We start from the raw sequence: 71,723 nt of genomic DNA, 5'->3' as shown, positions 1-71,723 counted from the left end.
TTTCCTATTTGGGACCAGTGTTGTTCCATGTCCAATTCTAACTGTTGCTTCTTGACAGGCATACAAATTTCTCAGGAGGCAGGTCAGGTGGTCTGGGATTCCCATCTCTTTCAGAATTTTCCGCAGTTTGTTGTGATCCACACAAAGGCTTTGGCGTAGTCAATAAAGCAGAAATAGATGTTTTTCTGGAACTCTCTTGCTTTTTTTATGATCCAGCAGATGTTGGCAATTTGATCTCGGGTTCCTCTGCCTTTTCTAAAACCAGCTTGAACATCTGGAAGTTCATGGTTCACATATTGCTGAAGCCTGGCTTGGAGAATTTTCAGCATTAATTTGCTGGCATGTGAGATGAGTGCAATTGTGCGGTAGTTAGATCATTCTTTCGCATTGCCTTTCTTTGGATTTGGAGTGAAAAGTGACCTTTCCTAGTCCTGTGGCCACTGTTGAGTTTTCCAAATTTGCTGGCATACTGAGTGCAGCACTTTCACAGCATCATCTTTTAGGATTTGGAATAGCTCAACTGGAATTCCATCACCTCCACTTGCTTTATTCGTAGTGATACTTCCTAAGGCTCACTTGACTTTGCATTCCAGGATGTCTGGCTCCAGGTGAGTGATCACACCATCGTGATTATCTGGGTCATGAAGATCTTTTTTGTATACTTGTGTGTATTCTTGCCACCGCTTCTTAGTATCTTCTGCTTCTGTTAGGTCCCTACCATTTCTGTCCTTTATCGAGCCCATCTTTGCATGAAATGTTCCCTTGGTATCTCTAATTTTCATGAAGAGATCTCTAGTCTTTCCCATTCTGTTGTTTTCCTCTATTTCTTTGCATTGATCACTGAGAAAGGCTTTCTTATATCTCCTTGCTATTCTTTGGAACTCTGCATTCAAATGGGTATATCTTTCCTTTTCTCCTTTGCTTTTCGCTTCTCTTCTTTTCACAGCTATTTGTAAGGCCTCCCCAGACAGCCATTTTGCTTTTTTGCATTTCTTTTCCATAAGAATGGTCTTGATCCCTGTCTCCTGTACAATGTCACAAACCTCCATCCATAGTTCATCAGACACTCTGTCTATCAGATCTAGTCCCTTAAATCTATTTCTCACTTCCACTGTATAATCATAAGGGATTTGATTTAGGCCATACTTGAATGGTCTAGTGGTTTTCCCTACTTTCTTAAATTTAAGTCTAAGTTTGGCAATAAAGAGTTCATGATCTGAGCCACAGTAGCTCCCGGTCTTGTTTTGGCTGATTGTATAGAGCTTCTCCATCTTTGGCTCAAAGAATATAGTCAATCTGATTTTGATGTTAACCATCTGGTGATGTCCATGTATAGTCTTCTCTTGTGTTTTTGGAAGAGGGTGTTTGCTATGACTGGTGTGTTCTTTTGGCAAAACTCTATTAGCCTTTGCCCTGCTTCATTTTGTACTCTAAGGCCAAATTTGCCTGTTACTCCAGGTATTTCTTGACTTCCTACTTTTGCATTCAAGTCCCCTATAAAGAGAAGGACATCTTTTTTGGGTGTCAGTTCTAAAAGTTCTTGTAGGTCTTCATAGAACCGTCCAACTTCAGCTTCTTCAGCGTTACTGGTTGGGGCATAGACTTAGATTACTGTGATATTGAATGATTTGCCTTGGAAATGAACAGAGATCATTCTGTCATTTTTGAGATTGCATCCAAGTACTGCATTTCAGACTCTTTTGTTGAACATAATGGCCACTCCATTTCTTCAAAGGGATTCTTGCCCATAGTAGTAGATATAATGGTCATCTATGTTAAATTCACCCATTCCAGTCCATTTTAGTTCGCTGATTCCTAGAATGTCAACATTCACTCTTGCCATCTCCTGTTTGACCACTTCCAGTTTGCCTTGATTCATGGACCTAACATTCCAAGTTCCTATGCAATATTGCTGTTTACAGCATTGGACCTTGCTTCTGTCACCAGTCACGTCCACAACAGGGTGTTGTTTTTGCTTTGGCTCTGTCTCTGCATTCTTTCTGGAGTTCTCTCTCCACTGACCTCCAGTAGCATACTGGGCACCTACCGACCTGCTGAATTCATCTTTCAGTGTCCTATATTTTTGCCTTTTTATGATGTTCATGGTGTTCTCAAGGCAAGAATACTGAAGTGGTTTGCCATCCCCTTCTTCAGTGAACCACATTCTGTCAGACCTCTCCACCATGACCCGTCCATCCTGGGTGGCCCCAACGGGATGGCTTAGTTTCATTGAATTAGACAAGCTGTGGTCTGTGTGATCAGATTGGCTAGTTGTCTGCGATTGTGGTTTCAGTCTGTCTGTCCTCTGATGCCCTCTCTCAGCACTTACCTTCCTACTTGGGTTAGCTGCAGGAGCAGCGGAGAGGAACTACCCCATGTCCAAGGTCAGGGGTGGTGGTTGCACTTTGCTGGGGCAGCCGTGAAGAGACACCCTACTTCCAAGGTAAGAGAAACCCAAGTAAGATGGTAGGCTCTGTGACTGCATCCTTTAAACATGTCTGGAATGTACTCACTTTTCTCACCCCACTGTCACCACAATAGTCCCCTCCGGCATCATCTTCATCCAAATGACTTCCTACTCCGTGATAACCCTGTCTCCAGCCTTCTTAGTGTGGCAGCCTAAGCCGTCTGGTCAAAAAGCAAATCTGGGGCTTTCCTGGTGGTCCAGTGGTTAACAGTCCGCCTGCCAGTGCAGACTGGTATAAGGTCACGGATTCAATACGTGGTCTGGGAGGGCCAACTAAGCCTATGCACCACAACTACTGAAGCCCGTGTGCCCTAGAGTCTGTTCTCCCCAGCAAGAGAAGCCAAGGCAATGAGAAGCCCACACACCAACTACAGCGTAGCCCCTACTTGCCCCACCTAGAGAAAGCCTTCGTGCAGCAATGAAGACCCAGAACAGCCACAAATTTTTTAAAAAGAAAAATTATAAAAAAACGAAAAAGCAAACCTTAGTCTATCCCTGTTCTGTTGGAAATTCCTATAACTTCTTAGTGCTCTTAGGCTAAAGTCCTAAATTCTTACAGAGGCCCAAGAGTCCCCCTAGAACGCGAGCTGTCACCAAATCTCCATCTCCTCATGTCCCCTGATCTCCCCCTCCCCCCTTCCGCTGCGCCCCTGCCCCGGTGCGCTCGCCGGAGCGCGGGTCGGGTCCCGGTCTTGCCCCCCGCTGGCCGGTCGCTGTGTCCTCTCTGACCGGCATCCCCCGCCCCTCTGGGGCGGGTGGATGGACGGACGCCTATATTCTCTTATCTCTGGGATGCTTATTGGACCGTCTTCCCTCCCCAGCCAACTCCCACCCACCCTTCTGGTCTCCCCTTAAAAGACGCTTGTGGTGGGATCTGCCCCAAAGTTCAGGCTTGGTCAGGCAACCCTGTGGTTTGCCTCCAGTAGCAGCTTTACTTTTACTTTTACAATATTTTGAAAGGTCCATCAGATTTTTGATTGTTATCTCTGTCCTGAAGAGAAGGGAATGGCAAGCCACTTCAGTATTCTTGCCTTGAGAACACCATGAACAGTATGAAATGGCAAAATGATAGGATACTGAAAGAGGAACTCCCCAGGTCAGTAGGTGCCCAATATGCTACAGGAGATCACTGGAGAAATAACTCCAGAAAGAATGAAGGGATGGAGCCAAAGCAAAAACAATACCCAGTTGTGGATGTGACTGGTGATAGAAGCAAGGTCCGATGCTGTAAAGAGCAATATTGCATAGGAACCTGGAATGTCAGGTCCATGAATCAAGGCAAATTGGAAGTGGTCAAACAGGAGATGGCAAGAGTGAACGTCGACATTCTAGGAATTAGCGAACCAAAATGGACTGGAATGGGTGAATTTAGCATAGATGACCATTATATCTACTACTGCAGGCAGGAATCCCTCAGAAGAAATGGAGTGGCCATCATGGTCAACAAAAGAGTCCGAAATGCAGTACTTGGATGCAATCAATCTCAAAAACGACAGAATGATCTCTGTTCGTTTCCAAGGCAAACCATCCAATATCACAGTAATCTAAGTCTATGCCCCAACCAGTAATGCTGAAGAAGCTGAATTTAATGGTTCTATGAAGACCTACTAGACCTTTTAGAACTAACACCCAAAAAAGATGGTCTTTTCATTATAGGGGACTTGAATGCAAAAGTAGGAAGTCAAGAAATACCTGGAGTAACAGGCAAATTTGGCCTTGGAATACGGAATGAAGCAGGGCAAAGGCTAATAGAGTTTTGCCAAGAGAACATACCAGTCATAGCAAACACCCTCTTCCAACAACACAAGAGAAGACTGTACACATGGACATCACTAGATGGTCAACACCAAAATCAGATTGATTATATTCTTTGCAGCCAAAGATGGAGAAGCTCTATACAGTCAGCAAAAACAAGATCGGGAGTTGACTGTGGCTCAGATCATGAACTCCTTATTGCCAAATTCAGACTGAAATTGAAGAAAGTAGGGAAAACCACTAGACCATTCAGGTATGACCTAAATCAAATCCCTTATGATTATACAGTGGAAGTCAGAAATAGATTTAAGGGACTAGATCTGATAGATAGAGTGTCTGATGAACTATGGATGGAGGTTCGTGACATTGTACAGGAGACAGGGATCAAGATCATCCCTATGGAAAAGAAATGCAAAAAGGCAAAATGACTGTCTGGGGAGGCCTTACAAATAGCTGTGAAAAGAAGAGAAGTGAAAAGCAAAGGAGAAAAGGAAAGATATACCCATCTGAATGCAGAGTTCCAAAGAATAGCAAGAAGAGATAAGAAAGCCTTCCTCAGCGATCTATGTAAAGAAATAGAGGAAAACAACAGAATGGGAAAGACTAGAGATCTCTTCATGAAAATTAGAGATACCAAGGGAACATTTCATGCAAAGATGGGCTCGATAAAGGACAGAAATGGTAGGGACCTAACAGAAGCAGAAGAGATTAAGAAGAGGTGGCAAGAATACACAGAAGAACTGTAGAAAAAAGATCTTCACGACTAAGATAATCACGATGGTGTGATCACTCACCTGGAGCCAGACATCCTGGAATGTGAAGTCAAGTGGGCCTTAGAAAGCATCACTATGAACAAAGCTAGTGGAGGTGATGGAATTCCAGTTGAGCTATTTCAAATCCTGAAAGATGATGCTCTGAAAGTGCTGCACTCAGTATGCCAGCAAATTTGGAAAACTCAGCAGTGGCCACAGGACTGGAAAAGATCAGTTTTCATTCCAATCCCAAAGAAAGGCAATGCCAAAGAATGCTCAAACTACTGCACAATTGCACTCATCTCACACATCAGCAAATTAATGCTGAAAATTCTCCAAGCCAGGCTTCAGCAATACGTGAACCATGAACTTCCAGATGTTCAAGCTGGTTTTAGAAATGGCAGAGGAACCCGAGGTCAAATTGCCAAAATCTGCTGGATCATTGAAAAAGCAAGAGTTCCAGAAAAACATCTATTTCTGTTTAATTGACTCCACCAAAGCCTTTGACTGTGTGGATCACAATAAACTGTGGAAAATTCTGAAAGAGATGGGAATCCCAGACCACCTGACCTGCCTCTTGAGAAACCTGTATTCAGGTCAGGAAGCAACAATTAGAACTGGACATGGAACAACAGACTGGTTCCAAATAGGAAAAGGAGTACGTCAAGGCTGTATATTGTCATCCTGCTTATTTAACTTATATGCAGAGTACATCATGAGAAATGCTGGGCTGGAAGAAGCACAAGCTAGAATCAAGATTGCTGGGAGAAATATCAATAACCTCAGATATGCAGATGACACCACCCTTATGGCAGAAAGTGAAGAGGAACTAAAAAGCCTCTGGATGAAAGTGAAAGAGGAGAGTGAAAAAGTTGGCTTCAAGCTCAACATTCAGAAAATGAAGATCATGGCATCTTGTCTCATCACTTCATGGCAAATAGATGGGGAAACAGTGGAAACAGTGTCAGACTTTGTGTTTTTGGGCTCCAAAATCACTGCAGATGGTGATTGCAGCCATGAAATTAAAAGATGCTTACTCCTTGGAAGGAAAGTTATGACTAACCTAGATAGCATATTCAAAAGCAGAGACATTACTTTGCCAACAAAGGTCTGTCTAGTCAAGGCTATGGTTTTTCCAGTGGTCATGTACGGATGTGAGAGTTGGACTGTGAAGAAAGCTGAGCATCGAAGAGTTGATGCTTTTGAACTGTGGTGTTGAAGAAGACTCTTAAGAGTCCCTTGGACTGCAAGGAGATCCAACCAGTCCATCCTAAGGAGATCAGTCCTGAGTGTTCATTGGAAGGACTGATGCTAAAGCTGAAACTCCAGTACTTTGGCCACCTCATGCGAAGAGTTGACTCATTGGAAAAGACTCTTCTGCTGGGAGGGATTGGGGGTAGGAGAAGTAGGGGATGACGGAGGATGAGATGGCTGGATGGCATTACTGACTCGATGGACGTGAGTTTGAGTGAACTCCGGAAGTTTGTGATCAACAGGGAGGCCTGGCTTGCTGCGATTCATGGGGTCGCAAAGAGTAGGACAGGACTGAGGGACTGAACTGAACTGAACTCTGTCCTGAGCAAAGGTTTAAACTTCACAAAGGCAGGACCATGGCTGTTTGGTTCACTGCTCTGTTCTCAGTGTCCTACACTGTGCTCCAAAGATAGTAGGAGCTTAGATAGTTCAAATAGGGTTGTATTCTTTTGCAATTGTTTAATTTCTTTTCACAGAATAAATCTGAAAGTGAGGGATCCCAGTGTTGGTCCATTGCCCCGATGACGTCACAGCCAGTGTGTAGATGATTCTCTTGGCTTTTCCCTCATCCCTATTGTTCCATGGATGGAAGAGAGTTGTGCTCAAGGCTTTAAGTTCTTGTTCAGGGACAGAGGAGGGTGAAGACAAGAGGGCAAAGGCCATCTCTTCTCAAACCTATATCTTTTTATTTGTGAAGTGGGGCTCTGTCCTATCCTCCTTGATTTGGTCAAAACAGGTCAGATATTCATACTGTAGGCCAGTCACTGCCCAAGAAGAAGGAAGCTTCCAAAACTGCTTTATTAAATTATGACTCTTTTTTTTTTTTTAAGGCACGATTCTGATTATGAATTGCAATAAAGAACCATCTTCCCTGAACATAAGGATCTCCCAGACACCTGGAAAATCATGGTTCTGTTAGAAGAAGTGAGGAGCAGTTGTGAGGAGTACATAAATTGTTGCTGGATATTGAGTTACTCCAAAATCAACAATTTAAAACAATAAACATTGTCTGATATAGTCTCATATGAGGGTCAGAAATCTGGGAGCAGTTTAGCAAGGTGGTTTTGGCTCAGGATCTCTCACGAGGTTTTAGTCCAGCTGTTGGTTGGGCTGTAGTCAGCTGAAGGCTGGACTGGGGCCAGAGGATCTGCTTTCAAGATCACTTCTGTGTTTGTTGGCAAGAGACTTCAGTTCCTTGTCATGTGGGCTTCTCCATAAGGCTGTTCATGATGTGGCAGCTGGCCTCTCCAGAGTGAGTGAGCTGGGCCAGAGTGTTGGGAAGGAAGGAGGGAGGAGAGAAAAAAGGAGGAGGGGCAAGATGGAAGCTGCAATGTGTTTTATAACCTAATATCAAAAATAACATGCTACCTTCTGCTCTATTCTACTGGTCACACAGACCAACCCTGGCCCAGTGTGGGGTCGGACTACATCAATGTGAATCAGGAGATGGGACTCATTGGGGTGATCTGGGAGACAGTTAAGGCATGCCTGTAGAGTAGACAGCAGACCTTGGCTGCCATAGTGTTCCTTTGTTGAGTTGAACTGATTGAAATGAAGGAAATGAGTTGAAATGAAGTGTTCTCGATTTCACGGTGAAGAGAGGGATGGTATAAGAAAGCTTACACTAGCTTCGTGCCTGCTGTACACTAGCCATGCAGCATAGGTAATTGCATTGACTTTCCCCAGCAGTGCTGTGACAAACAGGTGGCGACATCTCCATCGTACAGATAAGAGCACTAGAAGGCCAAAGCTCAGTCTGCTTCCTTTGCATCTGACTCCTTCGAAAGTCATCCCAACCCATAGCCAGCTGTCAGTTCATGATACTTGGATTAGTTGAATCTGATTCTCTTCTGTGAACTTGAATGAAGAAGACTTGGTGAGAGAGTGAGGATATGGTCGCGGGAGCAGAAGGTGCAAACCACACTGTGGTGGACACAGATACACACTGAGACCCACTGAAAAGGGCCTGTTAACCAGGGGCTGGGGTTCTGCTGACTCCATTGAAAGCCCATTAAGGGAGTTCCATCTTGCTCAAGTCATGAGCTTTCCCAAGGGACATGGGAGAAGATATATAATAATTAATGGGTGTAACACAAAGGCCTGGACATCTTGGCCTGACACAACTCTGAAGGAACATTTTAGCTCCTATGGGATTGGCCAGACACTTGTGGATCTGATTCACAGTTCAACTTCTCCCTCTACTTAGTCCTGTTTCTATCCCTTCCCCTCCACAGTCTTTGATTCTAAGGGTGTTCCTTAGTAAATACCCTGCACACTGAACTGTCTCCAAATCTAATTCCTGAGAAACCTGACCTGCAACAGTCAGTAGCTGGAATGGTTCAAGAAAGCTGGCACAAAGATAAGGTTTCGTATCTGCCCAGGCAGGAGTGGGACCCATTACTGGCGGCAGGTTGAGCATAAATAGCCCCCAGCACAAAGTGGCAGGTCAAATGTTAACATTTGTACCAGTGGCAAATGACAGTGGCAGATGTTAGTGTCACTCTTAAAGATCTAAAGGATGCAGAGAAAAATAAATAAATAATTGAAGGATGTAGAGATGGTGGTCTCCATCATGACCTCACTGTGTTCATCAGTTAATGTCCATTGAAAAAAACACTGAGGTCGCAGAGAATGGCAGAGGTGTCAAAATGGCAGACAAACTCAACCAAGTAGCAGCAGCTTCTATTGTAGCTGACATGGCAGATGTGGAGTCCTTGAAAGAGTGGATAAACATGGCCTTATGTCCATGGTATGTAGCCATGGATTTGGTGAATGTGTTATTTTCCACCCAGTCAGAAAGGAGGATCAGAAATCACTTGCCCTGGCATGGGATGGACGTAGTCTACAGTTAGAGGTTTTCTGCAAAGCTCTGTTAAATCTCCAACCCCAGGTCACAATAGAAGACAAATATAAAGGCATCTGGACCATCTGGACACTCTGGAGAATATCAGGTTGACCCACTGAGTCAATGATACCATACTCATTAAACCAGATAAGCAAAAGATGCCCAGCACACTCAAGGCCTGGATAGTTCACATGTATCCCAGTGGGTAGGAAATAAAACTTATGAAAATTCAGGGCTTTCCATTTCAGTACAAACTTCAAGGGTCTAGTGGTCAAGAGAGTACTGGGACAGTCCATCCAAAGTCAAGGACAAAACATTGTGTCTTCACATATTTCACCACAAAGGAGAAAATCCAGTACTTGCTAGGCTTCTGCAAAGTTTCTTTTCAACCTGGGAATACTCCTCTGACTCACATACTGAACCACATTAAAGCTGCCAGATTTTTCTACATTTATTTTTTTAAATGACAATTTATTTATTTACTGGGGTGCACTGGGTCTTCATCGCTGTGCTCAGGTTTTCTGTAGTTGCAGCGAGCGGGGGCTACTCTTCACTGAGGTACACAGGCTTCTCACTGTGGTGGCTTCTCTTACTGCGGAGCACACACTCTAGTCACATGGGCTTTAGTTGTTGCACCACGTAGGCTCAGTCGTTGGAGCACACAGGCTTAGTTGCCCTGAGGCATGTGGAATCTTCCTAGACCAAGGATCTAACCTGTGTCCCCTGCATTGGCAGGTGGATTCTTAACCACTGTACCACCAGGGAGGTCCAAGGCTTCCAGATTTGAGAAGGACTCAGAGAAGAGAAGGACTGTGCAGCAGGGTTGAGATACAGAGCAAGCAGCCCTACCACTTGGGTCCTAAGGCTCAGCAGAGTCTATGACAGTGGAGGTATCAGCAGTGGGAAGAGATGCCATGTGATAAGCCCTGGTGGGAGAACCGTAACAGAGACTGCTGGGGCACAGAGGCAAGGCCACACCTTCTGCAGTGGAGAACTGTGCACCTTTAGGAAAATAATCCTGTGCCATCGCTTTGCAGGGCCCTAGTAGGGACACAATGCTTGCCTATGGGATACCCCAGGACCATGTGGCCACAACTGGCATCAGGGCTTCACTTCGTGAACTTCCCAAGCCTTAATGTGGGGAAGGCTCAGAACATTATGTCATCAGATGGAAGTGGTCCACCTGGGATTAAGTGTGAACAGGACTAATGGGTGGGGAATGAAATCAACAAACTGCATGCCCCAATTCTTCTCCCGTAGCTCATGCTAAGGCTACATAGGGTGGGAGGGTTGCTTAGGACAAGCTGATATATAGAGAAAAAGCTTGGTCCATTTATGGGTCAGCTAGTATGTGGGTAACCACAGAAAGGGTGTGGCAGTTGTGCGGCAGCCCCAGTAATGAGTGGTCTTGAAGGATCAATGAAAAATCCCCCAGTGCACCATTTTGAGTAGAGCATTTGGCTGTATGTATAGAAGGAAAAGTGGCCCAGGGTTAGAATAAATATAGACTAAAGTGCTGGCTGTGGTGGGGCCTGCATCACAACTCAACTTCTGCTGCTAGTCCTGCTTCCTCTCCTCTTCTCTTACAGGTTTTGATCCCAGGACACATCTTTTTTTTTTTTTAACTTTACAATATTGTATTGGTTTTGCCATATATCAACATAAATCCACCACAGGTATACACATGTTCCCCATCCTGAACCCTCTTCCCTCCTCCCTCCCCGTACCATCCCTCTGGATCGTCCCAGTGCACCAGCCCCAAGCATCCAGTATTGTGCATCAAACCTGGACTGGCAACTCGTTTCATATATGATATTATACATGTTTCAATGCCATTCTCACAAATCATCCCACCCTCTCCCTCTCCCACAGAGTCCAAAAAACTGTTCTATACATCAGTGTCTCTTTTGCTGTCTCGTATACAGGGTTATTGTTACCATCTTTCTAAATTCCATATATATGCGTTAGTATACTGTAATGGTGTTTTTCTTTCTGGCTTACTTCACTCTGTATAATAGGCTCCAAACATCATTTTGGAGCCTGCCTAACAGGGCGCCCAGCCTGGGACATAGGGAGAAAAAGCAGGTGGCAGGGAGCCTGCAATGGAAGAGCCCATGGGAGCCATGATCAATATGGGGATTCCGGCTGAGGATGCTGACAGACAGAGAGGGGCTGGAGGGAGGGAGTGGAAATAGAGGGGAGTGGTCACGATGGTGGCAGGTGCTGCTGCTGAGTGGTTGACAGTGTAACCAGTCCCTAGCGCTGTCTCAAATCTCAGCCACCTGCAAGTTCCCAATTACTTTCCCAGTTCTGCAAAGCTTGGCTCTGTGGGTGCCTGGGGATGTCCATTATCCTGCATGGGGCAGAGACGGCCCATTGTCCTCAGTGTCTGCACTTCCCTTTTCCTAATAAAAGGATCTGTGGTGGATACAGAGTGCAGTGTGTTCTCCAAAACATGTCGGTACACCAACCCCCAAAACACGTAAATGTGACCTTATTTGAAAAAGGAGTCTTTGCAAATGAAATTAAGTTAAGGATGTCGAGATGAGACCATCCTGGGATATCCAAGTGGCCTCTAAATCTAGTGACAGATGTCTTTAGAAGAAGAAAGCAGAAGATAGACACAGAGGGGAGGAAGGACCATATGAAGACACAGGCAGAGATTGAAGTTTTGCAGCCACAAGTCATGGAATGCCTGGAGCTATGAGGAGCTGGAAGAGGCAAGGATGGATCCTCCCCAGAGCCTCCAGAGAGAATACAGCTTTAAGACACAACAATTTTGCACTTTTGTTTTCTGAAACTGCAAGAGAAGATATTTCTGTGGCTGTGAGCCACCAAGTTTGTGCTCATTTGTCACCACAAACTGACATACACAGTCACCATGAATAAAGACTGAGTTTCCCAGTTTCCCTTGCAGCTGAGTGTGGCCATGAGACAAAGTCCCATCTGGGGGAATAAGCAGAAGTGATGGGTGCCTCTCCTAAGCTCTGTTTCTACCAAATGAGGCAGCTTTCGAAACATAGAATCCAGGGGAAGAACAAAACTTGCCTGCAGAGGTACCTACCTCTGAGGCAGAACTATAAACCAACTGTTCCCAAATTTGTGGCCAAGATCAAGTTTTCACCAGGCTAATATAATGGAGAAAGTTAAAGCAATTATATTCAGGACTCCCATGGTGATACAGTGTAAAAGAATATGCCTGCTAATGCGGGAGACACAAGTTCAATCCCTGGTGCAGGAAGATTCTACATGCTGTGGAGCAAAGAAGTCCATGAGCCAAAACTACTGAGCCTGAGAGCTGCAACTATGGAAGCGATGCACCTCAAGCCTGTGCTCTGCCACAAGAGCTGCCGCAGTGAGAAGCCTGTGCACCGCAAAGGAGTGTTGGTCCCACTTGCCTCTACTAGAGAAAGCCCAAGCAGAGCAATGAAGACCCAGCGCAACCAAAAAACCTAAATAAATGATTTTTAGAACAGTTGTATTCAATATATGACTATTTATTCTGGGATTATATCCTTAAAAAAAAGCCAAAACAAAAAAAGCATCTTTCTCTAGTGAAATTAGCAATGATAGACAATGCGATGACTGGTTTTGACTTTTTCATCCCATAGTTCCTTTTATTTACCTGATATTCCAGGAAGGGAACTAGAAGTAAGCGGAACATCCCCAGTGTAAGAATCAGGAATTGATGGCAAGTTACAAGAGCAGCCTTGAACAATAAGGAAACTGACTGATCTGTGGTTGCTTTTGAAAATGTCCTTAACTGCTCCTCCACCCAAACGTTGGCAACTGTATGGTGGTTGCTGTAATATTTTGGGAAAAACTGGGGTGGGAAATGTTATCAGTGTGTCACTTTGCAAAATCTGAGTCTTCTGGGGTAGAGCATCATGCAGGGAAGATACCAAGAGCCTGACAGCATCTTATTTAAAGAATCCACGTCCTTAGAGAACAGACTTGTCGTTGCCACGAGGAAGGGATGGATTGGGACTTTGGGGTTAGCAGATGTAATCCATTATATACAGAATGACTAAACAGCAAGGTCCTACTGTATAGCACAGGGAAGTATATTTAATATCATCTAATAAACCATAATGGAAAAGAATTTTTAAAAGAATGTGTAGGACTTTGCTGGCAGTCCAGTGGTTAGGACTTCATGCTCCACTCAACTCTGCAGGGGGCACAGGCTCAACTCCAGGTCAGGGAACTAAGATCCCACATGCAGAGTGCCATGTGTCATGGCCGAAAAATTAAAAAGAATGTATATATACATATACATATATAACTGAATCACTGTGCTGTATAGCAGAAATTAACATAATATTGTAAATCAGCCATACTTCATTTTTTAAAAGTCCATGTTTTAAATGTTTCTGTAAGGAAATTCTCCCCCATTTTAATTTTTTCAATTTTTATGTATGTATTGCCCGCACTGGGTCTTCACTGCAGTGCACAGGCTTTCTCTACTTGTGGCACATGTATCTCATTGCCCTGCAGCATGTGGGATCTTGGTTCCTCGACCAGGGATCAAACTCATGTCCCTTGCATTGGAAGGCAGATTTTTAACCACTGGACCACCAGGGACGTCCCTTCCATTGTCTTTAGATGTTAAGGAAATTCTGACCACAGCTGCCATTTCATTGCAATACTTCTGACTCATCAGCTCAGAAATCCTGTGAAAGAGCTGAATGCAGGAAAAACTTCAGATACCAGAATCTCTTCAGGATGATCAGAATGAAGGAAAGTTGCTCAGTCATGTATGACTTTTTGCAGTCCCACTGACTGTAGCCTACCAGGCTCCTCTGTCCATGGCATTTTCCAGGCAAGAGTACTGAAGTGGGTTGCCATTTCCTTCTCCAGGGGGATCTTCCTGACCTGGGGATCAAACCCAGTTCTCCTGAATTGCAGGCAGACACTTTACCCTCTGAGCCACCAGGGATACCAGAATCTCTTCAGGATGATCAGAGTAATACACAGAATTTCAGGGACAAAATTTCAAAAAGTGGGAGTTAAAAAAAAAAAAAAGGTCGATAGTGGCCTGCAGTCATGCTCTATGGCTCTCTTTGCACAGTGTTGTATGGGACACTGAGTTGCTGGAGGTCTGAGGCCCACAGAGGGGGTTATGCCTAAGCACCAGACAACAAAATGTGAAATACCAAAATGTCAGGGGGAGGTATGGGGTACTGATCAAAGGGAGCCACATACGATGAAAAGGAGGGTAAAGCATAGAGTTAAATAGGTAAATTCAGCAGTGTAAGTCAAACAGGTTTAAGTTAAGGAGCTTAAGTCATGCCATTGCTCTGTAGTCAGATCTTGAGTGGAAAAAAAAAAAAGACAAAATAGGCCAGAAAACAAGCGATCGCTGAGGATCAGCTTCTACCCTCAGGAGTGAGGGTCCCTGGAGCAGAGCTCTAGGCAGGTGATGCTGCTGCTGGTGGTCCAGGGATCACATTCTGAGTCACAAGGAACTGTCTGGCATCACTTTGGGGGAAGATCTGGGAGGGTTTGTGGAGCAAAGAAGGATGTCATGAAGTGGGGGAAGAACATATTGTAGGTAAAACGGCGTAGTAATGAGGGCCTTCTCGGCTGCAAGCAACCAGAAAACCACTGAAAGTAGCCAAGCAGTAAGACATGGTGCCTGGAGGTGGGACAGTACCGTGTGAGTCAGTACAAGGTCTCGACCTTGTCACGAACCCGTGTGCTTTCCCTCCTTCCGCCCTAACAGTGTGGAATGTGGGTGATGATGGCTGGGGTGGCTCCAGATTCACAGGCAGAGGACAATGTCAAGAGGTAGGAATGATGTCCTTCCTCGAAAGGCAAGGTTTCCCTTTGTGAGCCATTGGCCATACTGAGTGCACCTGCCTCTTCCCTAAGCTGATCTCTGGCAGGAGAATTACCCTGAGTGGCTCAGACTAATCAAGTTCTGCCTCCTTGGGTCTGGGGACAGGAATAGATCTTATATCCAAGATCTGATTATTCCAATATCTTTGGTTCTTGAAGGTCATTACCTATTGTTAATTGTTTATGCTTACTCTCACCTCTGGTGGCTCGTTTTCTTGTGAATATGGTGACTGTTAATTAAGGACTTAGGTGGCTAGGTGAAAAGTCAACATGGTTTGGCCAAAAGTAAAAATAAATAAAAATATGGTGCCTTCTACAAACAGACAACTAAAACTTGGTTCCTGAGAGGCATTTGGGATTCAGTTGACCCACGACTCCTCCTGGTCAAGTTGGGGTTTGTTATAAGTCACGTGGTCCCTTGTCCACACTGTCACACCTGCTCCCTCTTTCAGCACCGCTGCCTGGAGGGAAACCACAGAAAGCACAAGCCCAGGGCAAACAGAGAAGGGTGCTTTCTCTTCTAACACCCAGGACTGGTGTTCACAGCAATCTAGGCAACCTGTACCACAATTCCAAGGTTGGAACAAACTAGGCTGTCACCATCAAAAATGGCCATTCACACCCCAAAGGAGTTCTCACTGGTTGGCTCTCTCCTTGGATTTCACTAGTGACCATATTTGCAGGATCTCTGCAGCCCACCACAAGCCTTCTGCTGTTCTTCCTCTTACCCTAGGCCTTGGGCTCTGCCCTAAATCCTCCACTGAGCTGCCTGGGGACCCTTCAGATTTCTGCAACTTAGTTATGCTGAGCAAGTCTGGCAGGAGGACAGGGCCTTTATCTTTCATGAACATGAAAGTACCTATAGATTTCTTCAGAGTTCAGAAATAAAACAGATTTGGTCTTCACAGCGTGTTATGTGGCTGAAACTCCCCTGGGAAAGCAGCTTGAACTGAGCTGAGGGCCTGGATGGGCCTCAGAAATACCGTCACTTAAAGGTTGGGCAGAGAAAGAAGAGACCATGAAGGAGAAGCAGAAGGAAATAGAAAAGCATGGTGTTCGGAGGCCAAGGCACAGACACACATCGGGCACTGAGTGTCCAACAGCATCGAAGCTGTGTGTCTGCAGTGCTTTAGGTGGCTGTGGGTTTGGCAGTGTGGAGAGAGAGCTCTGCTGGCTTTGTCAGAAGCAGTGTTTATGGAGCCAATTTCCCTGGGGTGAGGAGTTAGTGGGAGGCAAGAAGTGATGGTGATGGTTGTAAGCAAGACTCTTTAGAAGCAGAAAGTGTCTCTTCTGCCCAAGGAGCTGGACCTGACCATCCCATTTAATGCTGCAAGTTGCTCTCCCCTCGCTCACCCAATCTTCTTACCCTGCTTCACTTATTTTCCCCATGATGGCATTAATCCCCTTCCATAATATTACATAACTCTATCCTTTACTTGGGGCTTCCCAGGTGGTAAAGAACTTGGGGCTAGTGGTAAAGAACTCACCTACCAATGCAGGAGACATAAGAGAGATGGGTTTGATCCCTGGGTTGGGAAGATTCCCTGGAGTAAGAAATGGCAACCTCGTTGCCACTACAGTGTTCTTGCCTGGAGAATCCCCACAGACAGAGGAACCTGGTGGTCTACACTCCATAGAGTCACCAAGAGTCGGACACAACTGAAGTGACTGAGCACAGCACACACAGCACATCCTTTACTAACTTATGGTATTCTTTATTGATTATGTCTCTCCCTTGTGAGACCAAAACAGTTTTGAACATGGAGATCCTTGTCAGTTGCATTCACTGATATATCCTAAGAGCCTAGAACCTAGAACAAAAGGTTAGCACCCAGTGGGTTTTCAAAAATGAATGAAGAAGAGAAGGACAGGGATTAAGAGAGATGCTGGGGCAAAGCAGGCTTTGGTTCTAAAGATGGTGGCAGCCTGACTATGTTTATGGCTTGGGTGACCTCTCCAGTTTGAAAGCACAGAAGAGAGAAGTGGGAAATAATGACTCAAGGTCTAAGAAATGGTGAGTTTCAGAGCATGCTTAAAAAAAACAGTCTGGTTTGGGGAAGTTGCATGTGGTGACATGTAAAGGGGACGGTAGGTCCATGGAGTGTCTTAAATAACTCCAGTGGGCTAAGAATTAATGACCTGGGAAATGGAAAACCTGAGTTTGATGCTCTTTTTGAACAAGGAAGAGACAGATCACTTTGGTGACCACTCAGGGTCACAGTGTTGCAGTATCTCGGGACAGACTATTCAAAATCCCATACAGCACAAGGTGAATGGTGCCTTCTGGAGCTGTGTAACATGGCAGCCCTGTGTGGAGGGGCTGGTGCTGAGAATGGTGCAAGGCAGGATTGTATGATAGGAAACTCTTGGAGACGTAATGAGGCCTGACTAGGGTGTGGAATAGGGCTGGGTAGAAAGTTCCAAAAGGCTGATTTTTTTTCCCAGCTTGTTGCAAGCTTTAATATCATTCACATACAACTGATTGCAGAATTGTCCTGGTATTTGTACTAAAGATATACACAGGGATGCTTTTATTCATATTTCTACTGCTTTTATAAAGAACATGGTTTGAAAAATGTGTCCGGGGGTAGCATTAATGCAGGTTTATCTCCTTTGGTTCTCACTTTACTGTATGCTCCTTTCGTGGCCCCATACTGACTTCCATACTGAACAAAGGTCCTCTGCATTGGGAGGATGTAGAACTGGATCTGTTTCATTGGTTGGAGTTCCCTTCTCCCGTGTTCCCCATGGAAAGAAAGGCACCTGATGCGGACAGCCGACTCATTAGAAAAGACCCTGATGCTGGGAAAGATTGAAGACAGGAGGAGAAGGGGACAACAGAGGATGAGATGGTTGGATGGCATTACTGACTCAATGGGCATGAGTTTGAGCAAGCTCCAGGAGATGGTGAAGGACAGGAAAGCCAGGTGTGCTGCAGTCCATGGGTTCGCAAAAAGTCAGACATGACTGAGTGACTGAACAACAATAACAACTAGTGGTTGGGAAGGTAAGAGGACCTGAATATTAAATGTAAGTTGTTTATGGAAAGCCCTTCAAAACCTGGGCTGGCTGGACTGAGGAGATAATGAACTGAGGTTTTGGTAGTTGCAGTTGCTCAAGAAAGAAGGAAGTCACTTAGATACCATAAAATGTTTTGTTAAAAGCATGATTGTAGATAAGTTCCCAAACAAGACCTATAAAGGGAATTTAGCACTTACCCAGAAAAGGACAACTGGAAGCTGTGACCTTTGAGATTGATGTAGGGAGGCCACCTATGTCCTACCGAGATCATATTTCACTGTCTTTACTATTCTTACTTGATTCAATGTCATCTTGTCCCCTCTGTAAGATTTAACTACATTCTAGTCCATTTAATAGATTTTAAAAGGGTATCTAGAAATCCTTGGTATCAGAAATACGAAATAAATGGCGAGAAATAAATGGCATAGTCCTTGCTCTTGACAGGTTGTCAGACTTCCAAAGAAGACAGAAACACAAGCAACTATGGTAGACTGTGGTGGTGGTGGTGGTTTAGTTGCTAAGTCGAGTCTGACTCTTGTGACCCCATAGATTGTAGCCTGGCAGGCTCCTCTGTCCATGGGATTCTCCAGGTAAGAATACTGGAGTGGGCTGCCATTTCCTTCTCCAGGGGATCTCCCCATCCCAGGGATTGAACCCAGGTCTCCTGCATTATAGGCAGATTCTTTACCAACTGAGCTATGAGGGAAGCCCTAATGCTAAAACAAAGCTTCTATGGGGATTGGGGAGGACAGAGGGAGGAGAAGGTTCCTTCTCTCTGAGTTTCCTATGGAGACTTTTCCTTAGTCATCTTTCTGCCCAAAGTCCCAGGAGCTGTAGTGTACAGCGGGAGGGAAGAGTAAAGAAAGCTCAGAATTTCGCGTTTGCTCCTGGGATCCCTGACTCCCCTCAGAGTCATTAGAGGTGGCACTGGCCTACACGCAGCCTCTAACTGGCTGTGACCTTGAGGTGCCATTCATTGCTGGTGAGTCTGTGAGTCTGGATGTGGACCCAGTCTTATGTGGAAGCCCTTTTGACTGCCTGGTGCCCTCATTAGCAAGCCAGGTCAATGAGTAGACCCTAGGGATAATAAGCAAAAGCCCTCACCCCAGCCTGCCCAGATAACCTTTTCCTTTGCCTGGTAAAGCCTCCATAAACTCTAAGATCTAGCTCCATGGATATCTCCTCCATGGAGCCTCCTCTGATCTTCTAGGAGATGTGTCTCCAGCTTCCACGTGCTCCTACTGTGAGTGGGAGGTCCTCACAGGGCATATGAGTGAGAGGTTTGCACCTGACCCCCCCTGGATTGTGCATTCCATGGGGCCAGTCACCGGCTTTTACTAAACTCATTACCTAGCACATGACAGGTACTCAGTGCTGGTTAAACAGATGAATACATGAATTAATGTCAACATTTTACATCCTCCTTCACTCTGCAGAGCTACCATGAAGGTCCTTGGAAGCTTCCCTTGCCTCCTTGGGCAGAAGTCATCTTTCCTCATACTCTCATCGAATGTTCTTTTACTATCTACTACAATTCGCCAGAAAATTTGGAAAACTCAGTGGTGGCCACAGGACTTAAAGATCAGTTTTAATTCCAATCCCAAAGAAAGGCAATTCAAAAGAATGTTCAAACTAACACACAATTACACTCATCTCACACGCTAGCAGAGCAATGCTCAAAATTCTCCAAGCGAGGCTTCAACAGTACATGAACCATGAACTTCCAGATGTTCAAGCTGGATTTAGAAAAGGCAGAGCAACCATAGATCAAATTGCCAACATCCACTGGATCATAGATAAAAGCAAGAGAGCTCCAGAAAAAAGTCTACTTCTGCTGTATTGACTATGCCAAAGCCTTTCACTGTGAATCACAACAAACTGTGGAAAATTCTTAAAGAGGTGGGAATACCTGACCACCTTACCTGCCTCCTGAGAAATCTATGCAGGTCAAGAAGCAACAGTTAGAATCAGACACGGACTGGTTCCAAATTGGGAAAGGGGTACGGGGTACGTCAAGACTGTAGATTGTCATCAGTGATCAGTAATCAGTGAAAGTCACTCATTCTGACTCTTTGCAACCCCATGGACAGAATAGTCCATGGAATTCTCTAGGCCAGAACACTGGAGTGGGTAAACTTTCCCTTTTCCAGGGGGTCTTCCCAACCCAAGGATCAAACCCAGGTCTCTCGCATTGCAGGCGGATTCTTTACCAGCTGAGCCACAAGGGAAGCCCAAGAGTGCTAGAGTGGGTGGCCTATCCTTTCCCCAGCTGATCTCCCCAACCCGGGAATCAAAGTGGAGTCTCCTGCATTGCAGGTGGATTCTTAACCAGCTGAGCTATGACACCATGCTTATTTAACTTATATGCAGAGTACATCAACTTAAACGCCAGGCTGGATGAAGCATAAGCTTGAATCAAGATTGCTGGGTAAAGTATCAATAACCTCAGATACACAGATGACACTGTCCTTATAGCAGAAAGCAAAAACTAAAGAGCCTCTTGATGAAAGTGAAAGAGGAGAGGGAAAAAGCTGGCTTAAAACTCAGCATTCAAAAAACTGAGATCATGGCATCCAGTCCCATCACTTCATGGCAAATAGATGGGGAAACAATGGAAACAGTGACAGACTTTATTTTCTTGGGCTCCAAAATCACTGCAGATGGTGACTGCAGGCATGAAATGAAAAGACGCTTGCTCCTTGGAAGAAAAGCTATACAAACCTAGACAGTATATTAAAAAGCAGAGATATTACTTTGCCGACAAAGGTCCGTCTATTCAAAGCTATGGTTTTTCCAGTAGTCATGTATGGATGTGAGAGTTGGACTATAAAGAAAGCTGAGCACCAGAGAATTGATGCTTTTGAACTGTGTTGTTGGAGAAGACTCTTAAGAGCCTCCTGGCAAGGAGGTCCAACCAGTCCATCCTAAAGGAAATCAGTCCTGAATATTCATTGGAAGGACTGATGCTGCAGCTGAAACTCCAATACTTTGGCCACCTGATGGAAGAACTGACTCACTGAAAAAATCCTGATGCTGGGAAAGATTGAAGGCAGGACAAGAAGGGAACAACAGAGGATGAGATGGTTGAATGGCATCACTGACTCAACGGACATGAGTTTGAACAAGTTCTGGGAGTTGGTGATGAGCAGGGAAGCCTGGCGTGCTGCAGTCCGTGGGGTCACAAAGAGTCGGACATGACTGAGTGACTGAACTGAACTGAACAAAACAGGAGCTGGTAAAGGTTTTTTTTTTTCTTTCTTAAAGGACCAGATGGTAAATATGGCTTTGCAGGCCACATGATCTCTGTTTCAACTTCTCAGCTTTTCCACTGGAGCACAAAATAGTGGAATAATTAAGAGCAGGGCCTCTGGAGATAGAATAGCTATATTCAAATTCTGTTTCCAAATTCTGTTTCTTCCTTCCTTTTGCAGTCAGAGTTCCTAGGCAGCCTGATGAGGGTGGGAAGGCAACCAGGACTCATGCAAGGAGGGTGGGAGTAATGGAGAACCAGAACTAGGTAGCTCAAGACAACAGACATTTATTGTCTTATAGTTCTGGAGACTTGAAGTCCAAAGTCAAGGTGTCAATGGGGCTGAGCTCTCTCTGACAGCTTTAGGAGCGAATTCTTCTTTGCCTTGTTCATGCTTCCAGTGTAGGCTGACAATCCTTGATTTTTCTTGCTTGGAGATGCTTCACTACTCTCTGTGTGTCTGTACATCTTCTTTCTGTGCATATCTCTGTATCCACATGTCCCTTTTATACGCATGCCAGTTATATTGGATGAGAGTTCACACTATGCTATGCTATGCTATGCTAAGTCACTTCAGTTGTGTCCGACTCTGTGTGACCCCATAGATGGCAGCCCACCAGGCTCCCCCGTTCCTGGGATTCTCCAGGCAAGAACACTGGAGGGGGTTGCCATTTCCTTCTCCAATACATGAAAGTGAAAAGTGAAAGCGAAGTCGCTCAGTCGTGTCCAACTCTTAGCGACCCCATGGACTGCAGCCTACCAGGCTCCTCCATCCATGGGATTTTCCAGGCAAGAATACTGGAGTGGGGTGCCATGAGTTCACACTAATGACCTCATTTTCACTTAATTACTTCTATAGAGACCTTGTTTTCAAGGAAAGTCACATAAAAAGTATACTGCCCTTAATATTTTCTGTAATTTTAAATTGTTTCAGAATAAAAGCAAAAAGAAAAAAAATACAATGTAATCAGAGACTATTTGACAAGTTGTTTCACTTTTTATGCCTTAGTTTCATCAGGAAGGATAAAGCAACAACTACCTAAAGGATATTGTGAAGGTTAGAGATCATGTGAGTGAAGCACCAGGTCCAGTGTCTGGCCATGATGTAAATGCTCACACCACGGCTTTCATCAGTACTATGTTCTTGTCCACAATTTGCAGTATTTCTTAGAATCTGAGATGCCATCAACAATAATGTAAGGCACATTATTATTCTATATGCTACTGGGAAAATAAGAACATACCTAATTAAGCTGACAGAATGATTCTTTTCACTTAGAATTTTTAATATTTCTTGAGAGAGCTCTTTTAGATTTCTTTTAATGTAGATTTTAAAATTCTGTGTCTCTATATTGATTACGTCTCCAAAGTCAATGTGGATGGTGATTGTACCCACAAAATTAAAAGACACTTGCTCCTTGGAAGAATAGCTATGACAAACCTAGACAGCATATTAAAAAGCAGAGACATCACTTTGCCAATAAAGTCCTTCTAGTCAAAGCTATGATTTTTTCCAGTAGTCATGTATGGATGTGAGAGTTGGACCTTAAAGAAGGCTGAGCACTGAAGAACTGACACTTTTGAACTGTGGTGCTGGAGAAGACTCCTGAGAGTCCCTTGGACTGTAAAGAGATCAAACCAGTCAATCCTAAAGGAACTCAGTCCTGAATATTCATTGGAAGGACTGATGTTGAAGCTGAAGCTCCAGTACTTTTGCCATCCGATATGAAGAACTGACTCATTGGAAAAGACCCTGATGCTGGGAAAGCAAAAGGAGAAGGGGGTGACAGAGGATGAGATGGCTGGATGGCATCCTGACTCAAGAGGACATGAGTCTGATCAAACTCAGGGAGATAGTGAAGGACAGAGAAGCCTGGTGTGCTACAGTCCATGGTGTTGCACAGAGTTGGACATGACTTAGTGACTGAACAACAGCAAAATGATCACATGAGAATGAAATTATAAGCAAAAAAAATGCATTGGTTGAGGTGTGCCTAAGATTTCTTCGTATTTGCAGGCTGGTGCTCCCAGATCATTTAATTCAGAGTCTTTGTGTCTTTGCTTTTCTATCCAACAGCATCCTGTGTGCCATCAAGGGCATCAGTGATGCAGTGAATGTTCCACTGTTAATCTCTGAAATGTTCTTCCTGGCTACCACCACCTACCATTCTGTGTGTATTTAGACTTGTTATTATAGGACAATGAAGTAAAAAGAGAAAAGAAAAGGGAGAGTGAGGGAGATTAGAAGACTGATGACAGATTTTATCTGTCTTTTTTATGAGTATACCTTATGTCCAACATCTGATTGCTCTACATCTTTATCTCTTGGGGGTCTATATCTATTGTTTGTTGTTTTGGCTTACTTTCTGCGGCTTCTTTCCTGGTAAATTTGGTGACTGTTGTTTGTGAGCTTATAGGTGGGGAACTGAGAATGCTTTTCTTCAGAGAGATATACATTTGTTTCCACAGGGCGTCAGGGACTATCCTCCCCTAGACTTGATTGCAATCTCCTTCAGGGCTCTAAGTTCAAGGTGAAAACCTTGAGTTCACTGTCCCTGTCTTTGGGAGCCCTAAGTCCAGATGGTCAGAGCAGTTAATCAGCATTTGCACTGATAGCAAATTTGACACCACATTTCCTGCTTGCTTAATACTCAGAGTTTCAGCTCACTATTTTTGCTGTGTTTTTTTTTTTTTTTTTTTTTGCCTTTTTTTTTTTTTCTTTTTTGGATTCTTGTTTGAAAAGACGGAGTGCCTTAGAGAATTCCTTCTCCCCTGGGAAGTCGAGCAACGCATTTAAAGATGAAGTGGATGCAGAATCTAGGGATTTCAGAGTGAAAGAGACCCTTGGTGTATTTAGATCATCACACCAATTGACCTAATAGATCTTCTGTTGTCTTTGTGGGGTTGACTCATGGTCACAGTGAGTGGAATGCCACAGTAGAGCAGCAGATGATGGCCTGATTATTATTATTATTATTTTTATCCCATGCAGGTGGTATGCAGGAGTCTTGAGGGTCTTTTGTCAGATTTTTGTAGGGTGTCTACTTGGCTCCTTGACCAGCTCCTCTCCACTTTAAAGGGCCTTTCTGTCTGGATTTGTTTGCTCACTCTCTTTCTCGGTTTTGCTTCTGACTGAAGGCCAGAGGAGCTCCCTGTGCTGGGTTGCCCACCTCTTCAATGATTTCTTTGCTTCTGTGTCATAAAATCAAGAGCAGAAAGTCACTTCTATGTCCTCGATTCGTTGCTTTGGTACATTTCTTTTCAATTTTCTTCATGAATTCTTTTTCATTTTGGTTAGTATCTGGGAAATACAATCTGAGATTTTTGCTTCACTCTCTCATTTAATCCGGAAGTCTGAAATCTACATTTTTCACAGCACCTTAGAAGTCACAGATGGTCTTTAGACCAGAATTTGAAAGTCAAGCGTCACCCATGGTGACCAAATTAGCATGAATAAGCAGAGAAGGTTGTGGACAATTCTGATGTCAGAAGGTCTTTGCCTATCACTTTGTTTAACTGAAGCACATAAAATGCCACAAAGCATAATGTGATTTCATACAAGTAAAGTTCAAAAGCATGCACAATTCAGAATGGCAGCCCCTCAATCATTTAAACAGAAGTACCATAGGCTCATCAATTCCACTTCTGGGAATATTCTCAAAAGGAGCGAAAGCAGGGATTCAAACAGATATGTGTGTATCTGTGTTCATAACAACATTATTCACAATATACAAAAGGTAGAAACAACCCAGATGTCCATTATAGTTGATTAGATAAACAGAAGCAGTCTATTTACACAATGGAATATATTCAGCCTTAAAAAGAAGGAATTCTGACACATGCTACAGTATGGATGAAGACATTATGGCAAGTGAAATAAGCCAGTCATAAACGCTGTAGCCTATATAATCCCACTTACATGAGATACTGAAAATGGTCAGTTTCAAAGAGATCGAAAGTGGAATGGTGGTTGCCAGGGATTTGGAGGAGGTGAGAACAGGGAATTATTGGTTAATGGGGACAGACTTTCAGTGTTGGATGATGAAGAATCTCTGGAAATGGATGGTGGTGATGGTTGCCCAGCCATGTGAGTGTACTGAAGTGAATGCCACTGAACTGTACAACAGGGTAAAAACAGAAAATTTGTTTATTTCACTCCAATTTAAAAAAACAAAAACAACAAATTTACAGTCAGGGAAATCAAGGTAATGGTTATCTTTGAGAGAGAGTGATGGATGGAGGCACAGAGGAGACTTCTGGGGTTTGGGAATCTTCTATATTTGATCTAGAGGTGATTATAAGAGCATATAGATTTCTTAATAGTCCCTACACTATATATTTACTGCTGTTGCTGCTAAGTTGCTTCAGTCATGTCCGACTCTGGGATTTGTGCAATTTAGAGTATGCAACTTTAAAATATTCTAAATGCAAATACCATGGAGATTTTTTTTTACTTCCACAAGCAAAATTTGTTTGGTCCCAGGCAGACAGGAGTTGGGCTCCATGACATTCACAGCAGTCGAGAAAAGAATCACAGAGCTGGGAAAAGGCAGCCTACCATGAACCAGGTGGCACTCCTCCACCCTCCAGTCAGAAACGTGTTGAGTAACCACGCACCCCATCCCGCCCTATGAAAGTTCACACCCACGTCATAGTCACGCCTCAAGAACACAATTCAGTTTCTCTTGGTTTATTTTTTGCAAAACTTCTTGTTGTTGTTGCTTGTTGGTTTTTACATTATTAGGGGCTTTATTTTCAGACATCGAAGATTGTTAACCTCTGATGCTCCATGTTCAGGTCACCTCACTGCTGGAAACACATCCCGTCACTGAGTTCCCCATATGGAGCCCTGAGCCTGAGGGGCATCTTTGCCCCCTGACAAAGAGGGGTATAACTCTTGTTGGGAACTCTGCTGGGCTGGGAGAGGGAGCTGGGCTGCCAGGTACCAGAAAGTTGATGACAACAGCCGGCTGACAACTGAAACAGTTAACTTTCATTACTTACTGTGATGGTGTAAGATGCTATAAGATGGAAGAAGCAAGATGGTAAAACAGGAGAAAGCACAGACCCTTGTCCTACCTCCATAGGGTCAGATGAATCCTCTCAGAACACAAGGCTCCAGCCTTTTTATGGACCTCTGAGTTGGGTGAGGCCAGGTGGAGGGCTTGGAGTTGAGAAGCACAGGGTTCTGAGTAGGGAAGTGTCCTCCAGGTGTCTCCCTTCCCCCCATAAGGAGACCTCCACCCAAGGCCTCAGCTAAGAGGCCTAGGAATGCAAGGATGTGACAGAGCATGACCGACCATGGAGAGCCTGAGTCCTTGACCTCAACTCTGCTGGAGCTGGCCCTGCAGTGTGTGTGCACAATCTGGAGTAGGGGTGGGGGTAGACAGGGAAAGCTAATCTGGGGTCAGGGCTGAAAAGCACACATGGATTTTTAACCAGGAGCCGGACTCCTCAGCAGTGTGTCTCTTGCTCTCTCTAGGTAGGAAACGAGGGGGTGGAGGGTCAGACCTTCCCCAAGGAGGCCAGATGGAGCTACTCAGGCTCCCTGGAGATCTGGACAGCTCAGCACCTGTTGCTCAGTCTGCAGAGCTCAGTCCAGTGAGACCACCCCACCTTGACTTCCTGGAAGGGCCTGTTTCCTCCACCTAATGATCAGGCCTGGGGTGGCCCCTTTGGGGTGGGGTCCCCACCCCCTAGACCACAACAGAGGCGCACAGCCCATGCCTTCTCTGTCCCACAGGACATTCCAGGCATTTGGGCCAGGCCTCTCCTGGTAGGAGAAAAGCAAAGAGCCATCAGGCCAGGAATCCAGTGGCCACAGATTCCAGCCTTCCTCACCCTTCTGCCCTGGCCCCTGCCCTGTACCATTTCCCCTCCTTTCTCCACTTTCCCCTCACTCTGTCTCTGCTCAGGAGAAAAGGTACTCTTTCTTGCCTGACTCCAGTATGGCTCAGGTGGACCATCACCAACGTGTCTTTATTTAAAATTTTGTATTTGTTTATCATGTATTTTTAAAACTTTTTTTTACAATATTGTATTAAAATATCATCTTGAGGACTTCCCTGGTGGTCCAGTGGTTAAGAATCCACCTGCCAATGCAGGGGACATGGGTTCAATCCCTGGTGGGGGAAGATTCCACATGCCACAGAGCAACTAAGCCTGTGCCCCATAACTACTGAAGTCCATGCACCCTAGAGCCTGTGCTCTGCAACAGGAGAAGCCACCGCAATGAGAAGCCTGCACACTGCAGGAAAGAGTAGCTCCACTCGCCCCAACTAGAGAAAGCCCTTGCACAGCAGTGAAGACTCAGTGCAGCCAAAAACAAAATAAATACTTTAAAAAGTTATATATATATATATATATATAACTATCATATTGATTACTGAGGATTTGGGTGCCACCTGAACTTTTGAGCCCAAGGGGATGCCACACTCACTTGGCCTTCATCTTGGCCCTGCTGTGCTCAGGGGCCACTCACCATTCACTTGTTCATTCATTCATTCATCTGTTCCACACACGGTTGTTAAGGGCCCCATCTGTGCCAGGGAGCATAATGGGTACTGAGGAGAGAAAAGAAGTTCACAGGACAGTGTTGGGGAAAGACAGCTGTGAGCCCCCAGACTTGTGGGACAGTGGAGGAGGGCGGGTACAAGGCTAAGGGTCCCCAGGGGAATCAAAATTGTACCGGCTAACACCTGGGGGTCTCTTGTACCAGGCTTTGAGCTAAGGTCTTGCCCTGTGACATTTCAATGGCCCTTTGATATTTACAGATGCTTGTAAGTCAAGAGGTGGGTCCTGAGCCCTGGTGAAATTACATGCAGGTAATTTGCAGAAGATCTCACCCTGAGCAGGTGGCAATGGGAGGCCAGGTTCCTGTGGCTCTGAGCTCTCACCTGCTCTGGGTGTTGCAGCCCCCTCCCCCAGCATCCCCTTTGGGGGTATCTGGGAAGGCTGCATGAAGGAACTTTGCACTGAGCAGAGAGAGCACACATGGAAGTTTATAGGGAGATCACATAGAAAAGATTGAAGTACTTCTAGAAGAAGGAACAACATTGGCAAAGCCAGAAAGGCTCAGAATAAAACTTCGTATCTTGGTGTCCACAATTCTGAGAAACCAGGCAATCTTGTGAAGAGGCACTTGTACAGAAAGAGGCCAGGGACTGCTGCTTCCTCTTTCTGCTTCTCTGTTTCCTAACAACGTCAGCATAAATAGGAAGCCTGAGAGGCTCGCTGACTGCCTCCAGGAGACACCACAGAAGGTCCGTCTGTCCCGGCACAAAGAGGTATGTGTGGGCTCAGCGCAGGGTGAAGGGCGGGGTCGGGAGCAGGGGCGTGTGGCAGTCTGGGATGGGAAGGACAGGGAGAGCCTGGGGGTGTCGAGTGGGCAAGTGTGCCCCAGGGACTTGGGAGGTTAGGGCTTGGCCTTTTGGGAAAACCTGAACCCAGCCTCCTGGGCAGCCAGTGGACGAGGAGACAGACAGCAGGAACAGACCAGCCTGGGTGTTGGGGGAAGGGCTTTGAGGGTCCAGTCCTCACTGGTGAATCTGACTGTCCTGTCAGCAGGGAAGATGTCTGGGGCGGTAGAGAGTTCAGGCCTGGGAGTCACACAGCTGTGTACTGTTGTCTTTACTTTGTCACTAAGGTGTCACTAAAGGGTTGGTGGCAGTGATAATATCCTGTCCTGGGCTTCTGTCTCATGTCTGGAACAGGGGAGTGCCGATAGTCCCTGACATCCTGGTTCAGAAAAAGTCTGTGTGTGCATGCGCACACATGTGTGAATGTCCACGGGGATGCAGAGATACTGGAGGCAGATGATGAAGCCAGGAATCTTGTTATGCTCAGACCTAGATTGGTGTGGGTTGAGAAGCTCATGTCGGAAGATAAGAAGGAGCAGGTTCCTTACTTACTTAGAGACATGTCTTCCCCCCTCCAAAAACGTTTTCTTTGTGGTTGTACTCTGCCCTGACCACTGTTGATTAGTTGGGTTTGGGCCAAGCTGTGGATGCCTGCCACTGATGAGTTGGCTAGGTGGTTGGCGTCTGGGGGTGTTTTCGTCCAGGTGTGCACTTGCCCTGTGGATGGGAAGGCAGGTGTTTCTCTGGGTCCCCACTGAGATAAGAGCCTGTGGGGACTCGCCAGGCAGCCCGCAGCAACAAGTTGCAAACGTGCAGTGTTTAGTCTTTAGACACCTTGCTATTCCATTTTTGTATAACCAGATTCTAATTTTCTCTGCTTATCATCTTCCTTGCTTTCTAATGGTTTTATAACAAGTAAAATCTGTCCTGCTAATTTTGGGTCACCCTTTTTTTCATTCATTAGTTTTACTTATATTGTGCTATATCCACTAACATCACAGGATACTTCTTGAGTTCTTTAATGAATGTATTTAATATTAAACAAGTGAATCCATGGATCTATGCTTTGCTAAAAAATTAAAAAATGGGAGTACATAAAAGTGATTATAACATACATGTTGTCCTAGTTTTCCATGGCTTAGTTTTCCACTTAGTATTACATTTTGGACAACATTCCATAATAAGATGTAGAGATTTGACTCATTAATTAGCCCTGAGAGATACATGACGTTTATCAGTTTAGGTGTTACTGAAAGAGCAGGATGGGGTCTGGCTGCTTGCCGTTCAAAAGCCAATGAGCAGGCGAGGTTGGTGGAAAGGAAAGTTTGCTTTATTTCAGATGCTGGCAACTGTGGTTGTGGATGTCTGTCCAAAGGCTGACTCTCCCACACTGGCAACCAGTGGGGCAAGAGCTTTTATAAACAGAAGGTGGGAATGGGGGCTACATACAGAAACAGCACAATCAGCTCTGACAGTCATCTTCAAACTGGTCATCGCTGATCTGACCAGTGTCATCGTTATTGTTTTAGGTACAGTTAATCTTCAGTTCCGGGGTCCATTTGTTCCCATTTCTTTGAGGCCATTTCTCAGAATCGTGGCAGCTTATGTTGTGGGTATAGTCTGGTCGTCATGTAGTTAACTTCTCCATCTTGGTGTTTTAGTATCTACAAGACAGCTCATAGGATGTGGCTCAGAATATTATCTATAGCCCTTGAGAAAGCACTAAAGATCCTTGACTATGCTTAATGATTACATTATTATTATTTGGTCTCTTTTGACTGTTTTTTCCTTTGTTTCTGTATTTCTCACTTTTCTGATTAAACTTATTCTTTGACTAAAGTTTTCCACAGACAAAAGGCAGGCAGAGGACGTGGTGCGGTGGAGGGTAGGCAAGGACCAGGCGGTCCTGCTCCATTTCATAGGTGCACCACGATTTACCCGATCCCACATTGCTAGACACTTGGGTGGTCTCCAGTTTTCCACACCTAAGAAAGTCTTCCTACAGCCCAGATTCCTAGAAGCAGAATTGCTGGGCAAGAGACTGCACATTTAAAATAATAATAGATATTGTCAAACCATCCTCAAAGTAGCTGAACTAACATACATTCCATGGCAGTGCATAAAAAGGCTGGTTTCTCTTTAAAGAAACAGTCCATCTTTTAATTGTGTCCAGTGTAATGGATGAAAATTATCTGGTTCTCACTTGGATTTTTCCTTTCCCTGGTGATAGGTGAAGTTGTGCATCTTCCATGTGTTGAAAGGCCATTTGGATTCAGTTTGTAATGTGCATGGAAATGTCCTTTACATTTCTCAGTGGGTTGGTTGTCTTTTATGTATTGAGTATTAATACATTTGGAATGTTTTAGGAGTGTTCCATTTATTACGTGTATGAACCATTTATTGACATATGTTGAAAATATGTCTTTCAGATTACCACTCTATTTTCTCTTTGGTGTGTTTAAAGATACCTTGCATTGTATAAAAATGTATTCATTGCTTTTAAGTCAAATCTGTCATTATTTTGTATTTCAGGCTTTCTGGATTCGGTGTCTTATTCAATCCCTGAGATTAAAGAAATATTTTAGAGCTTTTATCATTTTTAGCTTTGACATTTAAATCTTTAATCCATTTAGAATTTGGAGGTGTGGGTAATAAGTAATCATCTAACTTTTAAAAAAAATGATTAGCTGGTTGTCTCAATATCATTAATTTTGAGTGTGCAAACCATGTGTTCTCTGTGATTTGAAATTCTACTATTACTTCCAATTCCTAAGTCGTTCTTTTCCTTACCATTTCCTGTTCCATCTGTCTACTATTATACTCGTCGTTTTTCTAACCAATAGAGCAAGTCCCTCATGTTGGATTTGTTATAATCTAGAATCAGTTTGCTAAGCCAGTTGAAAATCTTTCTGGAGTCTTACTTTGGATTGTCTTGAATTTAGAGATGACTTGGGGGAATACTGATCCCCAAATAGGGGTCATAACAACAGCAGGCAGCCTTCTACTTTAAAGCAGAAGGTACTGACATTTCTGTTGACTCTAATGTTACTGTAGTTTTCTAGTACATACCCAGAAATGTCAACATTCTTTTCAATTCCTCATTTGCCAAGGTTTATTTCTTTGTTTCATCAGGAATGGTTTTTGTATTATCAAGTATTTAAGGGCATCTGTTAAGATAAGCTTATCTTTTTCTCCTTTTAATCTGTCTGTTGATCTATTTCTATTAATCACAAAGAGAGTTGATGCATTCTTCTTTTTAAAGTCTTCATCAGGCTGTCCTATGAAATTGTTTTTGTCTGGAGTGAATTTGTGCCTTTTTTCCCCTTTTCCAATTGCTATTTTTATCATTAAATTTCTGCAGGAGTTCGAGAATTTTGGTGAGCATGTTTATTTTATTTTGAGTGAGAAGGCATTTGGCTTTTCTCTCCTCTTCCTCCCTCTCTTCCTTTTCCTTTCCCCCTTCCTGTCATCCTCTGGTTTCCATGCTCAATCCTCACTCATAGTGATCTTTAACCCTTACATTTTAAACACACATGTTTATATTTAACTTATATTTTCCATCAGCATTTGGGCTTACTCAGAATATATACACTCCTCCAAAACAAGGCAAGATCCTTAGCAAGCTTTCGGTTCATCTCTGCTTTTTCCCTGTAACCTCACAGCCAACACTTGTGTTAAAATGATCTCAGTTTTACTTCAATGCTGTTACTGTGTATTTATTTGTTTTTACTTTGAAAAGTGGAGTTGCTCAGTTGTGTCAGACTCTTCGCGACTCCATGGACTGTAGCCTACCACGGGCTACAGTGGTAGCCTCCATCCATGGGATTTTCCAGGCAAGAGTACTAGAGTGGGTTGCCATTTCCTTCTCCAGAGGATCTTCCTGATCCAGGGATTGAACCCCGGTCTCGCTCATTGTAGGCAGACGCTTTACTGTCTGAGCCACCAGGGAAGTCAGTAACAATATTTCTTTACTTAACAGTAAGTCCTATTGGTTTCTTTTTTCAAAATTGATTCCAGTATCACGTGCTATCTCTCTTTCTTGGAATTTTTATTTTTTATCTGAAATATATGCTAGAGTAACTCTCTTTAAAAAGATATGGAAAGCTTTTTTTGTTCTTACATTTCCAAAATATTGTGATTTTTTTCCCCCTTGAACTTCAAAGTAAGCTAGACTTTTTATATTTCTAGGTTCAAACATATTTTCTTCTCAGTATTTTCAAGACATTACTATCTATTTAGTATCCTGTGTTACTTGTTAGAGGACCTTGCAAACCCAATCTTTTTTCACTGAAAATAACTTGTTTGTTTACTTCTGGAAGCTTCTAGGATTACCTTTTACTCTTTGATGACCAGAAGTTTATTAGCATGTGACTGAGTATGGTGCTATTAAAAATGAATTTTGTTTTTAACTTAGTAGATTATTGCCTGATTTAAAGCCCTGTGAATTTTTCTTCTATTTGCAATTGTATCTCTTTGGTTGCACATGGAAAAACCCCAAATAACAGTAGCATAATACTATATAAGTTTATTTTTTCCCTCACATGAAAAATGTCCAGTGGTAGGCAGTCTCAGACTGTATGGTTGGTTCACAGTGAGAAGAGGGATCGAGGTTCCTCTTTTTCTGTTGCTTATGACTTCTACACTCAACAGAACCTTATAATTCAAAATGACTGCTGGAACTCCAGCCATCACTGCAAACTGGAGAAAGGAAAAAAAGCAGGAGGGCAAAAATAGATTCCTCCTACCTGAGCCACTTCCTTTAAGCAACTTTTTTTGAAAGACACACCCAGTGATTCTACTCACATCTTCTTGGACAACATTTAGTCACATGACCACACCTAGCAATAGGAGAGTGTAAGAAATAAAATCTTTTATTCTGTGCAGCAATAAACCTAGGTAGAACCTAACCTTTTGTTATCAAGGGGAAAGGGGACAGCTAGGCAACCGGCACCATCTGCCGTACCTGCCCTCAGTTCTCTGTCTTCTGCTTCTAGATGTTGGAACTGTTGAATTTCTTTCCTAGGCCTCAATTTTTCTCTAAGACTTTTCATTTCCTAGCCTATTTGCTGTCTTCAATATCTACCTTTGTAACATGACAGTTTATAGCGTTAATTCTGATTTGGCCCATTATTGAGTCATGGTGTGTGTTTGTTTGTTTGTTTTATGGATTTCTTCAATAAAACGTCAATAAAATTTCAATTGCCTTCAAATGCTAAGAACTCTGTTTTATTTGTTCTTTGCGTAGCAATCTGTTCTTAAATGGCCATGATTTCTCAAATCTCCCTGAGCATGCTACTTAAGATGTTTCAACGTTTTGTTTTGTCTTTGCACAGACATTTGTGCATATCTGTAGAAGTATCTGTTGGGTCAGTATATGTCAGAATAGAGATGTACGATACCAATAATTGGGAAATATAAAACTATGCTACTCACTATTATAACTGGTTAAGAACACAAATTCTAAAGCCAATCTCCTGTGCTACAGTCTCAGCCTTTTCCTTTCTGCTGTATCATCATGGACCTATACCAGTTTCCTCATCTACAAAGTGGAGATTTTAACCTACATATTGATGTATTAATATCTGTAAAGCCTTTTGAACAGTGGCCAAATGATGGTAAGTGTTTTGTAATTGTTAGCCACTAATACGAATTCTCTGCATGTAGGTGTCTTTTATGCTTGTGTCCTTGGATGCCATTAATTTGTTTGAACTATTTATAGCATAAAGGTAGTCACTTGTTCTCCATACTTCTGGCACAAACATTTATTTTTCACTTTGTCCTTTGCTTTGTGGTTCAGTTATTTTTATAAAATACTGAAGTGTTCACTTTTATGCACTTTTATTTCTCAGCCTTTGTCTTTGATTTCTTCTAGTGCTTTGAAACTTAAATAGTTCAAAGATATTCACTTGTACAGTTTGCAAGTTTCATAGGATTTAACTGCCTATATTTAAATTTTTCATTGATTTGATACATGGGAAATGGTGTAAGGTAGGGGTTTAGGCTGATATGTTTTATGTTGTTATTCAATTGTTTCAACACTTTTTATTATTCCATCACTTAATACTGATTTGTGGTTCCTCTTCATCATGTAGTACATTCTCTAGAGAAATACAGTTCATCTAATCAGTATGTCCACTGATTTGTTGTGTGTGTGCACACACGTGTGTGCATGTGTGAAAATCCATTACTTTACTTACAAGATTTTTATAATAAATTTTGCTATTGAGTGGAAACTCATTATTTTATTGAACTATAGTTGATTTACAATATTTAGTAGGTTTCAGGTGTAAAGCAAAGTGATTTGGTTATACATATATATATATATCTGTATTTGTTTTACTTTTGATTCTTTCCCATTATAGTTTATTATAAACATAGTTTATTTATAGTAGTTTATTATTGAATATAGTCCCTGTGCTGTACAGTTAGTCTTTGTTGTTTATCTATTTTATATATGGTAGCGTGCATCTATTAACCCCATACTCCCAATTTACCCCTCCCCGTTTCCCATCTGGTAACCAAAAGTTTATTTTCTGTTAGTGCTTACTCACTCAGTCGTGTCTGACTCTTTGCAATCCTATGGACTTCCTGCCAGGTGCCTCTGTCCATGGAATTTTTCAGGCAAGAATACTGGAGTGGGTTTTCATTTCCTCCTCCAGGGGATCTTCCCAACCCAAGGATCAAACCGGTGTCTCTTGTGTCTCCTGCAATGCAGGCAGATTCTTTAACTGCTGAGCCATCTAGGAAGACCCATTTTTCTATGAGACTTCTTAGTTTTAAAGTCTTATTAACTGTCCTCACACATATTTTTTCCCTTGTGAATTCCTGCCAAAAAGAAAGAAAATCTTGTTAAGTTTTGATTAGAGTTGTGTTAAACTTATAACTGACTTTCAGAAGAATTAACCTCTTTACATGTGAGGAATTTGCATTTGTGGTAAGACCCAAAGAGAAACTCTGAGTTTTTAGCTGAGTTCCAGGTAGGCAGAGCAAGCTGCATCAGCTCAGGCAGACTCTCCTTTGCCTGCCAAGGCACTGCTCCCCTGCAGGAGCTAAAATACTCTCCCCAGCCCCAGACAAACCCACTCTTCCTTCCCAGGCATTTCTTGGACTAACCACCCCACAAAGATCATCAAGTTTGGTTCTCCCTCATGATCTCACGTGAGATACGTCAGGTTGGGCCCATTTTATAGGTTTAGAGAGCGAGGTTCAGAGGGCACTGATAAGTCAGCCCAGGCCACCAGCACAGGAGGGACAGGGCCTGTGTTGAAAGTCAGTTTGGCTGAGCCTAGAGCCGTGCTTTTCCCAGCAACAGAGCTTCTGGTATGTGTCTGTGCAGCTTGAGTGAAGTTTTCGACAGTCTTACGGACAGAAAAGGAGTCATGCTCCTCTCTGTTCTACTTTCCTGGTACTTCCCGGGGGCTGGATGAAATGAAATAAGGAAATCCCCAAACTTCTGCAGAAAAAAAAGGGAACCGGCATTTCAAAGGGTAGTGTGGGAGGAATGAGGTAAATGGAACGAGGTGGGGAGAGCACCAGGCTTGTGTGTGTGCGCGCACGCACGTGTGTGTGTGTGTCTGTGTGTGTGGTGAGGGTGTGTGCATGTGCTCACTCACACGGGAGAAGCACACCCCAACACCCAGTGACTCCCTCGGGTCAATACCTGGTGGGGGGAAAAATCAAATACCAGGCTTCCCTCTTGAATTTTCTCTTTACCAGGGCAGTGTGACCCAGTGGGAACCCACATCTGCAGAGGCCACTAAGTGCATCTCCTTCACAGTCACATCCCAGGCACTGAGTTGAGGAGCAGGGACGGTCCCAAGGGCCAGGCTGAGGCAGCAGTGGGGCTGCAGCCAGGCAGCAAGGCCACTCCTGGGTCCGCCCTACCACGTGGGCCAAGTCCCACGGGCTGACGCTTCCTTCCGCAGGCCTGGAGGAGGCAGGATCCTGGAGACAGGAGGATTCCCAAGAGCTGATGACATGGGTCTAGCCCAGCCTCCAGCAGGGGAGGAACACAAGACTCCAGGACAGTGAGGAGCCCACACCTTGCTCAGACTTGGACCCACTTGAGCAGGCTACCTGTTCTCCAGAGCTGAATCACGAGATGACACTGACCCAGGGGCTGCCCCCCCTGGCTCTGCTGGCGCTCTGCTGGGGACTCAGCATAACAGGGGCTGAAGGTGAGCCAGATCACCCCCCTCCTTTTCACTGCCGGGCCACAGAACCCAGACCCCCAGCCTTCCCTCCCCTCGACCATCTCTTCTCTCTCCTGGTTTTCCCTGGAGGCCTCCCTTCCCTCCCCCAGCACTCCCGCTCATTCTTCTCTGGCCTCCTGTAAAGACCTCTCTGGCTGTGTGGCTTCTCTGTCCACATTTCCCGGTGTGGCGTTCCAGACCTCTAACCTCCTGGCTGGCCATTCCAGTCCTTTGTCTGACCTTGCATTCCCCCCAGACACTCAGCACCTGGGGGTCTTGACCAGTTCCCACCTCTGTACCTTTGATCCTGGGGTCCCTCAGCCGTGGGGGAGGGGGTGTCTCTCCTCTTGCCTCAAGGCCCTGCTGAGATGTCCCCCAACCCCAGGATCCTCAGGCCACTGACCACCCTCCCCAAGGGCTCCCAGAGAGCTCAGCTCCCCTGATAACCCTGGGAACCACACTCCACTTTCCAAGCATCAGGCCTAGCGGGGCCTGATCCGAGAGCAGGGTGGGGAGGTCCCCAGAGTAGGCCCCTTAGGGGTGGGTTTGTGCCTCTGCTCCAAGGCTGCGCCCACTCACGGGCCCAGGGGCGGGGCCTGTGTCTGACACATGTGCCCACCTGTAGTGGGAGGGACTCTGTTCCTCCAGGAGCTGGGCAAGGCAGGGGCTCATGACACGTGCTCTGAATCAACTAGAATATTGTGTTTTTCCCCAGACAAGAGGGTCCACAGCTGGCTCCCTTACACCTGCACACCTGCAGAGACAGCCGCCCCTGCCCCCGCCAAGGCCTCTGGGGACATTTGCCTGGGCTCTAGGAGCCTCTACAGGACTCTGGCAGACTTCTTTGCAGTGCTGTGCACCCAGGAGGGGCTGCAAGGGGTGGTGACAAGGGACATCTGAGGGGGAAGGTGTGACCCTCTCTCTGCTTCCCTCCCTGGCAGAGACTGTCCCGATGCAGACCCTGCGCTGCCATAATGACTACACCAGCCGCATCATCTGCAGGTGGGCGGACACCCAGGATGCCCAGCGACTGGTCAACGTGACCCTCTACCGCAGGCCCAAGGAGTGAGTGAGGCAGGGCCCAGGGTTGGAGGGCAGCGAGGGGCGCTGCTGTGTGGGCAGTGCCAGGAGTTTGGGGCTGGACAGAAGGTGGGGGCGGGAAACTCCTACCCAGGAGCTCCTGACCCACCAGGTGGCCTGCCGGGCCCAGGGGCTTGTGTCTGATGTCCAGTTTGGGGGAAGAACCTCTGATGTTAATATTGTTGATGATGGTGATAATCTCCTATTTTGTCACAATTGAACAAAATCAATCGGCAGAAGTCAATTTTGGTTCATCCTCCTTATGAGGTGGGCAGGACAGGGACATGATACCCAATTCACAGATGGAGAAACTGAGGCTGCAGAGGTGAGGTCCCTCCCCCTGGCCACAGTGGGGTCAAGGCCTTAGCAGGACCAGTGTCCTGTGGCCAGCCTGCAAGGCTAAGCTCCATGTCTTCCTCAGGCCCTGCTCCCTCCGGAGTTGGGGCTTCTCCTCTCGCCTCACCTAGTTTCCAGGGCATAGCCCTTTTGGGAAGGTACTCCCACCATTCTGGGATCCGGTGATAGTCTAACTCACCATAATGGAAGTAGTTAAACAGCAGGCATCACAGGGTCTGGGGAGACCCCTGACGACCTCCCCTAGGAAGAAGGGTTTTCGCTCCACAGCATCATCGCCCCTGCACTCTCTCCCCTGCTCTCCCCAGAGCCTCTGTCCTCCTTGTCCACTGTCCCCACCCCCACCCTCAGCTGTGGCCTGCCTCCTCCTGCACTGGGACAGCAGACACCCCCAGAAGAGAAGCTTCCCAACATCTCCCCCGACCATGGCCTGCTACCTCCCTGGATACTCCCTGCAGTGATTGCCTGTCCCAGGCCTGTCTGAGGCCAGAGCCAGGGTCCCACCTGGTCTTGCTGCTCAAGGACATCACTGCCATCCCAATCGCCACTTCCCCATGCTGTTGAGGGACACTGTCCCGGGATCCACTTACAGATGCCAACCAGACTGCAGCTCAGGGCCTCCGAGTCCAGTCTCCTAGCCTGGCTGTCCATTCTTGGCTTCCCTCTGAGGGAACCTCCTCTAAAGAGTGGTCTGGAGCCCTGTTTCCAGTGCCTCTCAGGTAGTTCCTCCAGAGCCCACTCTCCCAGGACTCTGCTGCCCCCAGCAGGCCATTTAAACTGCTCCCGCTGGAGTCAGTGATGCCCACTTCGTGTAAATCAATGGTTAGTCCTGGCCTTCTCCCCACACACCCACAGTCAGCACCTGACAAGGACTGGCTGGGCCTAAATACGAGGTCCCACTGTGGCACCTCCCTCCCTGACCCTGGCCAGCACCTGGGCCCTTCCCCATGTCCCCCTGGCCCGCCCTTTTCTGTCTCCTAGTCCGTTCCCTTCTCTGAAGGGGATGATGTCCCAGGACTCTTGGACCTCCATTCTCTTGCATCTGGATCCAGCGGCAGAGATCCAGCCCCAGACTATGGCTCTGACCCAGACATGCTCTCTCCAGCCTGGACCTTTCCCCAAGTTCCAGAACCATAGGTTCACTTGCCTCTCCGCATTGTCCCTTATAGTCTTTAACTTCAAGTGTCCTAAACAAGTTCCTGCTCTGCCTCCCAAAGACAGCCCCTGTGCTAGATTCCCATATCAGTTCACCAAAGGGGAGCTTCCAGGGGCTCAAGCCAGACAAATGGGGACAGTCTTTTATTTTTTGCTTTTCAGTCTCCTTTCCCTCCTTTCCTTCTTCACCACAGCATCCAATCCATCAGCAAATGTGATCGACTTCATCTTCAAATAGAAAGTGAATCTGGCTAAGACCCTGATCCAAACCACTTCTTATCACTGAGATAGTCCAGAAGCCTCCTAACTTGTCCCTCTGCTTCCAGTATTGCCACCCCCTCCAACTCAATCTATCCACAGCTCAGCAGCCACAGGAATCCTTTCAAAGTGTGTGTCAAAACATCACTCCTTTGCTCATAACTCTCAATTTTCCTCACTTCCAGTGAATTCAAAATTCTTTACATTCCTTTTAAGCACTGACCTTCTGTAACCTCACTCTGCTAGGCTCCTGGACCTCCCACCCTCACATATCTACTCTGCACGCACTGTTAATTGCCTAGTCACACAACATCCCAAACCTATGCCTACCCCAGGACCTTTGCCCTTGCTGTTCCCTTTCCTTGAAATCCTCTTTCCCCAGATTTGGCATGGCTCCCTCCCTGATCTCCAAGTTTCTGCTCAGATGTCACCTTCTCCAAGAGGTCTTCCCTGCCTCCTTTATTCCAAATTGTATCCTCAGGCCAGCCCTCCTGGCCTGCTCACACCTCTTTCCTTCCTGACTTGTCTATGTACACTTTTCCATTTGACATGTGGCATCATTCCTTCACTGTTCTGTGTATGTCTGCCTCTATTAGGATGTCTGCACTATAGACAGGGATTTGCATGTATTTTATTTCCTGCCAGGCTCCCTGGTACTAAACAAAGCCTTACATGTAGGAACCATCTGTTAATATTTGTGAGTGAGTGATTCTTCTCTCTGGGCTAACCTTGTCTTCTCCTGGCAGGGACCATCCACAGCGAGTGTCCTGCAATCTTAGTGACGACAAGCCCTGGTTAAACAGCCCTTGTCCTGGCTGCGTACCCAGAAAATGTGTTATTCCTTACCGAAACTTTGTCCTTGCCGACTTTGACTACTTCTCATTCCAACCGGACCAGCCTCTGGTCACTGAGCTCACCGTTAATCTGAGTCAGCATGGTAAGGTCTGGGGTCCCTGGCCAAGCATAGTCCCCTGTGAGGACAGGGAACCCTGGAGTGTCCACAAGCTCCTGGCCTACTTGGGGAGGCAGATGTGGAAACATCTAATCCTCCAGGGTTGTAAGGACCATACAAAGGCTGTGGTGGGCCAGGAAAAGGAGCAGGGATTCTGCCTTGGGGAGAGGACCCAAGAAGTTTCCGAAGGATACACGTCTGCTGGGTACTGAGAGGTGCAGGATGACCCTGGGCAGAGGAACTAATAAAGTGTAGACCGAAGAGGGAGTTACAGGAGTCACAGTGCCCTCTGCTGGGAAGGAGGCCCCACAGGCCACCTTGTGGGCAGTGGGGACAGAAGGAAGCTAGCTCCCTTTGGAGTTCAATTTGAGCACCTTTCATGGAGCTTATGTTCTGAAGCCTAGGAATCTGCACAGCTTCATTCATGTTCACACTGAATTCCCATGATTTAGCAGAAGGCAGTCTGAGGTCCATGGAGAAGGGTCTGTCCAGGGTCATTCAGCCAGTGGGAGCAGTGCCTGGCCTGGGACCCAGGCCTATCCACACATGGGCCACAGAGGACCTTCACCTCCTGCACAGTTGTCCAGCCCCTTAGGGACCCTTTCCTTCCTGTCCCTCCAGTGCAGCCCCCCACACCCAAGGACCTCAACATCACTGCTACCAGGGAGAGTCTCCTGCTGTCCTGGAGGATAGCCCATGAGGGTTTCCAGAGCCACTGGCTGTCCAGCCTGGAGTTTGAGGTGGTCTACAAGCGGCTTCAGGACTCCTGGGAGGTAGGGACCCCACCAACTGTGCCCCAAACCCACAGGTACCTGGCCCAGCCGGCCATGCTCCAATAGCCCCTCTCCCCTCCAGGATGCCCGCACCATCCACTCCAAGTCCCCTCAGGCCATCTTGGAGCTAAAGTACCTCCTGCCCAGCAGCACCTACGTGGCCCGAGTGCGCACCAGGCTAGCCCCAGGCTCAGGGCTCTCAGGACGACCCAGCCAGTGGAGCCAGGAGGTTTCCTGGAACTCCCAGCCAGGTAACAGAGTTGGGACAATGCTCCTTTGTGGAGAGGGGAGCTCATTACATCTCCAGGACAGGAGTCCAGTGTACACACGACAGGATCCTCGGGTGCTCTGTGTTCAGAGTGGCTTCTTTGGGCCCACCCCGTCCTTACTGTGACTCTGCAGAGGCACCGACTGCATCTGACTCACCCCCAGGCCCCAGTTTGCTATCCACGTTATGTGGAGGAGCAATTACAATTTAATCACAATGGCATATGGGCAGCTGTGTTTTCGTGAGGGCTGCATGACATGTGGACACACCAACATGACAGTGTTATTTAATAAATCCCTGAACCCTGAGGCTGTGATGTCCTCCCCGTCTTGCACAGGGGGTGTGAAGTTTCACAGAATTCACCCTCTGACCTGAGGTCACATGGCTGGCAGGTCAGGCTGAGTTTAACCCCTGATGTTTTTGGCCCCACAATCTCTCTGTGACGAGTCTCATGGTGAGCCCACTGAAGGCTAGGGAATGAACGAATGAGGACTGAAGGAAGGTTTGTTCTCCCTCCCAGGGGATGAGGCCCAGCCTCAGAACCTCCAGTGCTTCTTTGATGGGGCCGCCCTGCTTACCTGCACCTGGGAAGTGAGGTCCGAGGTAACCCACTCCGTCTCCTTCACCCTCTTCTACAAGACTGGGCCCAGTGCACGGTGAGTGTCCCCTGCCTCTGTCCCCTCCCCTCCTCTAAGCCTCACCCTCTCCAGGCCTCCTCCTGCCCCTGGAGCCCAGCAGAAGCCACAGCTCCTCCTGAGGTCTCACCCCTCACATGGCCCTGCCTCCCCCTGCCCTGACCTCTGCCATGATCCTCAGGGAGGAAGAATGCTCTTCCATGCAGAAGGAGACTGGCAGCCCCTACATCCGGCACCAATGCCAGATTCCTGTGCCTGACCCCAGGAACTACAGCCAGTACATCGTCTCTGTTCGACCAAAGATGGACGAGAGACTTATAAAGAGCTCAGACAACAGTGAGTTTGCCCCTAGCCTTCTGTGTGGAGCATCTCCCAACAGCACTGCTTCATTCCTCATGGTCCAGACTTCATGTGTGTCAGTTTCAATGAAATACCCCAGGAAGCCAAATGGAACAAAAATGATTCCAGTCTATCCTGGAAGTTCTCAAGAAGCAATAATGCAACAATGACAAATAACATGAAGGAAGATGCAATTGATATTCCTCAAGAATATCAGTATTAAAAAACCTTTTATCTCAGTCTTTTAGCTCTATCTTCCCTGGTGGCTCAGATGGTAAAGAATCTGCCTGCAAGGCAGGAAACCCCGGTTCAATCCCTGTGTTGGGAAGATCCCCTGGAGAAGGGAATGGCTACTAACTCCAGTATTCTTGCCAGGAGAATTCCATGGGCAGAGAAGCCTGGCGGGCTATAGTCCATGGGGTCACAAAGAGTCAGAAACGACTAAGCGACTAACACTTTCACTTTATTTTCCCCTCCAACTTCTCAGTTGCTTAAAAGTTCCTACTTCTGCCCACGACCTCCTGGTCTTCCCACCGATTTTTCCCTTCCTTTCCCAGATTGGATTTTTCTTTTTTAAGTTTCCAAAGTCCTCCCCAAACTGATATTTTCAGAGTTAATAATAATTCACCTGTGATTTACTTCTTATGTTGGGTACTCCTGCTGCTAAGTCACTTCAGTCGTGTCCAACTCTGTGAGATCCCATAGGTGGCAGCCCACCAGGCTCCCCCATCCCTGGGATTCTCCAGGCAAGAACACTAGAGTGGGTTGCCATTTCCTTCTCCAATGCATGAAAGTGAAAAGTGAAAGTGAAGTCGCTCATTCATGTTCGACCCTCAGCGACCCCATGGACTGCAGCCTTCCAGGCTCCTCTATCCATGGGATTTTCCAGGCAAGAGTATTGGAGTGGGGTGTCATACTAAGGGGTCTTGCAGGTTAAGTTCCCCGGTTCCTGTTACATAGTGAGGACCTCATGCAGAGGAAACTCCTGCATTGCTTCTTGATGATCAAGTTCTTCTTCTCAATCTCTAGTGTGTGTCAGAGACAGCAGCCGATTTGTCTTAGTTACCTGGGTTTAAATCCACTACTTATTGTTTGGGATCTTCCAGACTGCAATCTTTGTCTCTACCACTTGATAGCTGCCTGTCCTTGGAAAGTTACCTAATCACTCTGGGGCTCAATTGTTTGTCTGAAAAGTGGACAGATTCAGAGTACTTACTACATCCAGTTGTTGTTATAATTGAGTGAAATTATTCATATAAATTTAGCATGTATAATAATGCTTAGAACACTGTGAATATTCTAGATTAGAATAAATTAACAGAACATTTATTTCTATTTAAATACTAGGGGTAACCCATACTTTTGGTCACCTCACTATAAAACAAGCGTATATTAACATCTCCCAAGAGAAGGGCATTTCAGGTCAAAATAGATGACATGGTGAAATGGGGGTGTAAAACCCTAAGATGGGTGGGACCTGGGGTCCTGGGTTAATGGAGAGAGCACCTGTGATGAGCATGGAACACAAGAAATGTTCCACTGGAGGAATATTAGAAACAATATGCCTTAAAAGTTTTCCTCCCTCCAGTCCAGATGGCTCCCCCAACCCTCAACGTGACCAAGGGCAGAGATGGCTACATCCTGCACTGGAGAGAAGAAAAAATGAGCTACTCACACATAGCTTGCATCTTCCAGGTCCAGTACAAGAAAGAAGGAGCCTCATGGGAGGTGAGAGACTGTGCCCAGGGAGGGGCCTGGAGGGGAGGAAAGGACAGCGAGACAACACTTGGGAAAATGCCACCTGCCCAGATGCCTGGCTCCCAGCACGTGACCAGCCACAGAGAGCCGCTGGGACTCGGTGGTCACTCCAATGAGCAGTCTCATTGTCTCTTCCTTTGGTGAAGGAACTGAGACTCAGAGAGATGATGTGAACTTGGCCAAAATGTACACGTGACCCTGAGTTGCAAAGGGGGCATGGACATCAGGAGGGGGAGGGCTGAGAGGCAGCTGAAGGACGGGTTTTCAAAAGTCATAATAAGGTGACACTTCTTCATAAGAATCTCATCCAGAATGCAAATGTGCAGCTGCTAAGAGCAGAGCAGCTCCTGGGGAGGCCGGCAGGGCCTCAGCCCAGGGCTCAGTATCTGGCCCTGGGCCTCAGGCAGTCCTCGGGGCCTGTGGACAGAACCTGGGGCTCCACAGAGGGCAGATCAGAAACCTCAGAGCCAGCCCCAGAATTTTCTGCTGGAAATGGGGAAACTGAAGTCAGGAGGGAGAGGGTTAGTGGTGGAGCTGGGAGTGGTCCTTGGGCTCCTGAACATCTGTTTGATGGTCCAGGGTTCGGTCACCCTGCACCACACTCCAGGGGAGACCATATCTGGGGTCCAGGCTGCTCTAAGGTGAGCTGGGAGGGTGAGGCGGGGCATGGTGACTCCTCAGGGTTTCTGCACCCCGGTGTTGTCATGTGTGCCAGGAGTTCAGTACAAGAGGTGCTCCCTGGTCCTGTCCCTCTGGAGTGTGGTCCTCCGTGGTGAGGGTGATGCTGCTCAGATCCGGGGATGTGACTGCAAGCTGGGAAATGATGGGTAGCAGGAAGGCTGGGGTGCTGAGGCGGGAGGGTTTCGTAGCTGTGCCCACACGCCCCAGACCTCAGGACTCCTGCTCACACACCTGCCCCTGTAGGACACCAAGACAGAGGACTTCCAGAATGCCCACACCATGTCGCTGCCACCTCTGGAGCCCGCCAGCCGGTACCAGGCCAGAGTGAGAGTCAAACCCGACCCGGGGAACTACAATGGGATCTGGAGCGAGTGGAGTGAAGCAAGGTCCTGGGACACCGATTGGGGTAAGTCTGCCACGCCCCCCTCACCCCTCCTGGCACAACCCTGCTGGGCAGAGGACAGGGAGGATATGAACACGGAGACATAACCCCACCCCAGGATAGCATCCTTCCCTCCCAGGCGTCATTAGGGATTAGAAAATTATACCTCCTGGTGTGCAACACAGACTGCGGCAAGGTCTCCAGAGGACAGAGGAGAGAGCACGTCTCACCAACAGGTCTCCCTGCGACTGAACCTCAGCCTTCTATTAATATGGCCCAGGCTTCTATTGGCTTCCCAGGTGGAGCAACGGTAAAGAATTCGCCTCGCCTGCTAATGCAGGAGACACAAGAGATACGGGTTTGATCCCTAGGTCAGGAAGATCTCCTGGAATAGGAAATAACAATTTGCTCCAGTATTCTTGCCTAGGAAATTCCATGGACAGAGGAGCCTGACAGGCTATAGTCAATGGGTTCACACACAGTCAGACATGATTAAGCATACACACACACACACACACACACACACAAGCATGCTTTCACTAGCCTTTGTGGAAGCTACTACCCAGGGACCACTCAGCCTGAGGAACTACAGACTGGGGCCTGAGATTGGAAAGCTTTGGTCTGATTTCTCAATCTTCTACTTTTGCTAATTTCGTTTATCTACCACTATCTCCATGGTGGCCACCAGGAGACAAGTGTAGGACAAGGTCCAGGAGGTGGCTGCAGAAAGAGGACAAAGTGTTTGCAACAAGGTCCCCAGTCCCAGCCAACTGTCAGGGAAAGAGCCCCAGAGAGAGGACCCCAACCAAGCGGAAAGGAGAACTGGGCCACAGGACCTAAGGGAAAGAGATCAGGGGAGTTTTGGAGGGGCCCAGCCTGTAAGGGGCTTAAGCCCAAGTGGACAGTTGAGAGACTCTTTGATGGGCCTTTGCATCTTCTGGTTCCTCCACCATCACCCCTTTCTCCATTTCTGCCTCTCCTGTTGTCCCTGTTCTTGATGACCTCCCTTGGGAAGTCCCCTGTGATTGCCTTTGGCTACAGTTGCTGCCCTCCCATAGCAACTCCTGCTACTGGCCAGAATCTAACCCTCTGTGTCCTCCCACCAAGCCAACATTGTGGGTAGCTCAGACAAAGGCCCCCTTCTTCTTAGTTTCTGGCCTCCTCTCCTCCTCTGCACCCCAAGGAAGCAGCTGCACCCTGTCTTCTGAGTCTCCAGCCCTTTCCCTCCCTAGATGCTAATGATCCTTTTTCCTTCTTGGCTTCCTGAAGTGCTGCCCATGTGGGTCCTAGCCCTCATCCTTGTCATCAGCACCTTAATCCTGCTTCCAGTCCTGCACTTCTGTGGCGTCTACGGGTACAGGTAAGGGGACTCCAAGATGGGGGAGAGTGTTATCCAGGGCCCCAGAGGATGCCAGGGTCACTATTTGTCACTGCTCTGTCACCCGCTCCCAATGGGGTCTTGGACAAATCTGAGCTCTCCCTGGGCTTCAGTTTCACCTCCGTACATGAGCACAGGCAGCTGCCCTGAGGTCTTGGGCAGCAGTCACCTCTTTGTTGTCTTTCCAGGCTGAACCGGAAATGGGAGGAGAAAATCCCTAACCCCAGCAAGAGCCACCTGTTCCAGGTAGGAGCTGACTGTGAGGGCAGCAGAGGTGCTGGGGCTTGCGTGCTCCTGTGCCATGTCCCCATGTCCGTGTCTTGCTCCCCATCCTGTGGGCTTTGAGTGGGGCTGGGGGTGCAGGTGGCTAGAGAAGGGACTGGGAAGCTCTAAGAGCCAGGCCAGCCCCGCAAGCCCAGCACTGAGACCCCCTGGTCTCCCCCAACGCTCAGGGTGCCCTGCTGGCAGGGACTCACCTGGGATAGGAGGGAGGGTTGGCATAGGGGGGCTGGTCCCTGGGAGGCTCCAGGAGAGGTGTAGTCATATTGAGGGCAGGTGGATGGTGGGAGGCAGAGTGGTTTTCCAAGGACAGAACGGCAGAGCTGAGCGCTAACAGGTGCAGGGTGGTGGCAGGTGGGAGAGGCCATGGCAGGTAGAAGGCATGTGGGGGGGGAGATGAGGCTCCTTTGAGAAGGTAATTGAGTGGGGAGGACGGTGAGTCTGGGGCACATCGTGGGAGGCTGAGAGGACCCTGGAGAACAGGAGCCCTTTGGTCAACTACACAGGGCCAAAGCTGCCTTGGGAGGGTCTCGCGGCCGGTGCGGTGGGGGCTGGGGTGAGCACAGAGCAGTGACAGTCCAGATAGTGTCCTCAGGAGACCCGGGACCCCAGCGAGGTCCCAGCCCCTCTCTGGCCTCGTCTCCCTGGTGTCAGGAGGCTGTCCTGCTGGTGCTGAGTATCTGCCTCTTCTAGGGGCTCCTGAATCCCTACCACCCTCAAGGCCTTCCCTCCATCTGCACCTTCTGGAGGGCCCTGACTCCCAAAGATACAAATGCCCTTTCTCTTTCCAGAACGGGAGCGCCGGACTCCGGCTGCCAGACAGCATGGCCACCCTGGGTAGTGGGAGCCACCTACAAAAGGGGCCATGGGGCAGCAGTTGCCCTCAGCTCCTGGAGGGGTGAGTGTCGGGCAGGGGATCCCTGGGCGGTGGGAGGGTGGCCCCCTCCTGCACACCAGAGGTTTGGAGGAGGTGGCCTGGGTCTGGGCCTCAGTTTGAAGAAATCCATAGAGACTGGTGGTGCTAAAGCAAGAGGCATCCCTAGCGAGGGTCAGACCTCAGACTTGACCGGAGGCAGGAGACTGGAGCAGATGACCTCCCTTCACCCTGCTGCCCAGGGAGACCCCACACTGCCTTGGCCCCACTGGGTGGCGGAGGGTCTGTGAACCTTCATGGCCTCAGCATTTGAGCAACTAGCTTGCCACTAACCCTCATGTGAGAGATGACTGAGCCCAGGCTGGACACCTGGGGCCTGAAGCTGGGTGATAGCAAGGAGTGGAGGGTGGGAGAGGTCCTTGACCTTGAATGAGAGCACAGAAGCTGGAGGGCCAGACCCATGGGGAGGCTGAGCAGCATCTGGTTTCCTGCTCTGGGCCTGCTCCCCAACACTGCCCTGCTCTGAGTTTTCTGTGGGTGTGGCCAGGCCTCTCATCCCACTACCTGCTCCGCTCCTGTGCATGAGCTGAGACGTCTGTCCGAGGAGGTCCCAGCATCTCTGCTCCTGTTCTCCCCACAGGGTGTTCCCTGTAGACTGCAGGCACAGCGAGGTGTCACCTCTCACCACAGAGGACCCTAAAGATGCCTGTGACTCATCATCAGAGCCAGACATGACTCTGACCGCCTCGGACCTCCCCACGGAGCAGCCCCCAAGCCCCCCAACAGGGCTGGCTGCCCCCTCGAGCAGGCCTGAGAGCCAGGCTTCCGGCTTTGACTTCAACGGTCCCTATCTGGGGCCGCCTCACAGCTGCTCCCTGCCTGACCTCATGGGCCAGCAGGTGCCCCCACAGATGGGGGTGAGCAGGAAGCCACAGTCCCCGGGGTCCCTGGAGTACCTGTGTCTGCCCGCAGGGGGGCAGGTGCATCTGGTCCCGCTGGCCCAGGTGAAGGGGCAGGGCAAGGCTGGGGATGGGGACACAAAGTCCAGCCCAGGGGCCCAGAGGAGCCCTTCCCTGGAGTCAGGGATGGGCCCTGCCCCTCCAGAGCCTGGGCTGATGGGGGTTGGTCAAGACCAGAAGGACAGGGCCACCACAGTTCTGCCCACTGGCTGGCCTGAGGATGGCACCGTAGCCTCTGGTTATGTCACCACTCCAGATCTGATATTCACCCCACCCATCGGGGCCCCATCTCCCTCCCAGGCTGCCCCTCCAAACCTCCCCTCAGACCAGAACCCCACTTTCCATCCTGGACTGGCTGATGGGTCCCCTGTAGCCTCAGCCCCCCTGAAACCAGAGTTCGAGGGCTATGTGGAGCTCCCTCCAGCCACAGGCCAGTTGCCCCAGTCCCCTCTAGCCAGCCCTGCCCCTCCTCGAGTCAGCAGCCCTGTCCTGAGCCCAGGCCCACACCGGGCAGATGCATCCCCCACCTCCCCTACCCCTGAGGGTCTCCTTGTCCTGCAGCAGGTGGGTGACTACTGCTTCCTTCCTGGCCCTCTCTCCCCCCAGAGTAAGCCCACTTCCCCAGGACCCTGTCCTGAGATCAGGGACCTCAACCAGGTGGCCCAGGCTAAGAAACCTCCAGCTCAGGCCTTTCCCCAGGTGCCGGCCATTCAGCTCTTCAAAGCCCTGAAACAGCAGGACTACTTGTCACTGCCCCCTTGGGACATTAACAGGCCTGGGCAGGTGTGCTGAGTCTCTGTAGACCTTGAGGGAAGGGAACAGAGGAAAGGCCTGCCTTTCCTCCTGCCCTGCCTGGCCCTCCTGCCACCCCTGCTCCCTTCCCTGGTCCTTTCTGCAAAGCCATGGAGAAGCTTCCATGTTGTAACAGATGGAGACCAGAAAAATAAGTTAACCATCTACCTCCTTCCTTGGCCTTCAGCAAGGTCAAGCTTCTCTCCCTCCCTCCCTTCCTCTCTGACACACACACACACACTGTTCTTTGAAATTAACTTATTTTAGGTTCTGAATTATTGGAGCTTTATATATATATACACCAGAGAAGGAAATGGCAACCCACTCCAGTACTCTTGCCTAGAGAATCCTGTGGACAGAAGAGCCTGGTGGACTGCTGTCCATAGGGTCATACAGAGTCGGACATGACTGAAGCGACTTAGCATGCATGCATGCATTGGAGAAGGGAATGGCAACCCACTCCAATATTCTTATCTGGAGAATCCCAGGGATGGAGGAGCCTGGTGGGCTGCCGTCTATGGGGTCACACAGAGTCGGACACGACTGAAGCGACTTAGCAGCAGCAGCAGCAGCATATATACACACATTCATTTCATTTGTTTCCTTTTCCTTTTTACCGAGTTTCCCTGCTTTTGCTATTGTCTTCTTTCTCTTTCCACTGATTTATCATTAGAATTAGTTTGAGGTCCAGGCTAAGCCCATTCTGAAGTTCATCCTGTCTCCATCAGAGCCTTTTCTGATGCTGACATGTCTGGTTTTGTGGAGGATTTCTGTCTGTCCCTGGCAGGCATGAATATGCACAAGATTCCAGCCTGGAGGCAGGAGGCTGGAGGCACAGTGTGGAGTCTTGGGGGTTTCAGACTTGGAAGAGCAGCCCTGGACACAGCAAGCATCTGTCAGCCCCAAGTGTGGTAGCAAAGCACCAGCCTTAACTGTCACTCCAAGAATTGTCACTTCCCATGGACTTGGCATGGGAAGCGCTGTCCTGAACTCATGGGAAACACTGCTAGTCTCTTCGAGGTGACTGGGGAGCCTCAGGGGACCTCCTAGTCCCTGCATCTGAGCAGTGGGCAGTGCAGGTCGCTGGTTGAAGTGATCTCCTTCCTATACTTAGGCTAGTGGAGCCAGGGAAAGTTTGAGAGGAGTTCAAAAACCACATAGAAAAGTCAGAAAGAATTGCTCAACAAGGGAAAAAGGAAAACGACCCAAGGGCATGGACACTTGAGCTTATAGTCCAGATCTCCCGGCTGCCCTCCCTCCAGAAAGACCTTACAACTCCCACCCCCACCAGCCACCTATGAGAGGCTTTTGGTCTGTGACTGGCCTACACTGAGGATCTAGGTTCTTTTAAATCTTTGCCTTTCTGATATGCAAAAAATGGCATTAAATTATTTCAATTTGCATTATCTGGAAACTACCATGTTTGCACATATTTTCCTATTTCTTGGACATTTGTATTTTTTTTCCCCTGAGCTAAACTCATTAAGATCTCATTGTGTCAGATGTCCACTTTTTTCTAAGTAACCTTTACAAAGTATTTAGCTCTGGCTGGCCTTTCACAGATGGTGCAAATTTATTTTTCTAGTTTGTGGTTTGCCTTTTAATTCTGTTCATCACTCTTTTGAGTGTATTCAATGTAGACTTGTCTGGGTGGTCAAATGAATCTATGGGTGAACTCCTTCACGGCTCCACTTTTGGTGTCAGATTTGACAAAGGCCTTCACCACTTGAAAACTGCATTTGTCCAAAGTTATATTTTTTCTGGTTCTTCTTGTGTTTGAAAATTGTATGTATGGAATTCTTTTGGAATGTATGCATTTAAGAAGGAGAGCCAGCTTAGACAAGTAGCCCAGATGTTCTGGAATCACTGGTGGAATCACCCATTCTTCATCTGTGTATCTGATACAGAAAATCTGTGTATACACTTGGTCTGTTTCTAGACTTTCCTTTTTATTACATGGTCTTCTCCATGGACCCCACTGCTTAGACTGTTCTAGCTTTATCATATGTTTTAGTAAATGGCAGAACAAATGTTCTTGTTTCTTTCATCCATAAAATCCCTGTTGATTACGGCATTGTTTGTAGCCGAAGAAAATGATAAACAGTTGAAATCTTCACCCATAGTAAAACTAATCACAAAATTTGAGTCCATTCTAAGGTGGAATCCTGTGTGAAAAATGAATGAAGTGGACCTATGTGCATTAGAGAGAAGTCCAAGATGTGAATTCCAAAATGGTTGGAAAAAAACTGTTAACTGAAAAAAAATTGTGATAAAATATTTTTATTACAAGACATTAACGTGTATATAAGTGTTTAGGTGGATGGGCAGGGGTGCCGTTTGAAAGCACAGTCACCCTAAGGAGGATGGACTCAGTTCAACAGAAGGGCCTTCTGTCTACCACAGTGAGCTAGGGGCAGTTTTGATCAGACCTAAGATGCTGGTTGTAACAGAATGAGAAGCAAGTGGTACTCCCAGGGCAAGCCAGGAGAGAGTGAGGGAAGGAGATAGATGGGCTGGGGGAGAGAAATATAAAGGACACACTTAAGCTAAAAAAAGGGATTCATTGTAATCCAAAATTCAAATCTAACTGGGCATCTTGTGTTTAGTCTCTAACAAGAGTGGACACAGAAGGAAGAGACTGAATTCCTCATACAAATAGATGAGAATTATTTTGTTGTTGTGGATTTTTAAAAATTTTTTGTTTATTTATTTTTATTTTTAGCTGTTCTGAATCTTCATTGCTGCTTGGCCTTTTCTCTAGTTGCACTGCATGGGCTTCTCGTTACGGTGGCCTCTCTTGTTTCAGAGCACTAGCTCTAGAGAACGTGGGTTTCAGTTGCTGCCCATGGGCTCAGTAGATGCAACTCCAGGTTCTAGAGCACAGGCTAAGTTGCCCCAAGGCATGTGAGACCTTCCCAGACCAAGGATTGAACCCATGTCTCCTGAATTGGTAGGCAGATTCTTTACCAATGAGCCACCAGGGAAGCCCTATGAGTGCTATTAAGAGCTTATGCCTGCCAGGCCCTGCTCCATTGATTTAGGGGATCGCAACCCCTTCAGATAAATACTACCTTTATCATATTCTTTTTTGTATATGGGGAAACTAAAGCACAGAGAGGTTATATAACTCACTCCAGGTCAACCAGCCAGTGGGTGGCAGAGGCAGGATTCAAACCTTGGCCCTGTAGCTTAGAAAAAAAAAAAAGCCAGTCATTCAGTTGTGTCTGACTCTTTGAGATCCCATCATAGAGCTCCCATGAACTCTAGTCTACCGGGCTCCTCTGTCCATGGAATTCTCCAAGCAAGAATACTGGAGTGAGTTGCCAATTCCTTCTCCAGGGGATCTTCCCAACCCAAGGATTGAACCTGGGTCTCCTGCATTGGAGGCAGGTTCTTTACTGTCTGAGCCACCAGGGAAGCCCTGGAGTTTAGAACCTGCCCTCAAAAGCAAGGTCTCTCACCAGAATGTCCACCTGTGAATGCAAAATGATCCGTGTTGCTTGGCAAGACAGAAAAAAATAACAAAATGAGCGGGTTTGGTGGTGGGGTGGGGCAGGGGATACTGAGCCAGAGCCAAGCAGAAAAAATGTTTTTACTTCTTTAAGTGTAAGTAAGTGAAAGTCTCTCAGTCATGTCTGACTCTTGCGACCCTATGGACTATACAGTCCATGGAATTCTCCATGCCAGAATACTGGAGTGGGTAGCCTTTCCCTTCTCCAGGGGATCTTCCCAACCCAGGGATCAAACCCAGATCTTCCCGCATTGCAGGCAGATTCTTTACCAGCTGAGCCACAAGGGAAGCCCTAGAATACCAGAATGAGTAACCTATCCCTACTCCAGTGGATCATCCCAACCCAGGAATCAACCCAGGGTCTCCTGCATTGCAGGCAGATTCTTTACCAACTGAACTATCAGAGTAAACATTTTATCTCTTTCGGAGCTAAATATTAAGGGTGTGGGTTCTCACTCACTGATGTCTTGAGATACATTGTAGGTAGGACCATGTCTTCCTCACCTGTCTGCCCCTGAGAACCCAGCCCAGAGCTATACACATGAGTAAGGGACCACCAAGGAGTTGTCATGACCGAGATCTCCAGGAAGCTGTCCCTGAGATGGAAGGAGACACGCAAAGGACCTACTGGGGTGTGGCAGCACATCGGGGAGGGAGGAGCAGAGCTGAACAGGAGCCATTAGGGTTTCCAGACCTGGATAAACATCCACCAGCCTACAGGGAGCTCCAGAGCAAAAAGGCTGCTGAAAGAGCCCCACAATGGACAGAAATGACAAGGCCCTTGGGCCCTCATGGTATTGGCTCATGATATTTTCTTAATAAACGTTACTTTTTAGAGAGGGTATCCCTGGTGGCCCAGTGGTAAGGAATCTGCCAGCCAATGCAGGAAACATGGGTTTGATCCCTGAGTCGGGAAGATCCCCTGGAGAAGGAAATGGCAGCTCACTCCAGTATTCTTGCCTGGGAAAACCCATGGACAGAGGAGACTGGCAAGCTACAGTCCATGAGGTGGCAAAGAGTCAGACACAACTTAGCAACTAAACCACAACAACAATTTTCTTCAAGAAATTTTAAGTTCACAGCAAAATCGAGCAGGAAGTACAGAGATTTCTGATATATTCCCTGTCCCACATATGCACAACGGCCCCCACTAGCCACATCTCTGGTTCACCAGAGTATGTTTGTTAAAATCGATGAACCTACACCCATGCATCGTTATCATTCAAAGTTCATCTACAGTCCATGGGGTTGAAAAGAGCTGGACATGATTGAGCAACTAACACACATCTTGGTGTTGAACATTCTACCGGTTTGGAAAAAGATGGAATGACATGTGTCCCCATTATGGTATCATACAGAGTACTTGCATTGCTCAAAAAATTCTCCATGCTCTGCCTATTCATCTCTCCCTGCCTCCTAACTCTAGGCAGCAACTGATCCTTTTACTGCATTCATATTTTTGCCTTCTCCAGCATGTCATATAGTTGGAAACACAGTGTGTAGCCTCTTCAGTTCAGTTGAATTCAGTTCAGTTGCTCAGTCGTGTCTGACTCTGTGACCCCATGGACTGCAGTACGCTAGGCTTCCCTGTCCATCACCAATCCCGGACCTTGCTCAAACTCATGTCCATCGAGTCAGTGATGCCATCCAACCATCTCATCCTCTGTCGTCCCCTTCAGATTAGCTTTCTTTCACTTTGCAATATCCATTTAAGTTTCCTCCAAGTCATCTCATGGCTTAGTAGCTCAATCTCTTTTAGCACTAAATAATATTTCTTTTGCATGTTACATTTGGATGTATCAGTTTATTATCCATTCACCTACTGAAGAACATCTTGGTTGCTTCCAGGCTTTGGCAATTAGGAATAAAGCTGTTATAAACATCCATGTGCAGGTTTTTGGTGAACATAAGTTTTCAGTTTCTCTAGGTAGATACCAAGGAGCATGATTGCTGGATCATATGGTAAGAGTACATTTAGTTCTATAAGAAACTGCCAACTTGTCTTCCAAAATGACTGTACCATACTGCATGCCTACCAGCAATAAATGAGAGTTCCTGTTGTTCCACGTCCTTGCCAGCATGTGGCGATGTTGGTATTACAGATTTTCACCATTTTAATCAGTGTGTAGTGGAATCTCATTGTTTTAATTTGTAATTCCCTAATTACATTTGATGTGGAACATCTTTTAGTATGTTTATTTGCCATCTGTGCACTTTTTGATGGGAGATATCTGTTCACCTCTTTTGCTCATTTTTCAATTCAATTCAGTTCAGTCGCTCAGTCGTGTCCGACTCTGTGACCCCATGAACTGCAGCATGCCAGGCTTCCTTGTCCATCACCAACTCCCAGAGCTTTCTCAAACTCATGTCCATCAAGTCACTGATGCCATTCAACCATCTCATCCTCTGTTGTCCCCTTCTCCTCCTGCCTTCAATCTTTCCCAGCATCAGGGTCTTTTCCAAGGAGTCAGTTCTATGCATCAGGTGGCCAAAGTATTGGAGTTTCAGCTTCAGCATCAGTCCTTTCAGTGAATATTCAGGACTGATTTCCTTTAGGATTGACTGGTTTGAGCTCCTTGCCGTCTTTGGGTTATTCATTTTCTTCTTATTATTATTCACTTTATTATTGTTATAAGAGTTATGTGAACTGTTTGGATAATGGTCCTCTATCAAATATGTCTCTTTCAAATAATTTCTCCCAGTCTGTGGCTTGTTTTTTCTTTCTCTTGAGCAAGTACTCTTACACTATTTTGGTGGGAAGTAGTTTTTTAGACAACATTTTGTTTCTAAAAATATTTGAGAAACATGACCAAAAAGATAGGTATATAAAAGTTTATTGCAACATTATTTGTTCTTTCAGAAACAGAAACCACATGGAGGCAACAGTGTGTTCCCTAAGTCTGCGGTAGGGAGAGGTGTGGATGTGTGTGCTCCACCCTGTGGAATATTATATGGCCATAAAAAAGAAAGGCTATTAAGGAAAGATTTCCAAAATACATTAATTAGAAAAAGCAAGGTCTAGAACAATCTGTTGAGTATAATCACATTTTTTTAGGTGGGGAGCATGGAGGGAAGTAGGCAATCTAAGCTCAAGTTTATAAATGCAAGGGGAGACAATGAGAGCACACAGCCACCCAAGACTGGGGTTTCCTCTAGTGAGGGCAGGGAATCAGAATATTTTTATTCTACACCCTTTTAAAATGATCTTTTAATGTGTATGTGCTACTTGTGTAAAATAAAACTGATATTTTAAAAATATTATGATTGTGTCAAAAGCAAGGGAAGTGAAAAAGAAAAGAAAAAAAGAGTCAAATATCTATTTATTACCATGAAAGAAAACAGAACCATAAGGCCAGGATTCTCAGATTGGATTACATATGTTTGAATGCAGCTGTGGTCTGTTTTCAAAACACATACACCACACAAAGTGTTTGAAATTTAAAAATAACAGGATGGAAAAGGCAAATGCTAATAACAATAACAAAATGCAGATGGCAGTGTTAATATCAGATTGAACAATATTTAGGACCAAGTATATTAAATAGAGGAGAAGGCAATGGCACCCCACTCCAGTACTGTTGCCCAGAAAATCCCATGGATGGAGGAGCCTGGTGGGCTGCAGTCCATGGGGTCGCTAAGAGTCAGACACGACTGAGTGACTTCATTTTCACTTTCCACTTTCATGCATTGGAGAAGGAAATGGCAACCCACTCCAGTGTTCTTGCCTGGAGAATCCCGTGGACAGAGAAGCCTGGTAGGCTGCAGTCCATGGGGTCGCACAGAGTCGGACACGACTGAAGCGACTTGACAGCATATTAAATAGAACAAAGAAGGAAACTTACAGCAAAAATAAACAACAACTTTGAAGATACAGTGATCATCAACTTTTTAAAACTAAACAGCATGCAAGACATGGGAGCAACCTAAATGTCCATCCAGAGAGGAATGGATAAAGAAGAATGTGGTACATATATACGATGGAATATTACTCATCCATTAAAACGAATGACATAGTGCCATTTGTAGCAACATGGCTGGACCTAGACACTGTCATACTGAGTGAATTAAGTCAGACAGAGAAGAAGAAATATCACATGACATCCCATATTTGAGCAATCTAAAAGGAAATTATACAAATAAATTTACAAAACAGAAAGAGGCCCACAGACTTAGAGAATGAACTTATGATTGCTGGGCGAAGGGTGGGGGGAAGGGGTGGAGTTTGGGATGGACATGTCCACACTGCTATATTTAAAATGGATAACCAACAGGGACCTACTGTATAGCACATGGTCTGCTCAAGGTGATATGGCAACCTGGATGGGAGGGGAGTTTGGGGGAAAATGGATACATGTATATGTATGGCTGAGTCCCTTCACTGTTCACCTGTAACTATCATGACATCATTTGTTAATCAGCCATGCTGCTGCTGCTGCTAAGTCGCTTCAGTCGTGACAGACTCTGTGCGACCCCATAGACGGCAGCCCACTAGGCTCCTCTGTCCCTGGGATTCTCCAGGCAAGAACACTGGAATGGGTTGCCATTTCCTTCTCCAATGCATGAAAGTGAAAAGTGAAAGTGAAGTCCCTCAGTCGTGTCCGACTCTTAGTGACCCCATGGACTGGAGCCTACCAGGCTCCTCCGTCCATGGGATTTTCCAGACAAGAGCACTGGAGTGGGGTGCCATTGCCTTCTCCATTAATCAGCCATACACCAATGCAAAAAAAAAAAAGTTAAAGAGCTAAAAAAAACCTGAATGGCATAGGACAATCCATAAAGCAAATTCTTATAAATTTAGGAGAATCTGATAAAACTCTCAGTTAGCAAATGTACTTATTTCATATTTGGCAGATCCCATAGATAAAATATTTACAAGGATTCAAGAAAGTAGCCGGGTACAGGGCACGCAGTGGACTCTCAACAAAAACGGGTGAATGAGTGAGGGAAACGATTTAAAAGCTGACAAAGAGCATTAGATTTTCTACCAGGCACTTTACTCTCTTAATCTTCCTGCCGATCTTGTGAGATGGGCATGATTAGCATCCCAATTTACAGATGAGGAAGCAGAGGCACAGAGAGGGTCGGGAATTTGCCTAAAGGTAGTAAGTGGCTGAACTGGCGGTTGAACTCAAGCAATTTAACTACAGAATCAGAGCTACTACCATCTACTGCCTCTGGAAATAACTTACACATGACAATAATTAACAAGTAAGATTATATAGGTGAATAAGTTTATTCATAGCTGTATAATATACATATGTATATAATATACAAATAAAGATTACCTTCTCTTCCTTCTTTCTCTTTCACTCCTAAGGAATAGATAGATAGATCAACTTAGCCACAAGGAAAAGTTTAAAGAAATCCCAGAGAGGAGAATTTTCTATATTGTGATTACATTTTCTGTCACAATAAAAATAAAAATCAGTAATAGGGGGGATCAAAGAAGAATCTCGATTGCTTGCTTATAATTAATCTTAATTGAGTACAATTTCTGGAAGTGAGGGCTTAGACTAAACTTGGCTGAGATGCTTTTGCCAGGCTGAGCGTGATGGACAACGTATAGCTCAGATCTTCAAAGGGTGAAGCCAAGGCAGGATGCAGCATGACTGAGGAGTGACAGGCCTGGAAAGGTCTGGCTCTTCTCTTGACTCAGTTGAGGCTCTGCATCTGCATTAAATCCCGGACTTTTCCCCCAGAATCTTCCATTGTCTAGAGAAGGCTTCCCTTGTAGCTTGGTAAAGAATCTACCTGCAATGCAGGAGACCTGGGTTCGATCCCTGGGTCAGGAAGATCCCCTGTTGGGGGGCCAGGGGACTGCTCCATGGGGGAGGCCCGAGGTGGTCAGAGTCATGTCAGGCTCTGATGATGAGTCACAGGCATCTTTAGGTTCTGCAATTTAATGATTATAAATGTGAGTCTCCACACTTTAAATGCTGACATTTTTCTGGGTAATAACAGTTTCCCAGCACTCTCAGCGCCAGATCAGTCCTGGGTTTCCTCTCCTACACTCTCGTAATGCCTAATGAACACTTGTTTGGGTAATATCCAACTGTTGGAAAAATTCCTAATCTTTTGAGGCACAGCTGACGATCTGTCAGCAAAAGTTTCGGGCAATACATTTCTAGAAAGAATTCTGTACCCAGGATTAATGGTTCAGAAAGATCCTAAAACCTTTGACTGTAGAAAATGGTTGGCAGTCTAGAGCAGCCATTTCTAAAGCATTTTGTTTAGACTTCAGCCTCTGAGGACTCAATACTATGAGGAATGGCTTTCCTAAGTCATTCTTGTGACGTCTGCTGTTTTGAGATTTGAATAAGAGGAAACCATGTGATTGGTTGCCTTGTTTATCTGTAGGACTGGCTTCTTTTCTTCTTTGTGCCATCATCTTCAGGGTGTCTGCCTCAAAGATAATCTATCATGAATCTGAAACTCAGTTTTGAACTTATTTGTCTTTGTGACATTTTGACATGGCTAAGCTGACATTTTGCTTCTAATTGATTCACACACGATATGAACAGTTGGGAACTTCAGTCAATATCCCGTGATAATGGAAAAGAATATAAAAAGGAATGTACATATGTGTATGAGTCACTTTACTGTACAGTAGAGACTGGTACAACATTGTAAATCAACTATATATGCTTCAATAAAAAATAAAAAAGTACCAAAAAAAGATGTGACAATTCTCACACTGGAGCTCTTCTTGAAGGGTTTATCGCCTAAGTGGAATTAAACCACTAAAACATGAACTAGAATTCTTAAAAGGATTCTGTTCCATGTGAAGAATATTGTTACTCTAAAATTTCTACAGTGATGGGACATAATTAAATCCCTATTCCTGCCTTTTATTGTTATTTCAATTTTAGAAGCTCAAACCATCTATAATATTCTTCCTAAAATTATCAAGCAAATACACTCTCAATATTTGTATTAACCATCAATCTAGTCTCCTAGTCAATGATTTAAAACCCTTATTATTTTTTTTCTTCAGAAAATTAACAGCTTTTGCCACTATTAATTAGTGCAGCCTTTTACTTTTGAAATAATAAATATATGTTTATACTTCAAGTGACTGATTCAATTTCAGCATAAAAAGTGTGTAAGCAAACATATTGCAAGGAGAAAAAAGAGAAGTAGATGGAGTAGATACAAATTTTAAAAGGTAAAACTATGATAAAATGTTTGGTGACATATCTTGGATGATAAAACAATAAAGAGAGGACTTCCATAGTGGTCTAGTCGTTAAGACTCTACACTTTCAATGCAGGGGGCGTGGGTTCAATCCCTGGTCAGGGAACTAAGATCCCACATGCTGCATGGTGTGGCCAAAAAGTAAAAAAAAAAAAAAAATATATATATATATATATGTATGTTTGGGGGCAGTAGTAGAGATGCAGACACAGAGAACAGACTTGTGAACATAGCAGGGAAAGCAGAGGGATGAACAAATTGAAAGAGTAGCATTGAAACATATATATCACCATATGTAAAATGGATCACCAGTGCGGATTTGTTGTATGACACAGAGAGCACAACTTGGTGCTCTGTGACATCCTAGGGGGCTGGGATGGGGAGGAAGGGAGATTCAAGAAGAAGGGGACATATGTATACCTATGGCTGATTCATGTTGATGTATGGCAGAAACCAACACAATATTATAAAGCAATTATCCTCCAATTAAAAATAAATACATGTTAAAAAAGAAAGAGAAATTCTAAAGTGATGGACTCTGCACTAGAGGTCCATGTCACCCCCAAGCCCCAACAACTCCGTATCTCCTAGGGCCCTTTCTGGTGTGAGTCAGCCCTGTGTCTAAGCAACCTCCATCCAAATTTCTCAAGGCACATGCTGAACACTTCCTTAGACTCATGTAAGGCTATTATTTCAAAAGAATCAAATTCTATGGTAGAGAGGAAACAATGGAAAGGTCTGGACTAAGAGGAAGGCTGGCTCTTATTCTGGTCCCTAAGATCTGTGCATTTGAAGCTAGGAACTTGGGATGCAAACCTGGACTCACCCTGAAACCTTGACAGGTCCTTGCCAATGGTGATAACTGACTGGACAGAGGATAAGCCAGCTACCCAGACCAGGGCTTGGGTCACAGGCTCCCCATGGCTGGGCAGGGCCCCAGCTCAGGCAGGCCACTCTGAACCCAGCCCTCCACACCCACCTCTCCTGCCTTTTGCCTCCTGCCTCCTCCATCAGCACCACCCCTGCCCACTGGCCCTGCATGAGTGGCAGCTCTGAGCCTTGGGCTATACTCGCAGGATTTGTCCATCCAGGTCTCTCTGTGCCCAGTGGTGGGTCCTCCTCTCCCCTTGACTGAGTCACCTGTGCCCCACCCTCCCATTCCCTCCTTCCTCCCACTGCATAGCTGGAGGCAGTGATCCATGCTCCATCCTAAGACCAGCCCTGGCTCTAGGCAGCAAGGATGCACAGGGCCAGAGCAGTTTTTGATGCCACGCAACTCTGTTCTCTTCCTTATTCAGTTCAGTTCAGTCACTCACTAATGTCCAACTCTTTGGGACCCCATGGACAGGCTTCCCTGTCCATCACCAACTCCCGGAGCTTGCTCAAACTCATGCCCATCATGTAGGTGATGCCATCCAATCACCTCATCCTCTGTCATCCCCTAAAGTCCCCTTCTACTTTAAATCTTTCCCAACATCAAGGTCTTTTCCAAAGAGTCGGTTCTTCGCTTTGGGTGGCCAAAGTATTGGAGTTTCAGCTTCAACATCAGTCCCTTCAATGAATATTCAAGACTAATTTCCTGTAGGATTGACTGACTGGATATCCTCGCAGTCCAAGGGACTCTCAAGAGACTTCTCCAACAACACAGTTCAAAAGCATCAATTCTTCCACTTTCAGCTTTCTTTATAATCCAGCTCTCACACCCATACATGACTACTGGAAAAACCATAGCTTTGACTAGGCAAACCTTTGTTGGTAAAGTAATGTTTCTGCTTTTTAATATGCTGTTTAGGTTGGTCATAGCTTTTCTTCCAAGGAGCAAGTGCCTTTTACTTTCATAGTTTCAGTCACCAACTGCAGTGATTTTGGAGCCCAAAAAAATAAAGTCTGTCACTCTTTCCATTGTTTCCCCATCTATTTGCCATGAAGTGATGGGACTGGATGACATAATCTTAGTTTTCTGAATGTTTTAAACCAACTTTTTCACTCTCCTCTTTCACCCTCATCAAGAGGCTCTTTAGCTCTTCTTCACTTTCTGGCATAAGGGTGGTGTCATCTGCATATCTGAGGTTATTGATATTTCTCCCAGCAATCTTGATTCCAGCTTGTGCTTCATCCAGCCTGGCATTTTGCATGATGTACTCTGCATAGAAGTTAAATAAGCAGGGTGACAGTATATAGCCTTGACATACTCCTTTTCCTATTTGGAACCAGTCTGTTGTTCTAGAGTTCCAGAGATAAGAAAGCCTTCCTCAGCAATCAGTGCAAAGAAATAGAGGAAAACAATAGAATGGGAAACACTAGAGACCTCTTCAAGAAAATTAGAGATACCAAGGGAACATTTCATGCAAAGATGGGCTCAGTAAAGAACAGAAATGGTAGGCACCTAACAGAAGCAGAAGATATTAAGAAGAAGTGGCAAGAATACACAGAAGAACTATACAAAAAAGATCTGAAGATCAAGAATGACCAGATAATCATGATGGTGTGATCACTCACCCTCACCTAGAGCCAGACGTCCTGGAATGTGAAGTCAAGTGGGCCTTAGGAAGCATCACTATGAACAAAGCTAGTGGAGGTGATGGAGTTCCAGTTGAGCTATTTCAAATCCTGAAAGATGACGCTGTGAAAGCACTGCACGCAATATGCCAGCAAATTTGGAAAACTTGGCAGTGGCCACAGGACTGGAAAAGGTCAGTTTCACTCCAATCCCAAAGAAAGGCAATGCCAAAGAATGCTCAAACTCATGCACAATTGCACTCATCTCACACGCTAGTAAAGTAATGCTCAAAATTCTCCAAGTCAGGCTTCAGCAATTTGTGAACCGTGAACTTCCAGATGTTCAAGCTGGCTTTAGAAAGGCAGAGAAACCAGAGATCAAATTGCCAACATCCACTGGATCATGGAAAAAGCAAGAGAGTTCCACAAAAACATCTACTGCTTTATTGATTATGCTAAAGCCTTTGACTGTGTGGATCACAATAAACTGTGGAAAATTCTTCAAGAGATGGGAATACCAGACCACCTGACCTGCCTCTTGAGAAACCTATATATGCAGGTCAGGAAGCAACAGTTAGGACTGGACATGGAACAACAGACTGGTTCAAAATAGGAAAAGGAGTACCTCAAGGCTGTATATTGTCACCCTGCTTATTTAATTTATATGCAGAGTACATCATGAGAAATGCTGGGCTGGAAGAAGCACAAGCTGGAATCAAGATTGCCGGGAGAAATATCAATAACCTCAGATATACAGATGAAACCACCCAATGGCAGAAAGTGAAGAGGAACTAAAAAGCCTCTTGATGAAAGTGAAAGAGGAGAGTGAAAAAGTTGGCTTAAAGCTCAACATTCAGAAAATGAAGATCATGGCATCTGGTCCTATCGCTTCATGGGAAATAGATGGGGAAACAGTGGAAACAGTGTCAGACTTTGTTTTTTGGGGCTCCAAAATCACTGCAGATGGTGACTGCAGCCATGAAATTAAAAGACGCTTACTCCTTGGAAGGAAAGTTATGACCAACCTAGATAGCATATTCAAAAGCAGAGACGTTACTTTGCCAACAAAGGTCCGTTTAGTCAAGGCTATGGTTTTTCCAGTGGTCATGTATGGATGTGAGAGTTGGACTGTGAAGAAAGCTGAGCCCCGAAGAATTGATGCTTTTGAACTGTGGTGTTGGAGAAGACTCTTGAGAGTCCCTTGGACTGCAAGGAGAACCAACCAGTCCACCCTAAAGGAGATCAGTCCTGGGTGTTCATTGGAAGGACTGATGTTGAAGCTGAAACTCCAATACTTTGGCCACCTGATGCGAAGGGCAGACTCATTTGAAAATACCCTGATTCTGGGAAAGATTGAGGGCAGGAGGAGAAGGGGACGACAGAAGATGAGATGGTTGGATGGCATCACCGACTCAATGGACATGGGTTTGGGTGGACTCTGGGAGTTGGTGATGGAGAGGGAGGCCTGGTGTGCTGTGGTTCATGGGGTCGCAAAGAGTCATACACGACTGAGTGACTGAACTGAACTGAACTGTTGTTCCATATTCAGTTCTAAATGTTGCTTCTTGACCTGCTTACAGATTTCTCAGGAGGCAGGTCAAGTGATCTAGTATTCCAATCTCTTGAAGAGTTTTCCACAGTTTGGTGTGATCCACACAGTCAAAAGCTTTGGCATAGTCAATAAAGCAAAAATAGATGTTTGTCTGAAACTCTCTTGTTTTTTTTTGATGATCCAGTAGATGTTGGCAACTTGATCTCATCCTTGGGTCCAATCTTATTCCTGAGAGCTAGGGCAACTGGATGCTAGCCTCTGACACCTGAATTCCAGCCTTCTTTCTCATGCTGGAGTCTCTGTCCTAAAAGACTAGAGAATCAGACCTGTCCTGTTCTGCCCCTGCCCAGCTCCTGACATGCTTCTGGTCCCACATTTGGAAGTGGAACCTCTTTCTACTGAAGACTTCCTCTTGCCCCCCCTCATTAATGAGTGATGACACACTTCCTCCTCTATTACTCTCTGCATACATGGCTTCCAAGTTTTGCATTTTCACTGATATTTGTGAGTCTTAAAAAAAAGAAAAAACAAGAGAAGCAGTACTAAATTTTTATTTTTAATCAGATTAGTTTAAAAAAAAATTATTAACTAAACTTTAGACCAGCTTCTTGACCATAGGCTCTGACCTCCCTTTTCTTGAAGCATTTTCCTTAGAAATCTTAACTCTTTCTGTCCTATTGAGACATGTAGACATCATTTTTAAAACGCTCTCTCCAGTCTTACAACCCAGAACTGTCTTACTCAAGTACCTGGCTGCTATCCCTTTGCAGTGTCATCCTCAAAGAAGTTGGGTCTCTCTCTCCCAGTTACTGTGCAGAGGTAGGTGCTTCACTGCACTAGGCACCTTGCTCCAAATTGTAAAACTACTTTCTGACTTTCGATAGGAGAAAGCTTATTTCTTCTTTGGGTAAAGTGAAGTGAAGTGAAGTGAAGTCGCTCAGTTGTGTCCGACTCTTTGTGACCCCGTGGACTCTAGCCCACCAGGCTCCTCCATCGATGGGATTCTGCAGGCAAGAATACTGGAGTGGGTTTGCCATTTCCTTCTCCAGGGGATCTTCCCAACCCAGGGATCAAACCCATGTCTCCTGCATTGCAGGCAGATGCTTTAACCTCTGAGCCACCAGGGAATAAGCAATTGTGTTTCCTAATTGGGTAAAGCCAATTAGAAAACACAGACAGGCCAATGAGCTCCCTCTCTGGCAAACTCTTTAAAAACCTCCTGCCCTTTTTGTTTCAGGAAAATTGAGTTTACATTTGGTTCTAGTCTCTCTCCCCTAGCAATAGTCTTTTTTTTTTTTTTTAATTTTAATTGGAGGTTAATTACTTTACAGTATTGTAGTGGTTTTTGCCATACATTGACATGAATCAGCCATGGGTGTATATGTGTTCCCCATCCTGAACCCCCCTCCCACCACCATCCCCATCCCATCCCTCAGGGTCATCCCAGTGCACCAGCCCTGAGCACCCTGTCTCATGCATCGAACCTGGACTGGCGATCTGTTTCACATATGATAATATACATGTTTCAATGCTATTCTCTAAAATCATCCCACCCTTGCGTTCTCCCACAGAGTCCAAAAGACTGTTCTTTACATCTGTGTCTCTTTTGCTGTCTCACATACAGGGTATATATGCATTAGTATACTGTATTGGTGTTTTTCTTTCTGGCTTACTTCACTCTGTATAATAGGCTCCAGTTTCATCCACCTCATTAGAACTGATTCAAATGTATTCTTTTTAATGGCTGAGTAATATTCCATTGTGTATATGTACCACAGCTTTCTTATCCATTCATCTGCTGATGGACATCTAGGTTGCTTTCATGTACTAGCTATTATAAACAGTGCTGCAATGAACATTGGGGTACACTTGTATCTTTCAATTCTGGTTTCCTCAGTGTGTATGCCTAGCAGTGGGATTGCTGGGTCATATGGCAGTTCTATTTCCAGTTTTTTAATGAATCTCCACACTGTTCTCCATAGTGGCTATACTAGTTTGCATTCCCACCAACAGTGTAAGAGGGTTCCCTTTTCTCCACACCCTCTCCAGCATTTATAGTTTGTAGACTTTTTGATAGCAGCCATTCTGACCATCATGATGGTACCTCATTGTGGTTTTGATCTGCATTTCTCTGATAATGAGTGATGTTGAGCATCTTTTCATGTGTTTGTTAGCCATCTGTATGTCTTCTTTGGAGAAATGTCTGTTTAGTTCTTTGGCCCACTTTTTGATTGGGTCGTTTATTTTTCTGGAATTTAGCTGCAGGAGTTGCTTGTATATTTTTGAAATTAATTATTTGTCAGTTGCTTCATTTGCTATTATCTTCTCCCATTCTGAAGGCTGTCTTTTCACCTTGCTAATAGTTTCCTTTGTTGTGCAAAAGCTTTTAAGTTTAAGGTCCCATTTGTTTATTTTGCTTTTATTTCCATTACTCTGGGAGGTGGGTCATAGAGGATCCTGCTGTGATTTATGTTAGAGAGTGTTTTGCCTATGTTTTCCTCTAGGAGTTTTATAGTTTCTGGCCTTACATCTAGATCTTTAATCCATTTTGAGTTTATTTTTGTGTATGGTGTTAGAAAGTGTTCTAGTTTCATTCTTTTACAAGTGGTTGACCAGTTTTCCCAGCACCACTTGTTAAAGAGATTGTCTTTTCTCCATTGTATATTCTTTCCTCCTTTGTCAAAGATAAGTTGTCCATAGGTGCATGGATTTATCTCTGGGCTTTCTATTTTGTTCCATTGATCTATATTTCTGTCTTTGTGCCAGTACCACACTGCCTTAATGACTGTAGCTTTGTAGTAGAGCCTGAAGTCAGGCCGGTTGATTGCTCCAGTTCCATTCTTCTTTCTCAAGATCGCTTTGGCTATTCGAGGTTTTTTGTATTTCCATACAAATTGTAAAATTATTTGTTCTAGTTCTCTGAAAAATATCATTCATTGGTAACTTGTTAGGGATTGCATTGAATCTATAGATTGCTTTGGATAGCATACTCATTTTCACTATATTGATTCTTCTGATCCATGAACATGGTATATTTCTCCATCTATTTGTGTCCTTTTTGATTTCTTTTATCAGTGTTTTACAGTTTTCTATATATAGGTCTTTTGTTCCTTTATGTAGATTTATTCCTAAGTATTTTATTCTTTTTGTTGCATTGGTGACTGGAATTGTTTCCTTAATTTCTCTTTCTGTTTTCTCATTGTTAGTGTATAGGAATGCAAGGGATTTCTGTGTGTTAATTTTATATCCTGCAACTTTACTATATTCATTGATTAGGTCTAGTAATTTTCTGGTGGAGTCTTTAGGGTTTTCTATGTAGAGGATCATATCATCTGCAAACAGTGAGAGTTTTACTTTTTTTCCAATCTGGGTTTCTTTTATTTCTTTTTCTTCTCTGATTGCTGTGGCTAAAACTTCCAAAACTATGTTGAATAGTAGTGGTGAGAGTGGGCACCCTTGTCTTGTTCCAGACTTTAGGGGAAACGCTTTCAATTTTTCACCATTGAGGATAATGTTTGCTGTGGATTTGTCATATATGGCTTTTATTATATTGAGGTATGTTCCTTCTATTCCTGCTTTCTGGAGGGTTTTTATCATAAATGGATGTTGAACTATGTCAAAGGCTTTCTCTGCATCTATTGAGATAATCATATGGTTTTTATCTTTGAATTTGTTAATGTGGTGTATCACATTGATTGATTTGTGAATACTGAAGAATCCTTGCATCCCTGGGATAAAGCCCACTTGGTCATGATGTATGATCTTTTTAATATGTTGTTAGATTCTGTTTGCTAGAATTTTGTTAAGGATTTTTGCATCCATGTTCATCAGTGATATTGGCCTGTAGTTTTCTTTTTTCGTGGCATCTTTGTCTGGTTTTGGTATTAAGATGGTGGTGACCTCATAGAATGAGTTTGGAAGTTTAACTTTCTCTGCAATTTTCTGGAAGAGTTTGAGTAGGATAGGTGTTAGCTCTTCTCAAAATTTTTGTTAGAATTCAGCTGTGAAGCTCTCTGGTCCTGGGCTTTTGTTTCCTGGAAGATTTCTGATTACAGTTTCGATTTCTGTGCTCATGATGGGTCTGTTAAGATTTTCTATTTCTTCCTGGTTAGTTTTGGAAAGTTATACTTTTCTAAGAATTTGTCCATTTCTTCCAAGTTGTCCATTTTATTGGCATATATTTGCTGATAGTAGTCTCTTATGATCCTTTGTATTCCTGTGTTGTCTGTTGTGATTTCTCCATTTTCATTCCTAGTTTTGTTGATTTAGTTCTTCTCCCTTTGTTTCTTGATGAGTCTGGCTAATGGTTTGTCTATTTTATTTATCTTCCCAAAGAACCAGCTTTTAGCTTTGTTGATTTTGGCTATGGTCTCTTTTGTTTCTTTTGCATTTATTTCTACCCTAATTTTTAAGATTTGTTTCCTTCTACTAACCCCAGAGTTCTTAATTTCTTCCTTTTCTAGTTGCTTTAGGTGTAGAGTTAGGTTATTTATTTGACTTTTCTATTGCTTCTTGAGTAAGCCTGTACTGCTATGAAACTTCCCCTTAGCACTGTTTTTACTGAGTCCTATAGGTTTTGGGTTGTTGTGTTTTCATTTTCATTCATTTCTATGCATATTTTGATTTTTTTAATTTCTTCTGTGGTTTGTTGGTTATTCAGAATCATGTTGTTTAGCCTCCATATGTTGATATTTTTAATAGTTTTTTTTCCCCCTGTAGTTGACATCTATTCTTACTGCATTGTGATCAAAAAAGATGCTTGGAACGATTTCAATTTTTTTGAATTTACCAAGGCTAGATTTATGGCCCAGGATGTGATCTATCCTGGAGAAGGTTCTGTGTGCACATGAGAAAAAGGTGAAATTCATTGTTTTGGGGTGAAATGTCCTATAGATATCAATTAGATCTAACTGGCCTATTATATCATTTAAAGTTTTTATTTCCTTGCTAATTTTCTGTTTAGTTGGTCTATCCATATGTATGAGTGGGGTATTAAATCCTCCCACTATTATTGTGTTACTGTTAATTTCCCCTTTCATACTTGTTAGCATTTGCCTTACATATTGTGGTGCTCTGATGTTGGGTGCATATATATTTATAATTGTTATATTTTCTTCTTGGATTAGCCCTTTGATCATTATGTAGTGTCCTTCTTTGTCTCTTTTCACAGCCTTTATTTCAAAGTCTATTTTATCTGATATGAGTATTGCTTCTCCTGCTTTCTTTTGGTCTCTATTTGCATGAAATATCTTTTCCCAGCCCTTCACTTTCAGTCTGTACATAGGGGTCTTGTTTTTGTATCCATTCAGCCAGTCTTTGTCTTTTGGTTGGGGCATTCAACCCATTTACATTTGAGGTAATTATTGATAAGTATGATCCCATTGCCATTTACTTTGTTGTTCTGGGTTTGAATTTATACACCTTTTCTGTATTTCCTCTCTAGAGAAGATCCTTTAGCATTTGTTGAAGAGCTGGTTTGGTGGTGCTGAATTCTCTGAGCTTTTGCTTTTCTGTAAAGCTTTTGATTTCTCCTTCATATTTGAATGAGATCCTTGCTGGGTACAGTAATCTGGGTTGTAGGTTTTTCTCTTTCATCACTTTAAGTATGTTCTGCCATTCCCTTCTGGCTTGAAGAGTTTCTATTGAAAGATCAGCTGTTATCCTTATGGGAATCCCCTTGTGTGTTATTTGTTATTTTTCCCTTGCTGTTTTTAATATTTGTTTTTTTGTGTTTGATCTTTGTTATTTTGATTGATATGTGTCTTGGGGTGTTTCACCTTGGGTTTATCCTGCTTGGGACTCTCTGGGTTTCTTGGACTTGGGTGACTATTTCCTTCCCCATTTTAGGGAAGTTTTCAACTATTATCTCCTCAAGTATTTTCTCATGCCTTTCTGTCTTCTTCTGGGACTCCTATGATTCGAATGTTGGGGTGCTTGACATTGTCCCAGAGGTCTCTGAGGTTGCCCTCATTTCTTTTAATTCTTTTTTCCTCTCTACTTCATTTATTTCCACCATTCTCTCTTCCACCTCACTTATCCTATCTTCTTCCTCAGTTATTCTACTGTTGGTTCCCTCCAGAGTGTTTTTGATCTCAGTTATTGCATTATTCATTATTGACTGGCTCTTTTTTATTTCTTCTAGGTCCTTGTTAAATATTTCTTGCATCTTCTCAATCCTTGTCTCCAGCTATTTATCTGTAACTCCTTTTTTTTTTCAAGATTCTGGATCATTTTTACTATCATTATTCTGAATTATTTTTCAAGTAGACTCCCTATCTCCTCCTCTTTTGTTTGGTTTGGTGGGCATTTATCATGTTTCTTTACCTGCTAAGTATTTCTCTGCCTTTTCATCTTGTTTAGATTGCTGTGTTTGGGGTGGCCTTTCTATATTCTGGCAGTTTGTGGTTCCTCTTTATTGTGGAGGTTCCTCCCTGTGGGTGGTGTTGGATGAGTGGCTTGTCAAGGTTTCCTGGTTAGGGAAACTTTCATCTGTGTTCTGGTGGATGGAGCTGAATTTCTTCTCTCTGGAGTGCAATGAAGTGTCCAGTGGTGAGTTTTTAGGTGTCTATGGGTTTGGTGTGACTTTGGGCAGCCTGTATATTAAAACTCAGGGCTATGTTTCTGTGTTGCTGGAGAATTTGCATGGTATGTCTAGCTCTGGAACTTGTTGGCTCTTGAGTGGAGCTTGGTTTCAGTGTAGGTATGGAGGCTTTTGGGTGAGCTCCTATCGATTAGTATTCCCTGGAGTCAGGAGTTTTCTGGTGTTCTCAGGTCTTGGATTTAAGCCTCCTGCCTCAGGTTTTCAGTCTTATTCTTACAGTAGCCTCAAGACTTCTCCATCCATACAGCACCAATGATAAAACATCTAGGTTAATTGAGGAAAGATTCTCACAGTGAGGGAACCCAGAGAGGTTCACAGAGTTACATGGAGAAGAGAAGAGGGAGGAGGGAGATAGAGGTGATCAGGAGGAGAAGAGTGGGAATCAAAAGGGGAGAGAGCAATCTAGCCAGTAATCAAATCCCTATGTGCTCTCCACAGCCTGGAACACCCAGAGAGGTTCATGGAGTTACATAGAGAAGAGAAGGGGGAGGAGAGAGATAGAGGTGACCAGGAGGAGAAGAAAGGGAATCAAAGGGAGAGAGACCAATCTAGCCAGTAATCAGTTCCCTAAGTGTTCTCCACAGCCTGGAATACCCAAAGAGATTCACAGAGTTGGGTAGAGAAGAGAGTGGGGAGGGAAGAGATAGAGGTGACCTAGGGGAGAAAAAGGAGAGTCAAAAGGGGGAGAAGGCAATCAAGCCAGTAATCACACTCCTA

At 45.3% G+C, this 71,723-nt stretch overlaps 1 protein-coding gene across 1 annotated transcript; it reads left to right on the top strand.

Moving 5' to 3' along the window:
• The first annotated feature begins 28,399 nt into the window (after positions 1 to 28,399).
• Positions 28,400 to 56,170, top strand: CSF2RB (colony stimulating factor 2 receptor subunit beta). The gene is made up of 14 exons (XM_055574113.1): positions 28,400 to 28,468; positions 36,466 to 36,717; positions 37,674 to 37,797; positions 40,326 to 40,516; positions 41,153 to 41,304; positions 41,387 to 41,555; positions 42,093 to 42,228; positions 42,389 to 42,543; positions 44,135 to 44,274; positions 45,229 to 45,391; positions 46,637 to 46,727; positions 46,934 to 46,991; positions 47,816 to 47,922; positions 48,539 to 56,170. The coding sequence occupies exons 2-14, from the start codon at positions 36,642 to 36,644 to the stop codon at positions 49,647 to 49,649; spliced, it is 2,673 nt and encodes an 890-aa protein (XP_055430088.1). The 5' UTR covers positions 28,400 to 28,468; positions 36,466 to 36,641; the 3' UTR covers positions 49,650 to 56,170.
• Positions 56,171 to 71,723: the final 15,553 nt, after the last annotated feature.

Source organism: Bubalus kerabau, chromosome 1, assembly GCF_029407905.1.
Source record: "Bubalus kerabau isolate K-KA32 ecotype Philippines breed swamp buffalo chromosome 1, PCC_UOA_SB_1v2, whole genome shotgun sequence".
In the NCBI taxonomy this organism is placed as follows: domain Eukaryota; kingdom Metazoa; phylum Chordata; class Mammalia; order Artiodactyla; family Bovidae; genus Bubalus; species Bubalus kerabau.
This window is presented reverse-complemented; position numbering and strand designations above follow the sequence as displayed.

Coding starts and splice junctions, on each gene's coding strand:
- CSF2RB (XM_055574113.1), top strand. CDS start 36,642: ATGACACTGACCCAGGGGCTGCCCCCCCTGGCTCTGCTGGCGCTCTGC. Junction 41,305..41,386: donor GGCTTCAGGACTCCTGGGAG/GTAGGGACCCCA, acceptor TCTCCCCTCCAG/GATGCCCGCACCATCCACTC. Junction 44,275..45,228: donor AAGAAGGAGCCTCATGGGAG/GTGAGAGACTGT, acceptor CTGCCCCTGTAG/GACACCAAGACAGAGGACTT.